The sequence below is a fragment of the Prosopis cineraria genome, unplaced genomic scaffold, assembly GCF_029017545.1.
Source record: "Prosopis cineraria cultivar Desert tree isolate PC_DT_omini unplaced genomic scaffold, ASM2901754v1 PC10, whole genome shotgun sequence".
NCBI lineage: Eukaryota > Viridiplantae > Streptophyta > Magnoliopsida > Fabales > Fabaceae > Prosopis > Prosopis cineraria.
The window spans coordinates 11,736,890-11,796,314 of NW_026555341.1; the positions used below are offsets into that span (position 1 = coordinate 11,736,890).

The 59,425-nt window shown below is 29.9% G+C and overlaps 2 protein-coding genes across 4 annotated transcripts; one reads left to right on the forward strand and one right to left on the reverse strand.

Moving 5' to 3' along the window:
• Window positions 1–6,225: 6,225 nt before the first annotated feature.
• LOC129321524 (protein DETOXIFICATION 29-like) lies at window positions 6,226–17,594 on the reverse strand. Of its 2 annotated transcripts, XM_054967313.1 has the most exons (8): window positions 17,151–17,594; window positions 16,540–17,081; window positions 15,419–15,505; window positions 10,987–11,043; window positions 8,640–8,997; window positions 8,015–8,101; window positions 7,236–7,330; window positions 6,226–6,378 (listed from the first exon to the last, which is right to left on the reverse strand). In XM_054967313.1, the coding sequence occupies exons 1-7, from the start codon at window positions 17,478–17,480 to the stop codon at window positions 7,244–7,246; spliced, it is 1,548 nt and encodes a 515-aa protein (XP_054823288.1). In that variant the 5' UTR covers window positions 17,481–17,594; the 3' UTR covers window positions 6,226–6,378; window positions 7,236–7,243. The 2 variants fall into 2 exon arrangements, with proteins under 2 accessions (XP_054823288.1, XP_054823286.1); XM_054967311.1 differs by lacking the exon at window positions 6,226–6,378 and having other exon boundaries at window positions 6,899–7,330; window positions 17,151–17,593.
• A 29,790-nt stretch (window positions 17,595–47,384) lies between these two features.
• Window positions 47,385–55,679, forward strand: LOC129322342 (amine oxidase [copper-containing] zeta, peroxisomal-like). 2 transcript variants are annotated; one of them, XM_054968651.1, is made up of 13 exons: window positions 47,385–47,641; window positions 47,731–47,868; window positions 48,416–48,525; window positions 48,605–48,910; window positions 49,593–49,705; window positions 49,783–50,113; window positions 50,191–50,406; window positions 50,517–50,753; window positions 51,184–51,369; window positions 53,788–53,928; window positions 54,262–54,530; window positions 54,950–55,031; window positions 55,349–55,679. In XM_054968651.1, exons 1-13 carry the CDS (start codon window positions 47,599–47,601, stop codon window positions 55,466–55,468), a joined length of 2,292 nt encoding a protein of 763 aa, XP_054824626.1. In that variant the 5' UTR covers window positions 47,385–47,598; the 3' UTR covers window positions 55,469–55,679. The 2 variants fall into 2 exon arrangements, with proteins under 2 accessions (XP_054824626.1, XP_054824624.1); XM_054968649.1 differs by having other exon boundaries at window positions 47,385–47,868.
• The last annotated feature ends 3,746 nt before the right edge of the window (window positions 55,680–59,425 follow it).

The following is a 59,425-nucleotide window of genomic DNA, read 5'->3' on the forward strand; positions in this document are numbered from 1 at the left end:
TTTTTAATGATACATTAGACAATTAAGAGCATTGAGATTGATTAATTAATATATATAAAATCACATACGATGGCGATACCAAATGTCATCCATTGTCAAATTACACTTATACAATTTGAACCAGTAAAATACATTTGTTTATAAATGTTATGTCTTTTCACTTGCACATATAATAAAAACTTGTGATTAAATGACATTTAGTAGCAAAAATAAAAGGGGCAACACCTAATTTCCTCACACATATTTTGAAAATGATATAATTATAATAATTCAACCATGGAAATACACAAAATAAAAGAAAATTATAATATATTTAATCAAATTGGCCTGATTATATAAATAAGAGATAAGATATTGCTAGATAGGAGAATAGAACTAATTACCGAGTTTCAAGTGGATCTAGAATGTTCATTATAAGATTATTATTTGGATTCTTCATCACTGTTGAAACCTTTGATTAGACACCAATGACATGATAATTTTGCAAATTTTGCAAAAATGTGTGTGAACGTGAGTGAGCAATTTAGAAAAAGAAAAGAAGAAATGTGAGTATGAAAGTTATAATGGAGAAATTTTTTTTGAGAATTTCAGTGTTTCTCTTTGAATTTGAATCATAGGTGGAGATGGAAAAAGTGGGTAAAATATAGTGGAGGTGAAAACTTGGGGTGGGTTACTAGAAAACCTTTAGTTAGGTTTCAGCTTTTCACTCTTCTTAGGTTTTTGCTTTCTCTCATAGTTAAAGCATTTTAAATAGAGTTAATATTGAGAAAATGTAAATGATACTACCTTTCCAAGTATCTATATTAATGAAGGACTATTAATTTCTTCTAGGATGTAGTAAGTAGGGAAGGGAGTATAATAGTTTCTCTTAATTATAGTGAGTATATGATGACTTTGAAGGTGCACATTAAAGGAATAAGTAGCCTAAATTTGTACCAAATGCAATGTTATTTTTTCTTTAAATACCCTTATGGAATTATAATCTTTTGAAATGAACACTTATTATCTATTGAAGGTGAAAATGTACAAACTAAAAATAATTACTCCCTCCTATTAGATATAAGACATAGTTAATTAATCTATAGTTACTAAAAAATGGTTAAGTTGGTCATTTACTATTATTGTGTAAAAGTATGTGTCGCTTGTAAGAATACCTTATCCACAAAACCGCATACTTCGCAAATTTTAGGAAACAAACCACAACAAAAGTTTTGGATCCTAGAGACATTCCAAGTTTTAACAACAATTAGATAAGGGCATTTGAAACCCAAACACTTCGATCATCCAAAAGCCCACAACGAAGGACTTCATTAATTGGGAAAAAATAATAATCAAGGATCCAAAACCAAGGTTTTTTTAAATTCCAAATATCCATTTTTTCAAACTCTAGGGTATGTTTGAATTCAATTGAAAAAAAAAATTAATTATTAGAACGTCTTGATGTTTAGATAAATTTTTAAAAAATTAATTTGTGATAAAATTGAGAATATTTGGAAAAAATTTTCAAAATTAATTTTGAATAGCTAATTCTATTGTTCAAAGAAGCAAGTTAATAATGGTCAGAATTGATTTTTCAAATGAAAAAATTTCAGCTTATCCTAAATGAAATTTTGAAAATCAAATGATGTTTTAAAAAAACTGGAGTGTGTTTAGACAAAATTTTTTCAAAATTAGTTTTAAAGCCCATGATTGATTTTAAAAGAATATCCACATAGGTCCCTAGTTGGCTTTCAAAACTCCATTGAGAATCAATTATACTTTTAGAAGTTGTCAAATTGTCTATTACAATTTACCTTTTATTTTACTCATTAAAAAAGAATGTCCTTTATCATAATTTAAACATTTAAAATTTAATTATGAAAAGGCATCCAAACATTTTTAATTTTATTAAAATAAATTTTAAAATTATTATCCAAACATCATTACTTTCTATATTTCTGTTAATTAATTTTTTGTAATAAATTTTTTTAATTGAAATCCAAACACATCCCTAAGAGTACACAAAAAGATAGGGCTAGACCCATCAATTAATGATTGTTTTATCCAACAAAACAATATCATTCCAAACATAGGTCACCAAAAGTGCTATAAATTGATTTTAAAAAAGTCCAAAACATAAACTAAACATTCCTCTAAATCTTGACAATAATAGAAAATAAAATATTTGAATTTCATAATTGTACTTAATATAGATATTGAGTGTTTGTATCATCTAAATCGTTAAAATTTAGATTAGTAGTTTTAAATTCTTACTTTAATATGAGATTAATGAATGAGTAAATTTATTTGAACCATTAATATAAATTTCAACAATTCAAATGATACAAATACTCAGTTTTTATAGTCATCAAATTTAAATTCAAAAACAAGTGAGCATTTGTCACATATGGGAGAACAAAAGAGCCCAACCGGCTCTTCTTCACATGCATTCTCTTGTTCTAATACTCAAGCCTACCCCTGAAATAGTAAAGTAATGGATGGAGATCTAACATCTTATTAATAATTGATTATTCTAACCTACATAAGTAAATCATTTTGAAAACCATTTCCAAATAAAGTACTTCTATAGTTATTTTCCAGATCATTTCACAAACCATTTTGCAAACACTTTCCCATAAAGTTCGCTTTATTCATTTCTCATACTTATGCCAGGAGGTGTAATTATTTCTTGAAACCTAAAGTAAGAATTATTTAAAAATAAAGGAAAACCTTCAAAATCTTAAATTTTTGTCAATTTCCAAAGTGATAACTATTTTGAGATGAGGAGAAGAAAGAAGAGAAATTTTGGATGATTGTGTTATATACAAATCAAAAAAAAAAATCTATTTCAAAAGACTAGTCTACCGATCAAGAAAAAAAAATCAATTGAATTTATAAGACTCATTTTTATTGTGAAGTTTCTCGAACAAACATATGGGAGGATGAAATTGTAAAATGAGTGATAGGAATTATGAATTCATTTTGACATTTTGTTTGAAATTGATTAGGGCAATCTACTTTTCTTGAAAATGCTTGGCATATCCAATAAAATAGGGTAGCCTGATGAATATACATGAAGTGGTTTCTTTCTACCAGGATTCTCTTTATTACATCTCCATTGTAAAACTGAACCATTCAGATTTAGAATTTACCAAATCTAAATTGTTAATTTCTATCCAATGGTTTGTGTCTAGGATCTGGTTTGTCTTCTGGTGCACTGATCCCTCCTTGTTTCCTTCCTGCACTTACATTAGTATGTTTTTCTTTCTTGTTTTTTGTTTAACTTTTGTGTTATTTTAAAAAATCACCTATCTATTTGTGTGCAGGAAGAAGATTCGACGAGAGGCACCATCAATCCCTATGTTAGAGGAGTTATTTAATTTCCCAACATTCATCCCTAAATTGAAACCAAATAAAAACCTAATAAAAATCTTGCAAAGCCAAGCAAGAATTTTCTGCACCTTCGGCTTCAAGTTTCTTCTGTCTTTCCAGTTTCACCCTCTTCTGAATCAGTCAAACGTTGATTTAGGTTAACAGTGGGGTATTGTTTCAGCCTTTATGAAAGTTCTTGAGTGATGCTAATCCAAACAAAAATTTAGAATATCTCTCCCGAAAAATTTTTAAAGTATTTTTGCTCTTTAACTTGTTAATTTTATCATACAATCAATGAATTGAGTATTAGGTTGATTGAATCAAAATCCATTTTAGGAATCACCCCAAAAAAAAAAAGTTAGGTATATCATTACAAGTGCCAAAACGACACAAATTAAAGATTCAAATAATCGTGGGATTTTTCAAATTGAGATTGATACTAATTATCTGGCTGACAGATATTTTAAAAAGTCATATCATTTGTTACAATATATAATATCACATAATTAGATGGGTCTTTATTTTTTCCTCCAAACTAATAGAAAGCCATATTTGGCACCTTTGAATGATTTCTAAGATAATAGAAAAGGACGGTTAATTGAATGAAATATGTAGTGTTGATTACTTCGCCTGTTGGGATTTAGTAAAAATCCTATTTGCCATATTTTGGAAATAAATAATAATATTTTATATTTTAAATATAGTTTTGGTAAAAACCACCAAAATGATCATAATTTTTTTGGTCAAAGTAATTAACTATTTGCTTATGTGAGAATTATGATTTTAGTATTTTTTTAATATAAAACCAAACATTATTATGAGAAATCCGTTCCCGTCCCTTCCATTGCTAGTATTTAATCTTAGTTATGATTGCATTATTTTCCTTTTGAATATTAAGAGATGAAATTTCCATATTTTTTATTTTATTTGGATTAAAACCTCAACCAGAAAATCTATCTAATACAAAAATTACTTCCTGTTATTCAACTAAATTATTATCTTTGTAAATAATGAAATTAATTTATTTTATGAAAATAAATATTGACTTTATAAGGCATAATTTAAGAAAAATGTGATAAATGCTTCTTGAAATTTATTATAGTTTGGATTATTAAAAAACAATAAGGTATACTTCATTCAGTCCTTATTATAAGGAACTTCTAACTACTTCATTGGAATCAAGGAGAGATAGTTAAATTATTAATTTAAATGAAAAAAAATTAAATTTACATTAATTTTCACTCATAATTAAAGCATTTAAATAGAGTTAACATTGGGAAAATGTAACTGATTACACCTTATCAAGTATTCCCTCTATTTCATATATATAAGAGAAAAAAAGTATATCACACAGTATAAGAAAATTAATTAATTATAACAATTATGTCTAAATATAAAAAAATTGGACTAAGATTCCCTATGTTAATTAACATAAACACGCATTAATTATTTTTCATTAACGTAAATTATGGGGAACAATTTAGGAAATGTGTAATAAATGCTTATTAAAATAGACAATTTTACTTATATAAAAAATAATTAAAAAGTGATAGTTTCTCCTATAAATAAAAACGAAGAGAGTATATCTTATACTAACGACTACCAATTTCTTCTAGAATGCAATAAGCACTGAAGGGATTATAATAGTTTCTCTTAATTATAATAAAAAATGGAGGAAGTATATGATAACTTTGAAGGTGCACATTAAAGTAATAAGTAGCATAGCATACAAAAAAGAAGAAGAAGTAATAAGTAGCCTACATTTTACCAAATGCAATGTTATTTTTATTTAAATACCCTTATTTAATTATAATCTTTTAAAATAAATACTTCTTATCTATTGAAGGTGAAAATGTACAAACTAAAAATAATTACTCCCTCCTATCCTAAATGTAAGACATAGTTAATTAATCTAGAGTTATTAAAAGATGGTTAAGTTGGTCATTTATTATTATTGTGTAAAAATATGTGTTACTTGTAACCACATCTTATCCACAAAACCGTATACTTCGCAATATTTTAGGAAATAAACCACAACAAAATTTTGGGATCCTAGAGAGATTTCAAGTTTTAACAACAATTAAATTAAGGCCATTCTTGGTCAAAAGGGGGGGAGGGAGATTAAGGGCATTTGAAACCCAAATACTTAAGTCATTCGAAAGGCCCATAGCACACCTATCATTGAGAAGCACTTCGTTAATTGGTTTAAAAAAACCAAAAAAATTCTATTTGACTTTTAAAACTCCATTTGAAAGAACAACAATAAACTTCTTTTGAGAATGAATCCTAAAGAATGAATCCTAACTTTTTAGGAGTTCTCAAAATGTCCGTTTTACAATTTTATCTTTCATTTTATTTATTAATATTTACATTATGAAAAAGAATGTCCTTTATTATAATTTAAACATTTAAAATTAATTATGAAAAGGCATCCAAACATTTTTAACTTTATCAAAATCAATTTAAAAAATTATTATCTAATTAAATATCATTACGTTCTGTGTTCCCGTTAATTAATTTTTTATAATAAAATTTTATAATTAAAATTCAACCACATCCCTAAGAGTACACAAAAGGATAGGGCTAGGCCCTTCAATTGGTCTTTGTTTTATCCAACAAAGCATTATCATTCCAAACCGGAGGTAACCCAAAGTACTATAAATTGATTAAAGAAAAGTCCAAAACATAAACCAGACATTCTCCTAAATCTTGGCAACAAAACAGAAAATAAGAGATTTGTATTTAATGATTGTACTTGATACAGGTACCGAGTGTCTATATCATTTAAATTATTAAAATTAATATTAATAGTTTTAAATTCATACTTCACTTAAAATTAATGAATGAATAAATTTATTTAACTTATTTATATGAATTTTAATAATTGAAATGGCATGGACACTCAATTACTATAATCACAAATTCAAATTCAAAAACAACCGAGCGTTTATCACATACAGGAGTACAAAAGAGCCCAACCGGCTTATTCTTCACGTGCATTCTCTTGTTCTATACTCAAACCTTCTCCTGAAAATAGTAAAGTAATGGAATGATATCTAATCTTTTTAATAATTGATCATTCTAACCTACATAAGTAAATCATTTTGTAAACCATTTCCAGATAAAGTACTTCTATAGTTATTTTCCAGATCATTTCACAAAACCTTTTTGCAAACACTTTCTTAATAAAGTTCGCTTTATTCATTTCTCATACTTACGACAGGAAAATCTTCAAACTCTTTATTTTTTTTTTGGATGATTGTGTTATATACAAATCTAAAAAAAAATCCATTTCGAAAGACTAGTCTCTCAGATAAAAAAAATCAATTGAATTTATAAAACTCAATTTTATTGTGAAGTTACTTGAACATATATACATATGGAGGATGACATTGTAACATGAGTGAGAGCAATTATGAACTCGTTTTGACATTTTGTTTGAAATTGATTAGAGCAATCTACTTTTTCATGAAAAATGCTTGGCATCCAATAAAATAAAGGAGCCCTCTTACGTCTTCATTGTAAAACTGAACCATTCAGATTAGAATTTACCAAAGCTAAATTATTAATTTCTATCCATGCTCTAAAAATGCACAAGTTTCGCCAACATGTCTAGGACCTTTGTTAGTCTTCTGGTGCACCTATCCCTTCTTGTTTCCTTCCTGCACTCACATTAGTAGGTTTTTGTTTCTTGTTTTCTTGTTTTGGGTTTAACTTTTGTGTTATTATTCAAAATCACCTACCTATTTGAGTGCAGGAAGAAAATTAAAAGAGAGGCACCATCAATCCCTCTGAGGAGTTATTTCCCAACATTCATCCCTCAAATGAAAACAACTAAAAACTTTATAAAAATCTGAGCAAAGCTAAGCAAGAATTTTCTGCACCTTCGGCTTCAAGTTTCTTCTGTCTTTCCCGTTTCACTCTCTCCTGAATCAGCATGCCCACCCCACTTCTTGATCCTATCTTCTGCAAGTGATGCCTGCAATATTTCATGCACGAATTAAAAATAGCCATAATTTTCCTCATATCTTCACACACACACTAATAAATGCAAGATTAAAGAGAAAACTCATCCTAAAAAACTAGCCTGTTGGATGGAAGAGTTCCTTGAACTTATAAAGCTCAAACCACTTGTGAGGCTCCTCAATATGATGCAAGAATCATGACAATACCACCTCATCAAGAACACTCCACGGCATTTCACTTAGTTTCTTATAGTTAGAACCCTTTATAGGTAGCTCTTTTTATGATATCGGCCTCTCAATAAAAGTATTAATGTAACAAGCACAAACTTCAAGTGAGAGCTCATTTCAAAAAACTAGTTTGTTAGGTGAAAGAGCCTTTTGAACTTATAAACTTCACATTGCTTTTGAGATTTTCTAATGTGGGACTCATAACAACGCCATCTTCTCAAGAACTGACATCCACGACAGTTTCAATCCACAACACTTTACTTGGCCTTTTATTGGTCACTAATGTAATGAACACAAAGCCAAAAAGAGAGTACATCTCAAAAGACTAGCTTGTTAGGTAAGAGAGCCCTTTAAACTTATAAATCCCGTATCATTTGTGAGGCTCTTCGATGTGAGACTCATGACATATATAGACACTTCACCATAATGAAAACTTGCTTTTGATTTTCATCATAAAAAGAAGAAGGTACCTCTTTGTTCCAGTTGGTTTTCCAAACCATTATGGTTAGAACGATTGTCTGTAAAATGGTTCCCGACAACATTCCAGACCAAATTCCCTGTAAATCAAAATGTTAAAAAAGGGGGACAATCACTTTATATTTGAAAACTTCTCATATATGAAGATGAATTAGTTAACACCTCATAACTTGTGTAAAACATCTAAATATTTTCCCATTTATGAAAAAATTACATAGAAGTCTCAGGTAGGTAGTAAGGAATTTTACAACTAATTGTTAATGAAACTAATAGCATAAAATTAAACTTATTATATCAAAGAATATTTTGTCAATATTTAAAATTTAATATAAAAAATCTTTGTTAATGAAACTAACAATATTAAGCTTAAATGACTGAAAGGATATTTTATAAAATTAATATATCAAAATAAAATTTCGTATAAAGTTAAATAACTAAAAGCGTGTACTTATATGTTATTCTATTAGTGGTATTTTGTCATGGATGCGATTTATTGGTAATTAAATTCCTTACCTGATCTAGGACACATATATAATTTTTTTTATTTACATGATTAACTTAATTTATGTATGATCTACTTCTATATATAACAAAAACGAAGAAGGATGGTTGACGTACAATGACTCCAAGGTCGAACTTGAAACCCAAGAGAAGAGCGAGAGGGATGCCGAAGAGGTAGTAACAAGCGATGTTGACGTAAGCAACAATGGCTTGCCAGCCTGCTCCGACGGCGATGCCGGAGAGAACAGGCTGGACGTTGTTGATAACGATGCAGAAAGCCAACATGGGTGTGAGATTCTTGACCGCCTCTTGCACCTCTTTGTCGCTGGAGAACAAGGATGGATACTCATTCCGGAAGATGATGAGGATCAGAGCCAACACAATTCCCAGCATCAACGACGTCATTACAGCCACTAACAGCGAAAACTTTGCTGCTCTTGGATGTCCTGCTCCGAGTTCATTCGATACTCTCACACTGCATATATGCATGCATGCACACTGTTATATATGTGTGTATTTATAGAATGGAGTTTCTAGAGTTGATAATTAGTTAATTTTATAAAGTGAGAAATTATAAACCATGTATTTATGTACGTAGGACTGGAGCGAATGTGATGAGCTTTTTTGCTTATCAAGCTTTTGACGATACCTAAATTGATCATTTAAATTTAAAACTTTCAACTTGTAATTTTTTTTAAAAAAAAATCAGTTTTGAGAAGTATCAACTAGAAAATTATCTTTCTATGTCATATTGTATTCATCAAAATAAAAATTTAAAAAAATTATGTACTTTTGGTAAAAAAAAAATTAATAACAAATTTAGACTGTTCATGGCAAAGCTAGCCTATTAATTTATAAAATTAATATTAAATTTGGACCATTTAGAAGAAACCAAACTTTCATATTGATGATGAGTATACTTATATTAATAACTTTTATATTTTTTAATAAACTTTTATTGATTTAAATCTTAAATTGATATTTGATATATTTAAATTTAAAGCAATTTCTTCCTACCATTAGGATGGCATAAATGTTTGTTATTTTTTAAAAAAAGTGCGGCAAGATGTACGAATTCCACCGGTATCGAATTATACCCTCCCTCTCTCTCCTGATAATCTGATACCCTCCTTTCTCACTCCTTCCACCAATGCCGGAATGCGACACCATAGCCATCCAAACTTGCAGAGAGATCGAACGCAGCTTCTGTGGCTACATGTCTCACAAATACCACAAGCTCGTCTTCCTCACCGACCTGGCTTGCCGACTTCGAACCCCGATCTGTCGTCTTCTACGCCTTTAATTTTGGTCACAACTCAACCTCAAGAAGCCTCAGTTCTAAGAGAAGAGTGAGAAGTAGATAGTGTTGTATCCTCATTTGGGTGATTAGATTCTGAACACGAGGATTCCGATGGAGAAGCTGGTGGTGGTGGTGGAGACGGAGGAGGCGGAGAACGGGCGGGTTTTGAAGGAGAAGTTGTTTGAGATAGTGAAGTTGAAGGATGAAAGGCAGACGACGAGGCCACGAGGGTGAGGAAGAATCATGAGCAATAGAGGTTGGTGTTGGAGTAGTCACCAGATTTGGAAGCACCATCTCTATTTCTAACATAAAAAAACATGAGAGAACAGAGACTTGTGCAAGTCAGCTTTTCACGGGCAGATAGGATTCACGATGTGCCACTCTTGCTGTAAGGGTCTCATGGATTACTCTCGTTCTCAAGCTCTTGTTGGCGCTCGGCTTATTCTCATCGTCTTGGTCTCTCCTGCATCGCATAAACTCTTTAACGATCGAGGAGTGCCCTACGGATTTCTCGAACTCCTTTGTCGTCAGTTTTTTCCCCGTTTGATGTCATTTAGATTGCTCCATGTGCTGTCATTGTACGTCGAGGTCCTTTCCGAAAATGAAGAACTCTTTCTCAATGTCGAGGTTCTTGATGAGGAAGAAGGAAGCGAAGTTGGTATTTGATATGATCGTGGTTAGTTTACGGCCGTGTTGGCGGCCTGATTGGTTATCACCTGAAGCACCTGAACTGGACGCCGAGGCATTAGGGTGGGCAAGGAGTGAGAAAGGAGGAGGGTAGGAGAGGGAGGGAGGGTGTAACTTGACACCAGTAAAAATTGCACATCTCGCACATCTCGCCCTAATTTTTTAAAAGCATCTGACGTCTATGCCAACTCAATGAAAATTTAATTATTTAAGATTCATGATAAATCAAATACGAGTTTAAAATTTAAATCATTCATAAATTTATAATTCAAAACTTAAATTATATATTAATCCTTTGATAAATATAGAATAAAAATAAAGATAATCTTCTAATTTATACTTTCTAAAAAATGATTTTTTAAAAAAAATTGTAAGTTAAAATTATTAATGTTATTGAGTAGCTCTGCAGTAATTAATTAATAAAGAAATGTGAATATTTTTGTAGAGATAGAGGAAATGAAATAATAAATATCACACCTTACGGTTGCGTTCAATCCGAAGGAGACCATTATAGTCCAACCCAGTATGTTGATGCTGCAGAAATTGAATATCATGTCAGGAAAAATGAAACCCATATTGGTGGTTGATGAAATTAATGTCAACACTTTTATCATTTACTCCCTCCGTTTAAATATATATCATATTTTTCTAAAGTAAAATATTTAAAAATATAAAACATTTTAAACTAATCAAGATATAATTAATGAGATTTTTTTTGAAAATACTTTAATTAATGTGTGTAATTGATAAGTTTTCTAATTAAAATATTCCATTAAATAAAGGTAAACATGAAAAAAAATTGAATAATTTTAAAGACAATTAATTAATTCATTGATCAAAATGTAATTTAATTAAAAGTACTTTATAATATTAAATAGAGTATAATATAAGATCCACTAATTCTACATCAAGTTAACACAAGGAAACAATCCTTGTGCAGCTCTGATGCAGGGAATTATTAGTTTTGAGTTTAAACTTTGAATATGTAGGTGTACATGTTGAATATGTATTATATCTTATTCAAAAGAATATTTGTTGTTGCTCTTATAATTCTATCATATTCAATCTAAAATAGCCTAGTGATCTGGTTGACGGAGGGACATTTAAATGCTACTTCCTTTGGGTTACAATATTTATCATTATTGTTAACTAATTCTCAATTTATGAAAATCGTTACTTGAATTTTTTTCTTAAAAATGTCCACAATTTTTTCATTTATATCATTAATTTTTCTAGTAATACTTGCATGATCTTTAAATATAGAACATTTAAAGACCAGGAATTAAAAAAAACAAGGTTATAAATGAAAAAACATAAAATTTACTTAATGTCATAAATTTTGGACCAATGACTTTTATATTGTGGTCCTAGTGTATAATTAATGTACGGAACTCATTAAATATTTCCCTGATATTTTTTTTTTCATTCAGTGCATTTGCACCCGATATATATATCTACCAGTCTTTGGAAGAAAGTCCAAAAAGAGAGAAGAAAAGGGGATATTGATCCTATGATATCTGGCAGGCTTCAACTTTAGGATATACTGATATAGAGGGTTGGTTTTGAAGTTCTTTAGAATTTCGTGGTCATTAAATATAATTAATTTTTTTAGAAGGTTTTAAAATATCGTTTTCCCCTTTTTTGGGTCAAATTCGTGGTTTTCAAGTTTTTGGTCATGAACGGTTTGCTAGTGAAAAAATGACGAGGCATTATTAGGGGGGGGTTGAGGAGAAGATTAATCATGAGATTAAATTATTTGGAAAAAAGGACCAGGCTCTTGTAGTGAAGTAAATTAAAATTAAGTGAATTAAAATAATTTTAATTCACTTAAAGGACCTTGGTCCTCCTTTTTTCAAATAATTTAAACTCTTGGTTCTTCTTTCCAATTTCCCCTTATTAGCATTATGAGAATGTTTGTTGGTATTGAAAGAAGAATCATAATCTGATATACCTGAATGTTAGTGGTAGGCATGATTCTAAATAAAAATGAATGGCACATTTTCTCTATGTTCCATTATTCCAAATGGGCCATGAGAAAAAGGACAGGCTGCAAGGTCATAAAGAAGTGGGGCAGGTCGAGGTCCGTGACCAAAAAACAGTTGCTTATTAAATCGAAAAGTCAACATTATCAAACATACTTCACAACACTCAAATGACGACAAAGATTACATATATAGATTATATATATAAAAAAAAGATTATGTGTGGGTGTGTCATAATTATGTGTGGACCTTTTTTTTTTTTTTTTTTTAACTGAAGTACTTGAGTTAAGCTAAAATCAACTAAGCTTGTCCATCAGGATTCAATTGAACATTGAAGTAAGATTTAACAAGAAATGAAATAATCAACCTCGTGGATCTGACCTATACCATGCAACATGCACGCACCAAGAGATTAGAATTAAACTAGGAATTTTGCGACGTGTTACATGGCTCTCCAGTTGTTAATTTCCTTAATCCTAAACATTAACATTCTCTAATGGTGACCAAGTTCTTCAACAACCATATTTTGTGTACTAAAAGAATAGAGCCTAAAATAACGCCACATCTAATAGAGTTATATCATGTTCAATATTATGAGAACCGAACAAAAATCAGTATAAAACTTTTTTTCCCCCAACGAATAGAATTTCTAATGTCATTTATAGGGAAGTCTTTGATAACTTGATCTGAAAAATATGTGATTTTTTTAATATGCTTTTGCTTATATTCATTTACACAGTATGCTTTTAATTTTTATCATTTGTTTTACTTTGATATGTATATTTAATATTAATAACAATAATTACACAGCCACCTAATTTATATAATAATACGAAGAAGGTGTCTCATCCTAATTATTACTTCAAGAAAAATTTTCCTATAACATTAACACCTATATTTTTGCTCAAAAAAAAACATTAACACCAATTTAAAAATATTATGATAAAAAACACGTGAATTGAATGAGTGCTTCACAAGTATAAAACTAGTAAGCCAGTTAAGAACCGGCTAATATGATAAGAATAGGACAGGTCAAACAAAAATTTAAAAAGTAGGTCAAAAAAAAATCTTAGTATTAACCATTTAAAATGTTGGACCTAATATTTTATAAAATAAATATAAGGATTAGAGTTATTTATTGAATTTTATGAACTACTAATATTTTAAATAGTTAGAATTTAAAAGATTGAGATTTATTGAGTTAAATTTTGAAAACTTGATAACTAAGACATAATTGAGTCAAACGATTATTTGAGACACAGTTATGCACTAAATATAGATACTTATCCAAATAAGGATTCAAAACTTGGTTTAATATATTGTGAGCAATTACTCCCTCACGCAAAATCCAACTCTTATTGGATAACCTTACATATTTAAGGTTTTTGTTTTTAATCAAATTAAAATATTTAAATTTTTCATAGATTATTTAGTATTCTATAACAAGATCATATAATTAATATTATTAATATATTAAAATTAAATTATTTTAATTTAATTAAATAAAAATATATTAAGTATATAAGATTAATTATCTAAATTTTAAACAAGGACAAAAGAGCGGGGGCCACAGGCTGCAGCTCAATCAATCTGCGACGCCACATGATGCCTTTAATTTATTTCATTTAAAGGCCCCCAGCTTCCCAGCAGCCAACGGTGGGACATGTAATGATTCGAAAGAACATGCAAGCTTCTTCTTCTTCTTGCTTCTTCTTTCATCTTTGTCCACTTGTTTTTCTAGTTGATTCTTTGTATTTATTTGTTGTTGTTTGAATGGTATCCTACATCTGCATTTTTCCCCCCAAATATTTGTTCATCTTTTTTCTCAAATGTATCTTTATAATTTAGTTATAATTTATTTAATTTCTCAAAAATTACTTTGGTAATGCATTTCTTCATTGCCCATTTTATGTTGATTTCTTACACTTATTTCTTTTATACATATAGGCATATCTTTTGTGTTTGTTCTTCCAACTACTAACCTGTACTTTTGAAGTAACGTCTTTTTAACTAAGTCGTGTTTTTGTTGGTTATAAATATTTTATACGCAAAACCTATGAAGGATAGATGGAACGTGGAAATTGACTTGGACATGGCCAGAAATAGGTCAGGTGCAGAGAAGAAGAAGAAGAAAGTAACAAGCTGCTGGTTTTGTTGTCCAAACTGGGTGGGTTCATCCATTTAAATTTTAAAGATAATCTATCAGAAAACTGTTTCAGAATTTTAAATGTTGGTCTTGTCGTTTTGCCGTTTTGCGTTTAAACTGTTATGGTTGGCGGAATATAGGTGCAACCGACAAACAACGCTTATCTGTAGGTCAGCGAGGAATGACAATACAAACTGTATTTTTCATGCAAAAAATCTATATAATAATGTTAGTAATATTAATATAGTGATGCATTTACATTTTGCTCAACTAACAGTAATGTGCAGGAGTATTATTTTCTAATGAAGTTACGGCTTTTAAATACAGAGTATTTAGCTTATGTAACATTAGACTCCATCTTTGTCATTTTCTTTTTATTATTATTATTATTATTATTATTATTATTATTAAATTTAATAACACAGAACTTATGGTTGCTCAGAGTTCGTGTAAATTTCATGTCCTGAGCATGATATTTGATGTCCATGTATTTTAAATATCACTCCGGTACTTATAATTAGGTAATTTTTAAAAAAGATGAATGATCATATATAGTTATAAGTTATCACTTGATGAGATATTAATTAATTTTTTAATTTTATTGCTATTTAAATTTATCAATTATGCTTTATGTAATAGAAATTTAAAATTTTTAATTTAAATATAAATAAAATTTAAAAAAATTTAATTTTAAATAAAATTAATGAATATTTTATTGACTTTGGTGGAATTATTAGAGATATTTTATAATAAGATGAGGGAGCAGTGAGTCAACACTTACCAAATAGACAGGGCATCCACTGAAACTTCAGCGTTTTTAAGATATCCAGCGAAGAGAATCAGAGCCGTGAAATACCACACCTCCAAGCTGCAAAGACGAGGAATTTAATTTAATTTAAAATTGACGTGTCACCCAGCCAACTACCCATCTTTAACAAAAGAATGTTGGATTTTATTCACAACAAACAAAATTAATCAGTTCCAAATGTTACTTCCTCGTTTAACTGAATCTCACGAATCAATAAACTAAATATTTATTTTTAAATTAATATTACTTTTTTATATTTACTTTTATTTAATAAAATATTTTACTTTAAAAGAAATATGAAATAATTTATTTATTAGGAGTACTTTTAAAAATATTAAAATATTTTATGTTTTTTAACATATCCAATTTTTTAAAAAAATGTTTTAATTTTTTAATGGAGAAATTATATGTAACCAATTTGTTATTTTCCATTCATGATGCTACTACATTAATTCACGTGCGGCGCCGTGATTTGAAAAGAAAAATCTCCTGTAGTTTTCACGCCTTCATGCTCTGTCCCTTTTTAAAAAATGGCAACATATGACTACCAAATTAATATATACTACACATATGACTCAGGCCTACAAATTTTAAATGCTTCAAATGAGAGACTATAAGAATCTATAGACATATTTTTCCCAAATCAATGTATAGTACAATTGAGATCATTAGAGTGTAATCACTTAGTTGAATTATTCTTCTTAATTATGCTAATTATTGTATATATAATATACTTTTTATTGCTTTAATTGATATTTCAGGTATTTTAAATTTTTAATCGTTAAGAAATTTGGAAAAAAATCTGACATCCAGCATTTATATGTGGAGGAACAAAAAATTAAAAGTAATATATGCCATGGTTTAAAAGATATGCTTTATATTTCAAAGCAAAAAAGCATAACAACAAACAAAGATACAAAAAAAGTGGTCAAAAAAATATTATAATGCCAAAAACAAAGCTTCTGTGCAATTAATTAAGAAAATGCCGATCTATTCTTCTGCCCCAGCTACGGCGAACAAAGTATTTGCCGGAGCTTGCACCAGACTGACAGGTGACAAGAAAGTAGTAAATGATGATGAAGAATGATACGAACCAGAGCATAACGGCGGAGGCCAGAGAGAGGCGAAGGAAGCTCCACAGATTCTTAAAGGCTTGGAAGGAGAAGCCACTCCAAGCTCTCCCACACGTTCCGGTGAAGATGTAGACCAGTTGACCGAGCACGACGAGCCACCACGACGAGTTCAGGACGACCGCCGCTCCGACCAGGCCCCACTTCAATTTCAGCATCAGCAACCAGCTCATCACCGTGTGCACCACCAGCACCGCAGCAGATATCCACGCCATGGCCATGATCCTGCTCTGCGCCTGCAAGAACTTCTGGATCGGAAAGTTCATCGCGTACGCAAACAGCTGCGGGATCATCCAAAGAGCGAACAGACCCGCCGCGTCCGCGATCGCCGTCTTCTGCCCTATCGCTTTCAGGATTTGCCTCGCGAAGATGTACAACGGAGTCAGAATCAGAGCCGTCGAGTTCAGAATCACCCATGACCTTTGCATGTAAATCCCTAACATATCAAGCTGCCCAGCCCCGTACGCCTGCCCGCAAAGCGTCTCCAGCGCGCTTCCCATCCCAAGCTGTTGGCATTCAAATTCAAAATCACTTCACCTTGAAGTTAATTAAACAGAGTAGTTTCCAGATTTTACCATGAAGCCGAAGCAGAAGCCGGCAATGACGGAGTTCTCGACGGAGAAGGCAGCAAGTTGGAGGGCGCCGACGTGACCGGCGAGGACCTGAGTGATGGCGCCGAGGGAATACTGGGAAATGGAGGTGAAAATGGCGGGGGCGGCGAGGTACCAGAGCTTCTTGGACTCGATCAAGAATTGAGTAAAGAAATCTTTGGGAGTGTTGATGGGAGGAATGTCAGGAGAGTCAGCGCTGAAAATTGCAGTCGCGGCGGAGATATCATGACGATGTTCTTCCGGTGAGGACGAGGCCGCGAGTAGTGGCTGGTTATTATTTTCCCCGTGATCCATTACTCTACATACAGGTAAGCGTCCTTCCGCCCGGCTTAAAAATAGCACACAACTCTAGAGTCCATTCCATGGTCTCAGTATGCCTGTATTTATGTATGTACGGTTTCAGTGCCTATTATTACTCACCATCATAGAAACTTACCGTTTTGCCATCATGATTTTTATTTTACGGTGGCTCAAGCTCCACGGCAACGTACTCGCTGGCCATGTCAGCACAGGCGTACTTTCACACCATAATTACATACCGGTTCGTTGCCATTGCTTCTGCAGTCCTACCCCCACTTTTAACAAACAGTGAAAATTGTAGTGGTTATCGGACCGCCCACGTCACTTATTCAAAGATCAATATTTGCTCTGTTTTAATTTTAAAAAAATTAATTATTTAATCCTTATAAATTTAATTTAATTATAAATTAATTTTTTATTTTGACTCATTACAATTTAATCTTTAAAATTTTTATTTAATTATAAATTAATTTTTAAATTTTTTTTTATAATTTAATCTTTGAAATTTCAATCCCTTAAATATTAATTTTTATATTTTAAAAAATAAAATTATAAAAATTGAAAATATTTTAATATTTTAATATTTTAATATTTATAAAGATTAAAAGGGTTTAATAATTTAAAATATTAGTGATAAATTTTAAAATATTTTTAATTTTTATAATTTTATTTTTAAAAATATAAAAATAAATATTTAAGAAGTTGAAATATCAAAGATTAAATTATAGGAGATAAAATTTAATAATTAATTTACAATCAAATAAAATTTTAGGGAGTAAGTTGTGATGAGTCAGGGACTGAATTGTAATTAAATCAAAACTATAAGAATTAAATAATTAATTTTTTTAATTTATAAAATAATTTTAAATAAAGTTATACATACAATTAAAAAATGTTAAATATATTTCACAATTTTTTAAAAAATATAAATATAAATTTTTGAAAATATTCTTCATTTAATATAAACTTATTTGTGAAACATTAAATAGAGAGAGAAAAAATAATAAAAAATGTTAATATTGAAATAAGTATAATTAATGAAATATTATTTTTATCAAACTATCTTATATTTTGAGATATCAAATTATCTTCAAAAGTGTTTTATAAATTAGAATTGGGAGAGTAGTTAAGATTATGTTTTAAGTTGTGATCATAAACAAAACATTTTGTTAAGAAAAAAATTTATATACTTAATCTTATATACTTGGTATAATTATTTTTAATTGAATCAAGACATGTAGATTTTTTATAGATTCTTTATTCTATATTAAATTCTTTTTATTAATTTTATTAACATACTCCTTTCATTTAAAAATATAAAGTATTTTTAATCAAATTTTACTTTCAATAAAGTAGTTACTTATTTTTAAACTAATATTATTTTTTTATATTTACCTCTATTACATAGGAGTCCCACGCTAAAATAAATATAAAGTAATTTATTCAATAAGGATACTTTTTAAAAAAAAGATAATTATTATACTTTGAAACACTAAACATACCTTACATTTTTTAAATTTAACTTTTTTAAAAATATCTTACATTTTTTAATGGAAGAAGTATTAAAGATTCACTTGTCATGATTTCATTGGATATGAGTATATTAAATATATAAGGCTAAGTATATACTTAATTTGATCTTATTTATAAGACACATTTTAGAAGTCATTCTTCGTCCAAAATATATGATAATTTACAATAATTAAACTACTTTTTCTAATCTTATCCTTTCTTGATTAGCGTAAAGATTTTAATATAATTGTATTATTATTTAAAACTATAAATAAAAATGAAAGTACATATAATTTTTTATGATATCAATAAAAAAATAACTTTTTTCAATATGTGTAAAATGGTTGAATGTTTTTTATAATAAGGATCAAAAGGAGCAAGTCTTACCCTTTCATTAAACAAGTTAAAACACTGATTTAATAAGGCTAAATTCTATATTTAGTCATTTAACTTTATATAAAGTTTTATTTTATTATCTTAATTTTATAAAATGTTTTTTTAGTTATTCAACCCTAACATCATTAGTTTTATCACACAAAAACTACACATTAAACTTTCAAATTTTGACAAAACTATCAAAACACTATCAAATGTTTATATATTTAGTTTATTTTTCTATAAAAACAATAATTTTCATAAAAAATAATCATTTAATACTAACAATATTAAGATTAGAAGATTGAAAAGATATTTCTAAAATTAAAAAATTAAATTAAAACTTTATATAAATTTAAAAGATTAAAAATATATGTTAACAATTTAATAATTTAATGGCTGAATTGGTCACGTTGGCTCCAATTTTAATATTATACTTCCTGTTCGTTGTCTTTATTATTTTTCACATGTTTACCTTTTTTTATTTCTTTCTATTTTTATTATTTGAATTTTTTCCAGAACAATCTATAATATTCTGTTATATGCTTATCTTTTTTTTTTTGTTTGCCTGAATCTTATATGCCTATCAATACGTAATATCTTAAATAAAATAAATTTTCTTTCATTTTCAACATATAAAAATTAATAAATAAATATATTATGCAAAAAATTTGTTTGCAAGTAAAAAAAATAAAATTCAATTTCAACCCAACCCGCTTGTTATGATGAGATAAAGTATAAGTGGAGGTCTAAGATTTAGACCTTTTTTTTTTTTGGCACAATACATTTAGACCCTGTTGTTTATCATAAACAAAAAAAGGAAATTTCCGCATGAGTTGAGCTCATGTTCACTTGCCAACCATATATTTGAGATGAATAATTATCTCATTTTAAAAAATATCATTCATCTATCATCTTATTTAACAGCTATATTTCTAGTGGTTTGTTTAAACTATTAAATATGTGAGAGAAATAATATAAGGATTCATAATAATTATTTTCTTTAACTCCTAGTGAAAGTTTTAGGCAAGAAAAAAAACCACTGCGTGAGGAAGCCTCAATTTTCATATTTGGATTTTTTTTTTTGTCACACAGGGACAATTTTTTTTATTGTCCACCAACAAAATTTTCATATCAGCAGTAAAATTTAATCTACAATTTTATATATTATGAATCAAATATTTATCAATTGAATTAACCTTTATTGGTGATACACGGTGAACTTTGAAACAAAGTAAATTAATAAAAAAATCACATGTTTGATGAGCTCAATATTTTTGTGCCCAATGTCACGGATGATATCTCTGTGACCGTGTAAAAACCAAGATAATAAACGATCCGCTGGTTAGCCTCGCACAATATGGGTAAAGGGGGCGACATTGGCATTGGGTGTGTTCTGCCTCAGTCTTCGGGCTAAGTGCACAACTGGTTGGGGGCTAGTGCCGCCTCCCTGATGAGCCCATGGCAGGGCGAAACCAGTGTAATTCGTATGTGATAAGGCTTGTCTCGGGGATTATGGAGTCCTCGGGACGCTGCACGAGCGCCGTGTGCTGCGCCAGACTCTCAGCCCGTGACAGAGTGGTATCAGAGCAGGATGTACTTTACTATCGTGTGCCTATGGAGTCCCATGTTAGGACTAGTTGACATTGGCACCGCTCCAAAGGCCTGCGAGGTGTAGGTTGGTCCAAAAGTGGAGACTCAGGCGGGAAGGTTGGCCATAGTCGACTCCACTCCTGTTGGCTCGCGGGTGCGAGTGGGTCCGAAGAGTGCAAAACTCGGGTGGCCATTCAGCGGTAAGCTGATGTGTTTGTGGCAGTATTGTATGTGTGATTCTTGGGTAGAGTCTTTCTCCCCTAATACGAGGGCGTGCTAGATTGGGTGTGGGAGAATGTCACGGATGATATCTCCGTGACCGTGAAAAGACCAATATAATGAACGATCCGCTGGTTAGCCTTGCACAATATGGGTAAAGGAGGCGACATTGATATTGAGTGCATTCTGCCTTAGTCTTCGGGCTGAGTGCACAACTGATTGGGGGTTAATGCCGCCTTCCTGATGAGCCCATGGCAGGGCGAAACCAGTGTGATTCGTATGTGGTAAGGCTTGTCCTGAAGATTATGGGGTCCCTTAGGACGCCACAAGAACGCCGTGTGCTGCGCCAGACTCTCAACCCGTGACACCAAGCTCAAAATAGACATTAAGACATCAAATCTTGTGCTTTCTCTCTCTCAATTTTTCATTCACAAATATTTGCAATGAAATAATGTGATTTTTATGCAGACAATTTTTTTTTTGGCATGCATAACGTGATTTATTTTTTATTTCAGTTTTTCTTTCGCCAAAAGGCAAAGCATAAATAAGAAATACAGCAAAGACCATAGGAGATACATGGAAAAGCATACTCTCAATCTCCCTCCATTTCACAGTATAAGACATCGACAAGTACTTTATGCAATTCTAAAAATAAAATAGTTGAAATCTTAATTTTCTGAAAAGTTGTATATCATTTCAATTATAATCTTATTAAATGCCCTATGTAAGTACATTAATAATAATAATAATAATAATATATTAATAATAATATTATTATTATTATTAATTAAAATTCTAATAGATAATTTTTTTAAAATGAATAATAAATGAAGTAAGGATTTAGTTGAAAAAAAAATTGTGAGAACTATCAAGTTTTCTAAATTTTGGATCAAGTAAGATTTTTAAAAAATATCCTATACACATTGTAAGAGGGAATATTAGCCACCAAAACCTAATGTCCTAGTCCTACGCTGCTTCTCCCTAAACTTTGGCTTCGTTCTAATTTTCATAATAAAATTTGATGTTTAGTGCCTGAGTAACCTACATGCTTGTTGACATCGTTAGTAGCAAGAAACATACCAAAACCCAAAAAATAATACCAAGAATACATGTTGGAAGCTTTTTTTTGTAATAGGATCATAGTAGTAAAATCAAATTATAATTCTTAATATTTGATCATTCCCAATGAAATAGAAATACATTCAAGTCCTCTTGACTGATTTATTTGATTTTTCTGTTCATATCAGCAAAAATTTTCCAGTTTTTTCTCTTTTTTGGAGGGAAAAAAGGGTACAGCAAACCAGATAACTGACAGGCTCATAGTTACACTAATAAAGCTCAGTGACTAGGCCCATTTGTTCAAGGACAAGCCCGCTGTTATCCCCCAATGAAGATTGGATCCTGCTTCTTTGTGTCATAAACTAAGACAGGGCCATGAAGAATAGCCTCAACTTAGAACGTCCCTTTGCCAGAAAACATAAGGGAGAGAGTTACTTTAAAAAAAAAAAAAAAGAGATGGCCCAAAAGTTTAAAAGAGTTGCTGATTATGTGTCAGGTTTAACTATGTTTGGAATCTTTCAAGAATTTAGTAATGTACCAATGACCTATGAGCTTGGAGCTTAGTGGCACGCCAGCTCCCCATGTGAGAGGTCATGTGTTTAATTCTGCTTGTAACGCTGGTTAGTGTTTTCCCCTCTAAATTGGTTTTTTTTTTTTTTTTTAGGGGGAGCTTGGAGCTTAGTGGCACGCCAGCTCCCCATGTGAGAGGTCATGTGTTTAATTCTGCTTGTAACGCTGGTTAGTGTTTTTCCATCTAAATTGGTTTTTTTTTTTTTTTAGGGGGGGGGTTTTTAAAATCTTTTCAGAATTATAGTTTTTTTTTTCCTCCAGCGGTGCAAGATTCATACTCTTGACTTCATATGTGAAAATAAAACTCCTCGGATTCTTATTATTACAAGATACTTCTAGTTATATCTTCAAACTTAATGAGAGATGATTAAATTATTAAATTTATTTGAAAATAAAAAAATATATTTTTTTTGACAAAACTGCACCTTCAATCCTTTAATTTCACATAAGGTTTCATTTTGATTTCTTGATTTTATAAAATGTATTTTTAGTTTTCCACCCTAACATTATTAGTTTCATTAAGAAAATACGATGACATTAAGCTTTTACATGTTGACAAAATAATATCAAATACTGACATATTAGGTTTACTTTTTTAAAATGATAATAATTGACAAGAAGAATATCATTTGAGATTAATAGTATTAGAAATTGTTTGAGTTAAAATATGATTTTTGCCCTAAGCCCAACTATTTTGGCTAAAAATGGTAATTTTGGTTCAAGTCTACATGAGTTTTCTAGAAGAAAGGTGATTGCTTGCTATGAAAATGAGTATTGACACACCACTTCAAAATTGGCAAAGAGTGGAGGAAGTAATGAGAAAAATTGTAGCCAGTGATCCTAAAAAAGTGGAGCATGAAGTCATGGAAAAACTGCCACTTTATACCTATAAAAAGAGAAGCCACCAGACTCACATGACGTCTGAAACTTAACTTAACACTATACATAACTTTTCAACAATCTCTCTAAACACTTCAACATTTACTTACCTAGTGCAAAACTCAAACTTTAACCCACATCATCCCTTACTTCATCCAACACAATTCCTTTTATCTATTTGCAGATTTGACATGCCCTTAGCATGTCACATATCCAATAGAGAGCAACTCTAGTAACTAGTAGAGCGCAGCTCTTAACAGAACAACAGTAACAATATGCCATCATTTTTCCTTTTACTCTTCCATCTTTTATTTCTTATAATTTTTTTTATCATTATCAATATCATGGCTGCTCTTATCATACAAATCTCGCATGTTTCTCCATCTTTATTTCTTTATTTCCTATATTTTTAAGTATTTGTATTCAAAAAAATTGTGATAAAGGATCTTGAGAACTCACCATTTATTTTTAGAAGTCAGGAACATTGTACCTTTTGGCACACTCGCACAAAAAATATAGAAAATAGTTTAGGCATGCCTAGTGGGACCCATGTATGTGTACCAATGGCACCATCATGAGTCAGATATTTTGAATATAAGGATGATTTTTTTGAACTTGATGACTTAAAGGATTGTCTCGAGTACGGGGCTCCCCAAGACCTAGCAATTTGGGAACCAAAAAACCAAGAGATCAACACTCTAGCAGAGTTATGGCTTGGCACACCCCTAAAATTAGAGTATTGGGCTCTCCAAGAGCCAGCAATTTGGGAACTAAGACACCCAGAGATCCACTCACAGATCACCACTTATGGAGATCTAGAGATCCACGCTCCAATAGAGTCATGGATCAACGCATCCTTAGAATCAAAGTGTTGGGCTACCCAAGAACTAACTATCTAGAAAGTAGAGTACCTAAAGATTTACTCACTAATCACTACTCGTGGGGAGCTAGAGATCCATGCTTCAATAGAGTCATAGATCGACACACCTATAGAATCAAAGTACTGGGCTCTCCAAAGTCAGTTATCTGGGTATCAAGGTACCCAGAGATCCACTTATGGAACGCCATGAATTGAGAGCTAGAGATTCATGCTCTAGAAAAGTCATGGATCCAACCAGAACATAACCACATCTTTATGGAACTAGCATGGAACCTTACCATTGAATCAAAATAAAATGATAAAAATTATAACAGATCTCAAGATTTGGAATATGATATTGCCAGATCTCTAAAAATGAGTATAGTAAGCAGAGCTCTAAGGTGTAGGCTAACTTTACAACCGTATATTGGAATCTTGAACTAATATTGGGAACTTCACAATGCAAGAAAGAGCATCAAGCAATGATCCACTATGCTCTAGGGCAGTTCATCATTGCTATAAATGAGCATTGCAAACATTACAAGCAAGAGATGAAATATAGAGCTGAGAACAACAAGTTAAAGACCCATCTTCGCCTTGAACACTTCAAGGAAAAAATGTTTGCAATAAAATAAAGAGGTCTATAAAGAAAATAATATCTTAGGAGTTATAGTAAATCCCTCAAGAGTGTATCTGAAGAGCTCAGGGAACAATCTTTTTATGACTTTGAGGATGAGCTTTGCAAGGACAATAAGCCAGTGGTCGACTTTTAGCCTTTAGAACCAAGTATATTTGAAAAGCTTTAAGGGTACTCCTCTTATAGCTTTAAGGATAAGCTCAACAAGGATGATGAGCTAAAGGCCAACTCATGGCCTTTGGAACCAGTTACAAATGAATAGCTCGGGGGAAACTCCCTAAGAGCACTTAACTATCTTGGGATGATGAATTAGAGGCGAACTCCATGCCTGTGGGATCAAATAGAGAGAAAGATATACATTTAGAGCCCTTTATTAAGAATAACCTAACTCCTCAAGCAGAACCACCACTTGAAACTTTGATTAAAAAGAGCTGGCTCCTTAAATTCTATGTTGTAACATCTTAAAATTAATTTAAAGACTTAGATTAGTTAATTAGAGTTTCGTTTAATTAATTAGGTTAATTAGGAGTTAATTATTGGGTTTGGATGACTATTTAGACCTATTAGACCCTTTAAAAGGATAAAAATAAGGCTTAAGGGTCTTTTGGACTAAATTAGGCTTAAGTAGAGCTACTTGTTTTAAAAATAGAGCTACCATTTAGACCTATTGTTTGTCATGGTGAACAATGCAACTCGCCACGGTAAGTGCGTTAGAATTTTAAAAATCATATAACACGATCAAATTTCATTTTAAAGGAAAATTTAAGAGTGAGATCAAGAAAAGATGAACATGTTCTGTTAAGATTTCATCTTGGTGGACTCTAGAAGCATTTTTAAAGTATATAAGGCCTTAAGTAAGATTTTTAATCCCATAATCTCTCTTCTTGCCATTTCTACATGTTTTGAGGGCTGTGATGGCAATATCCCAACCTAGGTTTGAGTTACAACAATTCCAATGAATTTAACGAGGTCTATGGATGCTAATAAATACTTCTAACATTAAGTTTGAGTAGTTAATAGCATTAAATATCATTAATAAGGCGTTTAGAGTTAACCCTAATGCTAAGTAATTAAGTTTAAATTAATGAGAGTTAATGGTAGTGATTATTGGGCTAAATAAGAGTTAAATAAACTAATAGAAGTTAGTTTTGGAGATAGATATAATTAATCAAGCTTAGTGAAGGATTAGGCCTGAATTGTAATTAGGGGTTAATTAATGATGATTAGGGATTAATTAATGATGATTAGCCTTTTAATGCCATTTTGTGTATATGGTTGTAAACTGATTGTGCTCGGAGCATAGGATTGGAGTAGCTCCCTTAAGAAATCAAAATTTAACTCTTGGGGTGGTAACTCAAGAGTAGAGGTAATTGGGAACCTTATAATTGCATATCATTATGTTTGCAACTACTTCTAAATTGTCATGTGGTTTTATGCTATTAAATGAATAGTATGGAATTGCTATGAGTTCGTGAATAAATAATCATTGCTAAATGGTGGTATGTCTATAGAAACACTTGTTGGATGAACAATTTGATTAAAACACTATGTGATGTGAAGTATGAGCTATGGCCTAGACTAGCTATAAATCAATGATGTGGTTTATGTGCTAAAATACAAGGTTGGTGTAGTTATATGAATTTAGATGAGAGTATGGCATATAATGTGATTATGGTTGTATAATCTGAATGGCATGCAAGTATAATAATATTATATACCTATTGGCTTTTGAGATATGTATAGGGAGATTGCACAAGAGTAATTCATAAGGCATGAGCATTCACCCTAGATTAGTCAAAGGCTAGGTTATTAAAATCCATGTGGTATAGGCTCTATTAAATTTGCACACAATAGTTGACATCTTTGATTACTAATATACTTAATATTACTAATAGCCTACGTGTGTGGCATAGGTTAGGTATGATACTTAGTATCACTGATCTTGGACTAGACAGTGTGGGTCGGGCAATTTATGACATCCTAAAATTCGAGTAAGTGAAACCCATGGTCCAAGAGTGAGTATGGAAGCCTTTGGTTGGGTGACCCCTCACAATTGACGAGTGGGGCTAGCTTCAATCACATGGCCTAGACCTATACGAATAATAGCTCATGAGTTTAGTTAGATGATATAAGAAGGGATATAAGGTGGTTGCATTAATCATAAGCATCGATATATGTTTGAGTTCATTTGATGACTTGGTTGTTATGCTATTGCTTGCTTTATTATACAGCCGCCATACTTTAATATGCTTTCTTTAAGTTTCTTAGTTATTAGTATTTGTTTGATCTCACTCTCGTTAGTTAATGTTTTTCAAGAGATGATAAGGCAAAGGGAAAGGAAAAGGCATCAATGCCAAAGAACTAAAGATATACTTGTAAAGTCTCTAGTTAATTTTTATGTAATGAAATGTTTTTTTGCCAATTGAGGACTTGTTGCATACATTAATTTCTAAGAGAATTTATGTTCATTTGCATATGAGCTCATTTGTGAACTTAGGCAATTTTGGTAAATTGTTAGCCTCATGTTTTGATTGAGAGGTCAATTGTGGAGATGTCTAACTATTATGATTAACTTGGCATCGTTATGAGTTGGATACTTAAGCTGGATTTGATTATTGATACATGTCATTATTTGTAAGGCTTGGTGTAATTTATGAGGAGAGACACTTATGGTTGATAATAAGAGTTTAAAGGCTTAAGTTGTCACCTAGTATCCCAAGATCCTCAAGTAGTATAGGATTGAGTTGTAACTAATATCGATATCTTGATTATTCAATTAATTGTATATGAAAGCTTGGATCATCTTATTTGGAGGCCCGAGTGTTTAATTATGGGGGATGGATTGTTACCTTTGCATATTGTTATAAGGGCATTAGTTAGTTGAGACAATTAGGGGTTAAAAGGTCATTATACATGTCACATACATGAGAAAGGCGTGAAGGATGGAACAATTCAAATACCCATACAAACTTGGCCTTCAACTAATTCAACCAAATTTTTATATGGGGGCAATTGTTTAGGCTAAAATATAATTTTTGTCACAAGCCCAACTATTTTTAGAGCCGATAATTTAGGTCAAGCCAAACATGCTAGCCCGTACCCGCCTAAAAAATTTAGGATTAGACCCAAAAATTGATAATTTTTTTATTGTTTAGGCCTATTTAGGTTTCCTAAATTTTCCTCAATCACGCTTGGCCTGAATATAAAAAGTAAATTTCTAAAAAAACATAAAAAATATAACAAAAATTAATTAATTCTTTAAGTTTTATGTTATTTTATACTAAAATATTATATATTTGAGTGCATTAGTATAGTTATTTTAAAAAAAATTTAAAATATTTATATTTTCATATTTTTATTATTTTTAATCAATAAAATATCTCAAAATAATATTTAAAATATTTTTTAACATTGATTTTGATATTTTATGACCAAATTTTTTTTAAATTTTTTTTGAGTCCAATACATTATTTGTGTATAAAAAATATATTTTTATATTTTTATAAAATTAGATAATTAATTTTAAAGTAAAAATAAAATTAAAAATAAACTTTAGGCATGTACAAATTCTCAATTCTACTACCAGATAAATATAATAAATAGAACAATACTTTTGAATAATTATTTAATTATTGTCCACACTAGACTTATTTAAAAATTAAGAATAAAATAAATTTAACACCCCTTGTATGTAGGGGTTAAACAATATAAAAAGTTAAAAATAATTAAAAAATAATATTTTACTCATAATTAAATAATTTTATTTTGTATAATAGAATAATGGCTATTTTTCTCATATTCTTAAAAATGAAAAGTATAATTTATCCAAACATTATTAAAAATTTTAAACTAATTGGGGCAATAATTTTAAATTAGTGGTCTAACTGTGATTGAATTAAAATTAACTTGATTATAATTAAAATAGTATAATTGAATTAAAATATATAAAATATTTATATATGACTATGATAAGACTAATATTTAAATAACTAAAACATTAATTTATAAGTACAGGAAACATTCATAAATAAATTACACATAATACAACAAAACAGTAACTACACTACTTAAGTACAAAACTAATAAGTTATTATTTTTTATGTTATTCTTTTAAAGTTAAAATAATATTTTATGAATAATAGAGTTATTAAAAAATTAAAATTGATCCAAAAAAATATTTTTAAAAATTTTCAGGTATTCAGGCCAACCCAGATAAGCTCGAAGCTCGAAGATGTTAGGGCTAGGCTTGGTTATATGACTTTTTAAAAAGGATAGGATACTTTAAATCTAATATGAATAAGTCCAACTTGCTTGAATTATCAGCTCTAACTATTTTGGTTTAAAATGATAATTTTGGCTCAAGCCCCAACATGAGTTTTCCAAAAAAATGTGGTTGCTTGCTATAAAAATGAGTACTAACACACCATTTCAGAAATGGCAAAGAGTGGAGGAAGTCATAAGGAAAATTGCAATTAATTGCCCTAAAAACATAGAGCACAGACTCATGGGAAAATTGCCACCTAGTGCTTATAAAAGGAGAAGCCACTAGATGCACATGACCTTTGGAACTCAACTCAATACTACACACAACTTTTCAACAATCTCTTTGAACACTTCAAAATCTACTTGGCTAGTGTAAAACCTTGACCCGCACTATCCCTTATTTCATCTAGTGCAACTCCTCTTATCATTTAGCACATTCGACACAATGCTCTTAGCACACCACGTATCAAGTAGAGAACAGTGAGTTCTCCAGCAACCAATAGAGTACTAATACTTTTTCTTTTAGCTTTTCATCTTTTATTTCCTATAACTTCTTTTTTTAATCGTTATCAATATTATGGCTACTCTCACCGTGCAAGTGTTGCATGTTTTTACATCTTTATTTCTTCATTCCCTTTATTTTTAAGCATTTATATTTAAAGAAATTGTGGTAAAGGATCCTTGAAAGTCACTGTTTGATTTTATAAGTCAGGAATATCGGACCTTTCGAAGACATGCTCCTTTGACATGCCAGCATAAAAAACACTATAAATAGAATTAAAGGGCAAAAAAAATTCTTTCTAAAATTAAATAACCAAATTAAAATTTTATATAAAGTTAAAGAACTAAATGCATAAATTTGCCTAATTTTTCCCTAAATTTAAAACCATACATTGAAAATAATAATATTTTTAAAAATTTACATTGCATTCCCTCCTGTAGTTATTGATTTTAAATATGCATGGTTAACAATTTTTTTTTGGACCAAATGCATGGTTAATAATGAAACAAATTAATAATTAATACCACACCTAGTGACCTAAACTAAGAACCATTCATCCTCATAGTGTTGTTTTATAATAGATATGGAAAAACTATCTCTCGTGAGCAAGTTATAAGTTCCACTTCCAAAGAAAAAAAATTAATATATTACAATAAGTAATTTTTAAAGTTTCAAGTTTCAATCAATGAAAGGTGTATGTTACGTTCATGAGAACGACTTTTCACGAGAACGTGATTGAATTGAACTCTTTATCATTCTTGCTGGCCTTCTCTTTGTTCCATTATTATTATTATTATTCATCTCGCCGTTTTAACTTCACAAAGGGGCGGATCTACTTATAGGTCATAGCATTGTGGGGGCACAAATTTGATCATTTATCTTTATATATATATGTATGTATGTATGTATGTATGTATGTATGTATGTATGTATGTATGTATGATATCATCATTTAATTAACTTTTTGTCTCATATCATATGTATACATTGCATACATCACATATTTTTATCTAGTCTTTCAATCAATTTTTTTTTTGTGCTAGTTAAATAAACTCATTCCTCATCTCCAAAAATTGCCACTTGCATCTTTTTTGTTAAAATTAACTAGGAATAACTAAATCAGGATTATCATGAGTGGTAGAGATTTTTATCACTAAATTTTTTAAAGATTATGTACAACTAGTTAATTATCTAACATTTTTATGGTCAAATTTATATTTATTTTTTAAAAAATAATTTATTCAATAATTTTATGAAAAAATCTAACTCATAATTATATCGCATTTGGTAGATACATACATGGCTGTTTTTTAAGTAGCAAGCTAATGCTTGTGGGAGAGCAGCATGATTAATCCCGCTATTAGGATTCATGATGCAAAAAGGGGAAGAAGAAAGGAAAAGAGAGAAGAAAATATAGAAAAGAGAGAAAGTGAGTAGAGAGAATATAGAGAAAAAGAACTCATATGAGAAATTCTTATTCAATAATAGATACAAATCAAATGAATTGATGTATTATTTATAAATCTTAACCTAACCTTATAAATAAATGTTTAAAAATTATAGAAATACTAAAATTAAATAAAAAGATAACAATAATATTAAAAAAGGTAAGATTATCATAATTAAAATGGGATGTGCATTAATCACAAATTTATTTTCAATATCTCCTGCCAAATCTTCAAGATTAAGTTTTCTTATTCCCATCAATCCACCTAAGTGAGGTCGATGCCACTAAACTGACAAGGCTTTGGTGGGTAGAAACATGGTTGTTAAACGTGTTAGGCACCGTGCATGTTTCACTCATTTTGAGTTCACAATTTCAACTCAGAATTTGGAATCGACTTACTGTCTTCAATCTTGGAGAAACTAGAGATTTTCTTATTAACTCACATAGACATGTGAGATTGGATGGATTTGGAACTTGCTGGAGAGTTAAATTGCAAGTCAAATTGAAACAAATGAAATTGGGTGGATTCAACCCTTGTTGGATGAATCAAAATTTGCAAGTCAAATTGAGACGTGTGAAATATCGGGTGGATTCGATATATATTGGATTTGTTACAATTGCAAGTCAAATTGAGATGTGAATTTAGTGGATTTATTGCTTGTAAGACAAGAAAAAATTGGAAAGGAAATTGAACGAAAAGTTGCAACCGCTAGCATCAGGTGATCAAACCTAGTTTGTCAAGTTTAAAAGTTTATCAAACTAATATTTTCCCCCAAAAAACAAAAAAAAAGTGTAATAGAATAAATTGGACCTAAACTATAAGTTCAAGATTATCTACGATCTTAAACATATTTTTGATACAATGTTCTTATTCAACTTTTAAAAATAGGATAATCTGACTTATGCCATTAATAAAATTTAACTTTAACTGTTAGTTAATCAAAAAATAATAAAAAATGACTTGAAAAATTATAAAAAAATGACAAAAAAATTAGTACAGTAAAATATCCAAAAATTGAAAACAAGGACTCAAAACATTACAAAAAATGACTAAAAAAATTTTATTGGTCTTTGTTGATAATTTTTGAGTTTTTTTTTCCTGTAATCAACTTGTTTAGATAGGGGCTAGATTGTATCATTTTTAAAAGTTAAAGAAAAATATTATACTAAAAATGAGCTTAGAGTTTCAGATGCTCCTCAATCTATAGTTTAAATGTTAATTTGCTCTTTTATCTTTTAAAAAAATATTTAAACATAAATTACATTATAATAACTAATTAACTTTTACCCAAATTTCAATTTGTTGTGAACACTCCAGTTTTGCAAAACGTTAATCCACCCACCACTAGCTCTATGGTAATAACTAATACTAAGTAATGACCTCAATGGACTATAGCAAATGAATATGTGTGCGCGCGCATTAAGCCCCGCTTTGTCGAATGTGGAAATGGGAAGATCAATGGAATTTTGAGAGCATAACCATGCCAAAATGCAGAATTCAAACGCTATGGGCCATGACTACATATTTTGGGATAAATGTTTGCAAATTGATGCAACAATTTAATTTTAATAATATTGTGCAAAACGAAATAATTTATTTTATGAAAAGCCTATCTAAAGTCAATCTATATAAATTACCTAACCTCATCAAGTGAGATAAGGCTGGGTGTTATTATTGATTATGTGTAAGTTATATCTAAATTTATATGTTAATATTATTTAACAAGTGTTAATACACTTTTAAACTTAAATATACACAATGACTTCTCACTTTATATATAAATTTAAATAAAATTTTTAAATTGAGTATTGACATAAAGCATTCATTTTAAATTATATTATGTCCATTCAATATTATAAAACATTTTTTCTTGAAGGTTTCATATTGAAAAATCTAAGTCATTTCAAATCTTTCAAGTTATAATTAATAATGTTTTTATAAAAATTCCCTAATTAAGGGTGTAATTAATAACATTTTTTAATTAAGAATCTTGTTGAATAAGGATAAATATAAAAATAATGTATAATTTTAAATGTTATCAATGAACTTAATGAAAAATATAAATTAGTTATAAGTAGATATGAGAAAATTGAAGGGCCCATGCCCTAAAGCCTAATTTTTTAAATTTTGATCAAATTTTAAAGCTTGGGTTTTATTGAAATGGCTTAGGGTTAGGAAGCTCGGTTTTGAAAAATAAAAATAATAATATTATTTTTTTAGAAAATAATTTATTCAACATCATAATATTTAATATTATAATTTAATTCTAAAATTTAACATAAACTAAATTAAGATCTCACATCATCTATAAAATAAATAAAAGATTAAAAAGTTTAAATGTATATTAGTTGATACCATCAAAATTCATAACAAAGTTTCATATACAAAATATATGAGGTATATCGATATAATCCTTAAAGAATAAGATGAGGGATCATAAATTTCAAATCAAACTAAAATCTTAAAAGCAAACATCAAATTGAGATCTCAGATATCCATCATGATGACTCCCTATTTTATATTATTGTTGATTTGCTTTTTGATTATATTTTGGGAGTCATTAATGGAAAAGAAAAATATTTTCTTATTTTTATAAAGAAAAATTAATTAAGTGTCTCATGTGGATTTATTATAATATTTTTGAGAAAATTGTTTAAAATGATGAAAATTGAAGTAAGCAAATATTATATTCATATTTATTAATTGTGAATAGGTGGGGGCATGTCAACATCAAAGTAAGAAAGAGAAAGAAGATAAGAAAAAATTCTTTTCAATCTAAAACACAAAAGCAAAAGTTTCTGCGCATTGTCATAATTTTTAGAATTGCTCATTGGTGCCATGGCACATGATGAAAATGCAAAAACACACAATTTCATTTTTTGTATGAAATTAACTTACATAACTCATTTTTCTAGACTGGAGGAGTGACCTTTCAGCTACTGCAACTGGAGAAAATCTTAGGAGAGCAAGAGGAAGAGTCTTGAAGCTTAGGATCAAAAGAAGTGGAGAAAATCTTCATCCTACCTCATTTTTTTAGTGTTTTCTCTTCTTCTTTTTCTTAATGCTAATATATTCAAATTTTTCTGTGCTGTTACAGTTTTTATTTGATCTATGCATAGCTAAATCTTCTTATTCTAGAGGATTATGAACCTATTTGTGTAAAGAACTTTGAATTTACTATTTAGTTGTTGAGAAATGAAATTTTGATTATTTCTTCTTGAGCTATTTTGTTCTTATTTAGTGATTGGCTACCACTAGGTGAGATTTGGGCATTTGGGTTGAACCTTGAAAGAGGAGACTCAAATTGGACCGTGAGAACTAGTAACTTAGGATTAGTTTAACTAATTTGGCATTAGAACATGAATGTATCTAATGAATCTAGATAATCCTCATGAGTTAGGGTCTCTAATGCAATTAATTAATTAAGGTAATAATTTACTTTAATTGAATTAATTAGGATTTTTAGTAATCGAAGGATACTTTGGATTAATTTAGATTCTTGAATTATTAAAACTAAATTTCAAAACAATTAATGTGGTAATGAGACGGTTAGGAAGTAAATAGGAGATTAGGACTCTAGAATACTCTTCTCTTGGTTAATTTTAGTTGTTTGTGAATTGAAAGTATCTTAATTGATTACTTTTAATATTTTTATTTTAATTGTTCTAAAATCAATCTATTTTTTTATTAGCTTAACGTGAATGAATTTAAAAATTTAATGCCTAATTTTCATTTTAATTAATTCCTTAAGGGATTGATCTTGATTTACCACAAGCTTCAATTGCGACCTGTACACTTGTGGTGTCTTTTAATTTTTGTGGGCATTACATCATCTCAAAAAAGGCTATGTTAAAAGAGAAATTACCTGAAAGTAAGAAAGCCAAAAAGCCAAAGTAATAAAATATTAAGAGAAAGACACCGAGTCGAGAGATGCTAAGTCAAGAAATTAGAGGGAGAGGCGAGTTAAGGGGTGGGGAAAGCTAAAGGACGAGTAGAGTGGTGAGAGGGAGAGACGAGACGGCTAGAGAAAAGGAGAAGGCAAGGGAGAGAGATTGAGTCAAGAGACAAAGAGAGCTAGAGAATTGGGAATAGTAAAATGCTTAGAGTTTTTTTTCATTTGCCAAACGGTGTATTTCAAAATAAATAAAAAAAATAGAACAAGGTTTGGAGGCCCGCTTGGACTCGAACCTTTTGTTTAGGACTTATCAGGATCAGGCTTAGAAGCCCAATTATTTCAAAAATGCCCCATTTTTCAAGCTCAAATCCTTATTTAAATAAGGCTTGCTAGCCCAGCCCTTCAAACTCGCTTCTTATTCCCGATTTTAATTATAACTTAAGCAAATTTACATTCCAACAACTTTTCCAAAGCACATTTATAAAAATATTTTAATGTCATTGTTTATTGCTTAGACTCAAACAACTTTTTTATTTTTAGAGCTACAGAAGTTAGAAGTTCGGTTGTCAAATGGATTCCAAAAGTGTCTCATAAGGTATAACATTGAACCAAGGAAAGATTATTTAAACTACAATTTGTTAACAAGTTCTTGTCACTCATTGTATTCTTTTCACAAGTTCCTCGTGTCATGTCATACGAGCTGAACTTGGAAAAGAAAACAAAAAGGAGTGAGATGGAAAGGGAGAAAAATTAGTGAGATTGACAAGGACACTTAAATTATGATAACAGACTATACAATAAAAAATAAAAATAAAACGTGGTACTTTTCATTTTTCAACCGTGCAGCGCCTGACAGTGAGACGCCACATCATTTCAGCAAATTTAATTAGTGGCATATCAATCATCAATCCATCAATGAAAGATTATGAAAGTTATAACCAATCGTATTCGCATGCACAGATCAATAGATGTAGAATTATGGCAAACACCGCTCCTTTAAAAGAAAAAGTGAGAATTTTTCATTAAAAAAAGCTTTTAGAACCGACTCTTGTATGTGCATTGAAAATGGACTTGGACAGTTGGACTAACTCATTTAAGTCATGTAATCCCTCTTGCCCATAACATAAATCATAGTTAATAAATTTTTATTGTACAAATAATATTGGTTAAAAATTTAAATTATTAAAAATATATATAATTTTTTATTTATACCCTCATTAAATACCTTATATAAGAGTATTTATAATAGTAATTAAAATTCAATGTATGAATTTTTTAAAAAAAGAGTAATAAATGAAGTAGAAATATAGTTAAAAAATATAAAATTTATATAATGCTTTATATTTTGGATCAAATAAGATTTTTAAAAGATGTTTTATATTATGAATAGGAAGAAATATTATTTTCTATTTTGCTTTCAATTAGCATGCGATTGAAATTATTAAAAATTGTAGATACTACACGATACAAATATTAAAATTGTTTGATTTATTTTAATTTTTGAATTAATAAATGAAATGACACAATTTGTTAAATTGTTTGCTAGCTTAGTTAAAAATTTAAATTAAAATATTAAAAAGTATGTAGGCTTTTGTGCTCCATTATGAGCTTTGCCAATAAGAATCGAATTTGAGAATTATGGTCAATTTGATATATGTGAGTATATTTACATAAGCCCTTACAGACGAGCGTCAGTCAGGCCAACTCTTACAGACAACTAAATTTATACATTCGAACACCCACAAATTCTCAAGTAACGCAAAAGCTGCACGTGAGCAGGGTTAGCCCTAGCATTACCTCTGCCTGTTGCCCTACTTGATGTGAAGTTCAGGTCAGCCCGATGCCCAAGTATTCAGAGTGGGTTTAGCTTGATCAACATAAAAAAATTTTATGAATATTTTTTTTGAAAAATATATAAAAAAATTTCTTTGAAAAAAGTTATAATTATTATTATTTAAAATATATTTTTATAAAACTAATATTAGAATTAAAAGTGATTTTTTAAAATTACATGGATCAATCATTGTCAATTATTTTTACATAATATTAAGTTAAAAATAAATTTTAAATTTTAAAAGAGATTAAAAAAATTATAATGATAACAAATGTCAAAAAATTATAAAAATAATATAGTTTATAATAACATACAACCATACATAATATCATTAAATAAATATTATTTACAAAAAATTAAAAAAAACATAACATATTTTATGTTGGGCCGAGTTTGACCTCCACTCTAGCCTGACTTGATAAGCTTGAATACCTTGGGTAGAGTTGAACATATTAGGCCACTGTACCTTTTGAACAGTCTAATTGCAAGATATGATTTCAGTTTGGTGGCTAAAAAAAAGTTAAACACGTGGTATCAAAAATTGGATTAACTATTTAATTGGTTGAGATTAGATTGTAGTTGCTTGTGATTAAGTTAATTTATTGTAATTACATATACTAATTATTTTAAATAATTAATTAAAAAATGAAGCGAATAAGTGTGCCAAACAAATGCAATGATGAATAAAGTTAAAGATCATATGATATCATCATGTCATATCCACATTGTGCATACTTACTAGGATTTTATAATTTATAATTTTATTTTATCTAAAAATAATAATTTATAATTTTATAATATATTTACTATATTTCTTGCCTATTTACTTGTATTCCTTTTGTAAAACTAAGAAATGATCAGGCTTGATCTATATGGCTTCAGGCTTAGAAGTCCCATTATTCTATTTTTTTGCCAGTTTGTCAAGGTCAGTTGAAATTGATCAAGCTCTCAGAGTCTAACCCAAATCCCGTCTATTTTTTTTTTGTTTTGATATTAATATGTTTTATAATACTCTATGCCTTTATTTACTCTAGTAATTTTAAACAGAAAAGGTATAAAGAGTGGACTCTCATCATAATCATAAATCATAAACATATAAATCTGTGTACTGTGTCACATGCAATAGGTTTTGAAATAGGGAACTTGGTAACGTGCACGGAACACAAAACTACAAGCACAAACTTCTTCCTAAGTATAATATAAGATGCTATACTTTTTTTAAAAACAATTAGTTAAAATATTGATTTTTTAAAAAATTTCACATCTTTCTAACTTATCTCTTGAATGTAATAAATATAACATTTGATTTATTCCAAACATCTTCATGAATAATGGAGTATAATAAATTAAATATATAATTGAAAAAAAATATATAAAACCTATACAATATCCTATATTTTGAATCAAGCGGAGCTTCTAGAGAATGCCATATATTATTGTCTAAAGAGAGTAATCTAATATAAATTTGACCAATGATAATGTGATCCGTCTCACTATAGATATTTGCTATCATGTAGTCTTTGTTTCATATAGCAATATGTGTTTCATGTAATATCCTGATTTTTAAGTTAGGACTTAATTGTGAAAATTGTGAATTTATTAAGGATCTAAAATATAATTGTTATTGTTTTGAGGTTTGGTTAGGGAATTAATTCATGATCAAGGTTGTTTGAGGCTAATCTAATATTTAGCACTTAACTATGGTTTGAATTGGATATAGAATCATGTAGTAGAGTTAATTGAGATTCAAAATAGGTTTTTGGGCTGGGTTAAGCCCAAATATTTGGACTAAAGTGTGCTAGGATCTGTGCCATGTGTTGTAGTGTATAGCCAAAAATTTGAATATGTCATTAAGAAAAGGAAGGAAGAGCTGAGAGTTTTTGGTGTGAAAATTCCATGACTTTGTTAGGGTTTTGATCTCTCTACTATTAGGGCTCGATATTATAGCTCTAAAGGTTTGAGGTAATGATTTCTAACCCTTCCCCTACTCCCTAATCTTCATTTCTAGATGTGTTTAGCTAGGGTTTTTCATTTTAATGATACCCAACCCTTGGGTCTGAACTTAATGATTGTTTTGAAATAATAAGTGTTATATAGGTAGTTTTGTTATTGTTTGTGGTAATGAAATGATTATACTTGAAAATCCTAGATTGCTAAGGGAGGATTAGTAATTATTGGAGTGTTTAGAGGTTAAATTTATGATTAGGAGGTGTAATGAGAATTAGTATGACTAAGTTTGATGATTGAAGTGTGTGGAATGTGCTAAAACCATGAAATTAATTGACCTAGCCCAAGAATTAGGATATGATTAGTGTGTAATCACTTTTATTGGCCATAATTAGTGTTATATTAGCGATAATTAATATTACATTATGTGTAGATTATGGTATTAACACCGTATAAGGTGGTAATTTGCTTATTTGAAAAAATTTACTTGCTAGAGACAAATGTAATCTTTACTAATTTGTTATGCTTGCTTTGTAATTGATGGTGTGAATATTTGATTAAAGATAAATGCTATATGATTAATATTGTATTTGGAAATGTATATTATTTTGTTTGGAAAGCTTATTGCCAAGTCGGATGATATTTTATGAGAAAACATAATTTTAGGTCCTTAAACTTTGCTTGCATTTTGCTATTGATCTCTGTACTTTTATTTTTTACTATTTTAGGTCCCTTCAAGATACTTTATTCATGGAGGAACTAAAACAATGAAAAACAAAAGTACAACGACCAAGAATACAAAAAAAAGTACATGAACTAATAGCAAAACACGAGCAAAGTAAAGAGACTTAAAGTTATATTTTTTCATATTTCATATAATTTTACATGATATAAATTGATATGTTTGGAAGCATATAAATTGTTCGGTTATGTTTTCTTGTTCGAATACATTACTTGCATGACTTGTGGGTTTGAAATAGTGATGGGTATTTTGTTCATATATTACCTACCATGCGGTATGCCTTATTGAACCCAATAAGTAACTTGTAAGTTGGACTATCTTATCTTTCACTGGTCAATTGGATTCCAGGCATGGTGTAAAGAAGAGATAAGGTGTAGTCATGTATTTTCTTGTTCAATTTTGTTTGGTTATATTATGTTTGAAAAATGTTTTTATATGTCCTATTTAGCAATCATATAATTAGTTGCATTGCATGCATCATAACATCTTAATATTGATTACTGGGACTCTGCACCTCATTCCCCGTGATTAATAATTTTTCAAGAAAAAGTCTAGTTGGAAAAGTACTAAAGGTGTAGTTTGATGTGTGTAGACATCATTTTGTCTAGTTAGGCCTCTTTTATTGGGTTATATATATTTTGTCAATTATAAGGCATATTTTGTACATATGAGCATGTGACTCCTCGTTTTCAGCAAACTTGTATTTGATAGCCATGAGTTAGTTTTGACATTTATGGCCATAGTTTGATATTTTCTAATGATTTACAATGTGTTTGAAGTTAAAGATTAGCTTATGTTCATTTATGTTGATTTTTTCATATTAACTATGTTAGATTGCTGTAATCTAACTATAGAGATTTTCATGTGATTGAGTAGATATTGGTTTATAAGTGTTAGTTGGCATGTATTGAATGTGGTCAAGTGTCTTACACATTGGTTTTTGACTTTAACTGTAGTTTGAAAAGTTAGAGAGTGTTGGGAGAGTGTGTTTTGTCCCTTAATGAGATTTTGTGGCTAAAAATCTCATACAGAAAATTTTTTATACCAAACTAAAATCATTAACTAATTTATTTAATAAATTTCATGTGGACATTTGAATTATTCAATTTGAATATTTGTAAATAAAGTTATGCCCATCTGAAAATTGTTGTCATTGTTTACTTTGTCAATGTTGCTATTAGGTGCATGACACACTCGGGATATAAATGCCCTTGTTCTAATTTTGTTTTCTAAAATGATTTTTTTAACCTTTCACCCGGTTTTAAACTTGGTTTGCAAATTTTTAACCTCTAAAAACCACGCTTCACTATTGAATGAGTTTTGTAACATTTTTAGGATTTAAAATGATTGCTTTAAATAGGATCCCATTTTGTTAAATCATTACATGGGTGGATTGGTCAAGAAATTACGTTATGTACACACACATAGATCTTCGGGTCCCTTAGTCGTCGTTTTCTCTTGGGGGCTATAAAGATTTGTTTTGGTTTTCTTTCCTGAATAATTATGTACAGGGCCCTCCAACTCAAAGGCAAAGCGAGGAACCTTGTAGCATATTCCAGTGATTCATGTGCACAAAAGGCCCAGCAGATGCAATGCATCAGAGACATTATTATATGGCTAGGGAGAATATGAATGAAAACCGCTGAAATGATTTAATATTTGTTAAAGACTTGAACGAATTATATACTTATCAAAATTTAAACTTTATTTATTAATTATTAATGTTTATTTGTTAGAAGTCCTGATATAAATTATTTCAAAGGTGTTTCATTGATATTCTTTTATAGTTATTTAAAATGGTGAGAGCATTTTTTTTTTTTGGGAAAATCGTATTGAAGGACATTTAAAGACCCTTAATTATAAAAAAGGATCAAAATATTCTATACTTACTCCAAAAGCCCTGATGTTGCATCTCACATAATGACTTAATGAGAAAAGATGAAACAATCCTTCTAAATTTTATCAGGCAGAAATATTAGTTTGACAAGCACACATATTAGAAATGACATGTAATGATGTCATTTTAATAAGCAAAAATTTGAAAAATACTAAGTATTTCCTCCGTTTAAAAATGTAAGGCATTTTTGAGGATTGAATGTTAGAAAATATAAAACATTTTTAATCTTTTAATGTGTAATCATTGCTTTTTTTTAAAAGCACCTCTATTAATAATAATTTTATATTTATTGTAAGGTATTTAATAGAGATAAATATAAAAAGATAAAGTTAGTTTGAAAGTAAGTAACTACTTTATTAGGAGTGAGATTCAGTTAAAAATGCCTTACATTTTTAAACAAATGGAGTATAATATTCTAATAAGCATGGTAGTAAAAAATAACAAGTGAGGGTATTAACAAGTGAATATAAAAAAATGACAAATAACCATGACTTCTGAACATGCTCCGCTGTAAAAATTAACAAGTGTAACTAGATTTTTATCCTATGCGATGCACGGGTAGGAGAGAGTAATAGTAAAATTTGATAAAAATTATATATTAGATCTCAACTTTAAAAATTGATAGATGTTTGTTTAAATTTAACAGTGAGATAAAATTATTTTAATTTTAATCATTTAGGGTTCAAAATGTACATTTTAGAAATTTAGGGTTTAAATCGTCTTTAAATCTATAGTTTAGGGTTTAAATTACAAATTAATCCTATTAAAAATATTTTAATATCTTTAAAGTAAAATATATTACTTTTTCCTTTATTTTATCTTAATTATAAAATTTTTTATTTTTAAAATCTATATGAATCCCCCATAAAATTAATAGTTAAGAGTTATAAAATACAAATATGCCTTCTATATTTAAGTTTTTATTTTTATCAATCCAATCATTAGTTAATAGTTAAGTTACATAGGTTGGATTAAAATACCATTACTAATACATTCTTTTAAATTTTTATTCATATTTTAAATTTATTAGTCATACAAACTAATTTATTTAGTGTTTTTTTAAAATTAAATACATACTCTATCTTTTTAAAAATATAAGATATTTTTAATCGAATCTCACTCCTAACAAAGTAATTATTCCTCTAGTCCTATTTATAAGTCACTTCCAACATGTTTCATTAATATCAAGAAAAATTTTAAAACTCATTAACTATATCTTAAAATTTAATAATTTTTTAACTTTGCCCCTATTAAATATATATATATATATATATTTTAATAACATATTTTCTCTCTCAATATTCAATGTAGGGTAAAAGAAAAAATTTATAATGAAAATTTAATAATGTGACTTATAAATAGGACTAAAAAAATTCTTTTCTCTCTGCTCTATAATTAGGATCAGAGGGAATACTTATTTTTAAAATAACATCATCTTTTCATATTTACTATTTAATTGATTGTTTTACTCTAAAATAAATATAAAATAATTTCTTTATTAGGGATACTTTTAAAAAAATAATTACACTAAAAATGCCTTATATTTTTTAACATCCAACCTTTAAGAAATAACCTTAAAAAATACCTTACATATTTTAACTAAAGGAGTAAGTTTATTAAAATAATATTTCAAACACATAAGTGAAAAAAAAAAACTTAATGGAAAAAGAGAGAAATTAATTAATATGATTTATGTTTTATGTTTATTTAAATTTTATAGTTTTGATAAAATATTTTTAAATTATTGACATAATTAATTTTTTATTTTTTTTGCCTAAAATTGTTTGAAATTTCTTAAATTAGGAAGCAAGAGAATAGACAAATAGATTATAGGGGTAAATTAATAATTTAAATTTTGTCAACATAAATACAAATAATAAATAAAATATTTTAGAATATTTAACATAATATTTCTAACCATATTGAAAATGAGACTAAAGTATAAGTTTTTAAAATAAAAAGAAGTCTTTATAACTCTAACAAAACAAAAGAAATTCTAGTGTATTTTATTCTATAATATATTAATTTGTGAAAATTAAAATCTCAAGAATATTTTATTTTAAAATTTTTTTGTCCATATATATTAAAAATATAAATCATAATTTATTTTATTTAAAATGTATTATCCCATATAAATTAAAATTTAATGAACAACTTCTTCTTTCTTTTTTTTCTCCTAAAGTATCTCATAGTTAAGAAGTATGAGACTAAAATTTTAATAGGACGATACATATAAGAAACAACTTTTATTTTGCAATGAGTTACTTTTATACATAATAAAAAATATAATTGTTTTTTAACATTTATCGCCTCTTGCAATTTAAAATATAATCTAACTTGTTCTTTTTTAAAATATGTTGCCCAATATAATACCTTAAGGAAAATAAAACATATACTATAATGACATCTTCTCTAAAATTATAACATTTATAAATGAAAATTTGTATGGCAAATAGTTTTCATCTTACATAAATAAATTTTATTAATTAAATTATTGGTCCCACTCAAATTTTGTAATGATAAGTCCCACGTGCTTTTTTATAACACACTACCTCTATTGTTTAAAAATCAAGTTTGTTAAAATCTAATATTATCTGTATTTTTTTTAGAGTCTCAATTCATATTGAGTTTAAAATATTTAAAAAAAATTATAGTCGAGCTCAACTCTTGACACCTAAAAATATATAAATATGTAGGACCCCACCTTTGCATATTTTTTTGGCTAATTTATATATTTATTTTTTAAAAAAAGTTACAAAATAAATAAATTTAAATAATGAAGAAATAATTTTTTCATCATTTAAATTATTTTTAGGCAATATTTATATTTAAATAGGGGCATTTTGGTCTAATATACATGACTTAATAGTCAACTAATGATTAGATAAATGAAAATAAAATCTTAAAAATAAAAAAGCTTGTATTTTATAACTATTCAAACTAAAAAATATTCATATGGATTTCAAAAAATAAAAAACATGTATCATTAATTAAGATAAAAAAATAGGATGATACCTATAATGAATAATTTTTATTTTGCATTTATACATAATAAAAAATATACTCCCTCCATTTTGAAATGTAAGAAATTTTTAATCGAATCTCACCCTCATAAAGTAGTTACCTTTTTTTAAACTAACCATATCTTTTCATATTTACTCCTATTAAACACCCTACAATAAATATAAAGTCATTATCAATAAAGGTACTTTTGATAAAAAAGATAATGAATACATCTTAAAATACTAAAAATGCCTTACATTTTTTAACATCTAACTCCTTAAAAAATGCCTTATATTTTTGAATGGAGGGAGTAATTATTTTTTAACATTTATCATCTGGTAATTTAAAATACAATCTAGATTGTTCTTTTTCAAAATGTATTGCCTAATATAACACATTAAGGAAAATAAAACATATACGGTAATGACATCTTATCTATAATTTTAACATTTATAAATGAAAATTTGTGTGGTAAATGGTTTTCATCTCACATAAATAAATTTTATTAATTAAATTATAGGTCCCACTCACATTTATAAATGTAGATCCCCCACCTTTGCATATTTTTTTGGCTACTTTATACATTTAATTTTTTAAAAAGTTACAAAATAAATAAATTTAAATAATAATAAAATAAATTTTTTCATCATTTAAATTATTTTTAGGCAATATTTATATTTAAATAGGGGTATTTTGGTTCAATAACATGACTTAATAGTCAACTAATGATTAGATGAATGAAAATAAAATCTTAAAAATAAAAAAAAGCTTGTATTTTATAACTATTCATATTAAGAAATGTTCATATAGATTTTAAAAAACAAAAGAGATGTATTAATTAAGATAAAAATAAATAAAATATTATACTCATTTTTAATTATAAGTTTCATATTAGCAATTTATTTTCTTAGGTTTCACATGTACTTCTTTTACTATAGGGCCCACATTATTTTGTACTTTTTTTAATGTATCATATTAAAAAAATAAAAAATAAAAATAAAAAAAAAAGTCAAAAAGTCGAATGGTATTATAGATATATAGTACCATCCGACAGTCACAAAAAACAAATTTAAAAAAAGTAAAAATCATAACAAATAAAAAAAGTAAAAGTTAGATGGTTCTGTAGATTTATAGTACCATTTGATGATAAATACAATATATTATAGATATAAATATTATAGATTCTAACAAGCATGGTGATCTGAATTGATAAAAGCCTTAATTTTTACAAGCATGCATATAGAAAATAACAAATGATAATGTTTGAACAAGCACAAATATAAAAAAATAACACGTGTAAAGTTCTATCAAGCATGATTTTGAAAAATGATAAGTGAGCATACTGTTCTGATAAATATATATACATATATAAATGACAAGTAACAATAATGATTTAATTAGCACCTTTATTAGAAATAATAAGCATGATATTGAAAATTGACAAGTAGGGCTATATTTTGTCTTTTTTTCATTCAATCTTTTTGTCAAATTTCACGTCAAAGGATTTCAGAGTAATTTTAAAATCCTTTATTTTATTTTTTAGTAATTAAGGGTCTTTAACCGTCCTGCAATGCAATTTTGCCCTTTTTTGTTCTGTAAAGGGGGGAAAAAGCTTAAGAGCTTTCTTCACAGCTTCCTATTAATATAAGTCATTCTTAATTTTTTTACACGAACTAAGAAATATGATATATATATATATATATCTATCTATCTATTTAAGAAGATAGAATATTCATTAATTAATTTAACTTAAAATTTTTGTATTAAATAAAATATAAATATTTGATTCAAACCATAACCCATGTGGAGGAAGAGGAACTGCCTTGTATTTCAAGATTTAATTCGCTTAGGGATATGCATATGACGTGAAACGGATTCATCCCGCATCTTCATATGTGTCTATTTTATTTGTGTGTGCATATGCTGTTATTTTTTTTAAAATGTTTACATCTTTTTTATTATACCATTAAATAGAATAAATATACTACCCTGTTTTTAAATATAAAAAAAATTATCATATTTTTTTTTTATTTATAAATAAAATTGCAAATTTTAAGAAGGATTTATCACATTGTCTTTATATTATTCCTTACAAAGTTAATGTTTATTTTTATCAGATACATTTGTTTCATTAATTACAGGAATATTTTAATTTAATTTTAAAATTTTTATACATAATTATTATATTTAACTAATTTTTTTTAAATTGTATGAGTTCATTATTTTCTTTTATATTTAAAAACAGAAGGAGTCATATTTTTCTTATTCATAGTATTTTCATTAATTTATTCTCTATTTTGGAAAAATTATAAAAAGTACGTGTAAAATTAAAAAAATATTAAATTTTTGGTCAGGGAATACTTATAAAATTTGTAAATAATAAATGTAGCAGGTGTAATTACATTCTAGGAAGCATATTTTGCATGAATTTTCAGGAAAAACATGGGAACTAGAGGACAGACAGACCTCGTCAGTTTCGCTTGCGGTGACGTCTTTTTACGGCAAACGACTCAGACTCTCAAAGTCGTGCGCGTAGTACCTTCCCGTGTGGTGACCCCACCACCACCAACTTCGATCAGTGCTTATCAGAAACGGCCCTGACGGGCAAAGCAACAAGTCTTTATATATAGAGTGTCACTCCATTAATATTAAAAACGATCCGCCAAACCCACTTTCCCTGTTCGCTTTTGTTGTCGTCATTCGGGTAAAAGCAGCTTCGTCTCTCTTAAATGTGTTGAAAGGGGCCTCTGTATCGGCCCACTAACCATACTCCTTCCTCGCTGAGTCAACACTCACGTTCGTATTGATCGGAGTTTTAGGCTTTCGAGTGGTGGAAGCGGCGGTGGAGAGTGCTACCAAGTTTCTTGTGCATTGCTGTATGTCAGTGGGATACTACAGTGAGATCTACTACGGCGGATACGGTGAGCTCGCTAATCCTTTACAATGGCCTCAGCTCAGGAAAAAACGACGCCTTGTTGCGGCGACAATAACAACCGGAATTCTTCTACAGCTCCTTCGCTTGTTAACCGATCTTCCACTTCGGCCGATCCGCCGGAGGATCCGATCCGAAACAGAGCGTCCGTCGCCACCTTGATGGCCACTGTGGATCCCTTCACTGAGCCTCCTCCAAAAACCACTTCAACCAAAGGTTTCCTCTTTTGATATTTTTTATTCATTTCTTTGAGGTTTTTTATTTGTTTTACTCCGTTGATCTGATGTCTGACTTTATCATGCTGATACTAACATGAAGGCAGAGAAAGAATTGAACTCAGTGGATTTAGAGTCGCTGAAATGGAATAAGCAGATTGGCCATATCAAATTACTTAGTCAATTTTATTTGACTATTGTCTTTCTCTATTATAATTCGTTGACTTTGAAACATCTCGCTGACTCATCTCACTCATCATTATACTTGTTTACTTAGTTAACGTGCGGAAGTATTCTCATATTTTGCGTGTTAAGTTATTACCTGATTTCTTTAATCATGATTATCAGAATTTTGAGCTCCCTGTTCGGTTCATTTAGCTGAATGAGCTGCCATCTGGCCTTTGAGATTGCTTAGAGAAAAATAATTCATGTTGAGATCATATCAGATGTCGCATCAACTCATAGTCCTTCTCAATCTGGTCAACGAGAGAGCATTGTAGACTTTGCCAGTGATGTTAGCTTTAAATGTTGTTTCCTTGTTGGTGTAGGCATTCCAGTCATGGTGAGAGCTCAAACCAGCCACCCTCTGGATCCACTATCTGCTGCTGAAATATCTGTGGCTGTGGCTACTGTTCGGGCCGCTGGGAAAACCCCTGAGGTCAATTAGAGAATTTTCTTTATATATGGAGAACATACTTGTGCTCACAGATTGATTAAACTTTTTGATTTCATGTCAGGTGCGTGATAGCATGCGCTTTGTTGAAGTAGTTTTGGTAGAACCCGACAAGCACGTTGTTGCACTGGCAGATGCATATTTCTTCCCACCTTTCCAACCATCATTACTCCCCAGGACAAAAGGTGGACCTGTGATTCCTACTAAACTTCCCCCAAGGAAAGCAAGACTGGTTGTTTATAACAAAAGGTCAAATGAGACAAGCATATGGATCGTTGAGCTTACTGAAGTTCATGCTGCAACTCGTGGTGGTCATCATAGGGGCAAAGTCATTGCTTCTGAAGTTGTTCCGGATGTTCAGCCTCCTATGGTATCCAGATTTCTTTTCCATTCTTGAAAAATTTGCTGTTTTAGGATTTGTAGCATCTTCTTCACTGCAAAGCTGATTGATAACTACATTACTGTCTTCCTCGTTCCCAAAATTTATGCATGGAGGGCTTGCAGAATTGGAAAACTGCAAATTCTGATAGTTCTTTACTGTTCCTGAGATGTTCTTGGCATTTTTATTTCAAATTTGAATTATTAAATAAATTGCCTAACTGTCTGCCATGGTTTCTTAAAAATAATGAATATTTGCAACGACATCAAATAATCCTATACACTGTTTGTGTAAGATGCGTGTTGAGTTTCCTATAGATATACTTAATTTATGATAAGCAAATGAGGAAAAAAAACTTCATAATCTAACCTTTAATTGCTGTCGTAATATAATAATCATATAATCACATTGTGACAGAATCTAACCTTTAATTGCTGTCATAATATGATAATCATATAATCACATTGTGACAGTAGAGGATAGGTCTATCCATTATGGGTTTCTCGTACCTGTGCATGCTGCTGTAGAATAAGTTAGGACTTGGGAGGTATTGCTGTGTTGATTATGACCGCTGTTTCCTTCTTGACTCATTAGTCTTTATGACCATCATATCATTCCTATTTCCCAAATGTAATAAAAATTGGTCTGAGTCATTTTCTCTGTGCATTTACAGGATGCTGTGGAGTATGCTGAATGTGAAGCTCTTGTTAAGGACTATCCTCCATTTCAAGAAGCAATGAAGAAGAGAGGGATAGAAGATATGGATCTTGTGATGGTGGATCCCTGGTTAGTTACTGTCAAAATTTCTTCAATTAGACCATTTGTTCTTTTAAATTCTGATTTAGGAGGTTATATTCTTACAGGTGCGTAGGATATCATAGTGAAGCTGATGCTCCTAGCCGCAGACTTGCTAAACCATTAATCTTCTGTAGAACTGAGAGTGACTGCCCCATAGAAAATGGTTATGCTCGCCCAGTTGAAGGCATCCATGTTCTTGTTGATATGCAAAACATGGTTGTTCTTGAGTTTGAGGACCGTAAACTAGTTCATCTTCCTCCTGCTGATCCATTGAGAAATTATACACCTGGTGAAACACGGGGAGGAGTTGATCGAAGTGATGTGAAACCCTTACAAATTATTCAGCCTGAAGGTCCAAGTTTTCGTGTCAATGGGCACTTTGTTCAATGGCAGAAGGTGGTTATGTTAATGTGGCTATTCTTGTAATTTCTTTGTCAAATTGATGTTCTCTAATTCTGCTTTTTGATTGGCAGTGGAATTTTCGTATTGGTTTCACTCCTAGAGAGGGCTTGGTCATATATTCTGTAGCCTATGTTGATGGTAGTCGAGGTCGAAGAGCAGTGGCCCACAGGCTGAGTTTTGTCGAGATGGTTGTTCCTTATGGTGATCCAAATGATCCCCACTATAGAAAGAATGCTTTTGATGCTGGGGAAGATGGGCTGGGTAAAAATGCTCATTCTCTTAAGAAGGTTGGTATTTGCTTTGTTTCCTTTTTCCCCCCTTTTACTTTCATTTCAATTAGTAATCTTTGTCTGTTCTAGGTGGAATTGAATTTGTTTGTATGCCATTATTATTGCAGGGCTGTGATTGTTTAGGCTATATCAAGTACTTTGATGCACATTTCACAAATTTTACTGGAGGTGTTGAAACAACTGAGAATTGTGTTTGCATGCACGAAGAAGATCATGGCATCCTGTGGAAACATCAAGATTGGAGATCAGGTTTGGCTGAGGTCCGACGCTCTAGGAGGCTGACAGTATCTTTCATATGTACTGTAGCAAACTATGAGTATGGATTTTTCTGGCATTTTTATCAGGCAAGTTATAATGTCTACATTGATTCATCTGTGAATGTGTTTTAAGGAGGTAGAATGGCCAAGTGATTTTGATGCCCAGTGTTCTAAACTCTATCAAAACAAATGCAAGTGTCTCTGATTGTGAGTTCAAAGGTAGTTTGTGCTTGAAAATTTCTTGGATCTTGCTATGCTATCTATATCTGAGCATATCAACCAAATTTCTAGAAAGAATTGATATGGTCTCGTGCATAATCAGTTTTCCCAAAGTTGCCGTAATGAGATCTGGTGGCATACTTATGAAACCTACACATTTGCCTACTCTTACCGGCTTGTTTGGCTTCTTATAGTTTTCCATTTGTTTTTCCCAATTCTTTTCTTCTATTCAATCAAGTTCAGTCAAACTCAAGCATGCAATTCAAGTCAATTGGCTTCCTGAATGTTCTTCTTGCAGGATGGGAAAATAGAAGCTGAGGTCAAGCTCACAGGAATTCTTAGCTTAGGAGCATTGCAACCTGGTGAATTTCGAAAATATGGTACAACTATTGCACCTGGATTGTATGCTCCTGTTCACCAACATTTTTTTGTTGCTCGTATGGACATGGCAGTTGATTGCAAGCCTGGGGAAGCATTCAACCAGGTCAGTTTTTTTCTCACCCATTATTTTCCATCTTCCATGAATCAGATGGCCTTGATTTGTTTGGTTGATAGTTTTGTTTGTTATAAGAGATATCTTTAGCTTTGTTACCATTTCTCCTTTAACTAATTATGTTGTTTCTTAAATTAGAGTATTTGAGAAATATCATAAATGTTTACTTCTATTTTGCTGTTTAGATTAATTAGAGAGTTCAAATTTTTAAATAAGCCAGGAACAGTCACTTGACTCCTTGTAAGTGAAATTATTATTATTTGAAAGAAAGTGAAGTACGTAAATTCAATAGAACCTGCAATATTTACACTATAAGGACACCCCAAAAAATTAAAAAAAAAATATTAAACCTTAAACCTATAGCTTTTGGTGTCTATTTTTATCTATCAAAAGTATTTCCATCTCATTTTCAGATCATTAATCACCCTAAAGCATGTACTATCACAGCAGAGATTTTCCTGCTTGAAGGTCGCATCATTCTTGGTTTGCCATCTAGTATATGTAGCTGCACAGAAAATAGCTACTCTTGACTTGAAGATAGGTCGAGTCTTGTGTTTAGATTGAAAAAAACACGTTGCCATATTTTAGATCGATAAGAACTAATGTCAAACTCTACCCATATCCTTAAGAACTGTTTGAGACTTTGCAATTTGCAATCAAAAAATAAATAGTCCCAGTTTCAGGATGTGCATTACAAAACACACAATTGTCATTTTGTAAAATGTTCATTTTCATCGATTTAACTTTAGTGTGCAATCTGAAACGTAAGGCCAGCCAAGCAATGAATGACATTATTGGTAGAGAGAAGCCATTCCTAACAATGCAATGCCAAGGGGAGGGGGTTACTAGCATAACTGAGTTGTCTAGCTTTCCAATGTTTGATGCTACCGAGGACCCACCATCTTCTCAATCAATGGTTCATAATCCTTATAGACCAACTTCTTTGAATTTAAAGGAACCCCCAAGTATCATACTGGAAGCTCACCTTCCTTTGAGCCTTGGCAATTCAAAATTTCCTCTCGTGCATCTATTGACACACCACCAAGGTAGGCTGTGCTTTTATTGGCATTGATGGTCAATCCAAAAGCAGCTGAAAATTGTTGAAGAGCATCCTGAATAATGGCCACAGAATGGATATCACCCCTGTAAAACACTGATAGATCATTGGCGAAGCAAATATGATTCAGTTGAAATCTATGGCATCCTGGGTGGAATTGGAATCCTTTCTGCTTAGAACCCAATTGGAGTAATCTGTTCAAGTACTTAATTCCCAAAACAAATAGCTAATGAGACATAGTATCTCCTGCCTAATTCCCTTTACTCCAGGAAAGCAACCCTCTTGCCCTCCGTTGATGTAGGTCAAGTATTTGGCTGTCCACACAGGCAAGCACCCAGTGAACAAATATTGAGTTTAAATCCCATCCTTCCATTGTCGCCCTTCAGAATTCCCACCCAAGAGAATCATATGCCTTGTTGGCTTGTTCAAATCAATCTTAGAGGTGCATCTAGGTGGGATTTTTCCCTAGAGTAACCTGTAAGAATTTCATGGCCAAGTGGAATTTTGTGAGTCACAGACCTTTGCTGAACAAACGCCCCTAGGATATTCTCCCACAATTGTTGGCAAGTACTCTACTCAATCTTGTAGAAAACATCTTTGTAATTTTTTTTTATAGATCAAATTGCAACAAGCAATAGATCGGAAGTCCTTCCCTTGCACTGGATTCTGTATCTTGAGCATGAAGATTACTACTCCCTTAAGCTTATCATTGTTGGCGAAGTATTGAATTAATTCTAATTTTCTGAAAATGGTTAGTATTTGATTAACTAATTATTTGGCATATTCCTTTTAATAAATATGTTTGTTAAAATTTGATTACATACCATTTAATTTATCCGAAATAACCATGAAATACTAAAATGTCACAAAATTTGATAAAAATATTTACTAAAATCGTATTTTAAACATATTATCACATATCACACAATTCATTTTAAACAGTGATAATTATTCATATGAAACAGATAATTTAGCATGTATCAAAGTTTAAAATGTTATCACAATTTTGGTGAAATGATAGTTATATATTATTATCTAAGGAGAGGATGTTACATTGTACACAATATGGCTTTTCTTTTTAAGATTTCGGGTAATTTACTGTGATTTTTTACGTAGCTTCCCATGGCTGAGTGAGGCTTCTTCTAATCTTTTTTTCCCCCCCTCTTTTCCTGTTTTTTGTGTGCTTGCGTGCCTATTGCCACGTTGAACTTAGGCTGGTACGGTTACAGTTGACTGCTAAACTAAAATTAGTATTGCTATGTGGTTACAGTTGACTGCTTCCATCACAGTTACTTATTGCTTTTCTATGAGAATACAAAAAATTATTAATAGATATATATTCTCTATACCAGGTTGTTGAGGTGGATGTCAAAGTTGAAGAGCCAGGGCAGAATAACGTTCATAATAATGCATTCTATGCAGAGGAGAAGCTGCTTAAATCAGAATTAGAAGCAATGCGTGACTGTAATCCATTATCTGCTCGTCATTGGATTGTAAAGTTTCCAAACTTGCTTACTTTTGTGATCCATGGTTGATGTTAGGGGGGATTGGACGTGTCTGAAAAGTCGGCTTCTTTGCTCTGCCATTCCTAATAATGTTAAGGATGATTTGTACCTTACAGTTGTGTTTATTTGTTCATAGCTCATTGCTTCTTCCTCCTCTTTCTGATCTTTTTTTAACTTGTCTGAATAGTTTTGTGTCATATATCCTGGCATATTCATTTAATTTTTTAGTTGCTTGAATATTAAAACTGGGGTTGTTTATTTGTTTGGAATATTATTTTATTAGCTTCCAACAACAGTTGTTAAAGTGATTTATTATTTTAGGTAAGGAACACGAGGGCTGTTAACAGAACTGGGCAGCTAACAGGTTACAAGTTAGTGCCAGGCTCAAATTGTTTACCATTAGCTGGTTCAGAGGCCAAGTTTCTAAGAAGAGCCGCTTTCTTGAAACACAACCTTTGGGTCACAGCTTACAAATCTGATGAGATGTATCCTGGAGGAGAGTTCCCTAATCAAAACCCACGCGTTGGAGAGGGTTTGGCGACTTGGGTTCAGAAAAATCGCTCATTGGAAGAAGCTGATATTGTTCTTTGGTTAGTTCACTTGATTCTACTTTTGTGAGATAATACTAGCAATGACAATGACTAAAAAATTCTCAAGTAAAATCAGGTTTACAAAAGATTGGTTGGCTTAGCCAATAAGTTCTCAGGAAGAGCCATGTACAAATCAAATTATGATAGGCTTGGTCTTTCTATTCGTTGTAGACTAGATTTTCCCAAGAATCTCGTGTACACTCTATCTCGCTGCACATGTGTTTTGCTATGCAAGTTTGCTTTATGCATGCATCATGTTGTAAATTATTGCATTGTGTACTGGAACATGCAGTTGAGTTTGTCGTAATAAGCTGAGATGATAGATTTTGACTTTAATTATGGACTTTTGGCTCCTTTCACCTTTCCTTGCGGCTGTTTATTCTTAGCATTTAATATATAATTTAATGACAAAATTTCAGGTACATATTTGGAATAACACACGTTCCTCGATTGGAAGACTGGCCTGTTATGCCAGTGGAACGCATTGGTTTTATGCTCATGGTATATCTCAACCAGTTTATGCCTATACCCATTGTTTGTGTGCAAAGCTTTTTATGAATAAATTATGAGTCACATGGACATCGTAGCACTGATATGGACTCATTTATCATAACGTTCATATTTTCAAGTATCCATGCTTCGTAGATGCAGCAATTTCAAGCAAACCAAAATGCTGCTTACACAACCAAAAATCCATACAACTCTCACATGTTTCAAATTAAACTTGGAACATTTGTCAAGGCCACCTGAATGTAGATGCAAGTACTATTTTATCATGTTTTAAAGCAAAACTGACAATATTTTTGTTCATGATGCAGCCGCATGGTTTTTTCAATTGCTCGCCAGCAGTGGATGTACCACCTAGCGCAAGCGATTTGGAAGACAAAGAGGGCATAACCTCCAAGCCCAGCCAGAATGGCCTCATTGCAAAGCTTTAAATGAACTCAAAACTACGTTGTTGTTCTGTTATTGATGCCTAATTTGTGCGTCTATCATTGCCTCTTATTAGAAGCGAAGGAGTTTCTTATGGTCCATCTGGATAGTTAAGAATGTAATGTGGCCGTTTGGATTGGCTTCAGTCATTTATTTGCTATTAACATTTCTTTCTTCCATGGAGGGGCAGATAGTGTCTCAGGTGTTGGATTTGAACCTGCTAGCCTATTTGTTTGCGTGTATTGTTTGCCCGATTCAAATGTGTGGATCTAAATTAAAACTTACACCCGTTAAGTTTGAAAATTTTCTTATAAAATGGTGATAGAGTATTGGGAAAATGATATTTAAGTCCCAAAACAGCCATTTAATGTGAATAAAGTCCTAAGAAATTCTCAAATGCCAACAGAGTCCAATGACCTCTTAAATGATTAAAAAATAAATATGCAATTATTTCAATGCCCTCGATTACAAAGTCATCTTCTCCACTTCTAGATTGCTCGGACTACTACAAAAATTCCATTGCCCCCCCCCCCTCTCCCTTGCATATCTTTACATCTAACAGCTCAATCTTGAATTTTGATTTCACCATTGTGTTTCTCACATTGTTCGCAACAAAACTTCTCTCAAGTTTCACCATAATTTGCTTTCTGCTCTTCCCTTTCTTCCTCTAATTGGTCTCACTCTAGTTTGTGTTGTGTACTGCTTCCACCGTCCTCCTCCTCCTCCTTCACTCATAGTCTCACTCTCGTTCTGCATCCTGCATCTCCTAGGTGTCAATCTTGTCATATTCCATCTTAGGACTGTCATTGATGGGTTCACATTTCCCTTACTAGTCTTGCATTTGGGTTGTTCGATGGAAATGGTGGGGTAGGTGGCGGTACCACTTGGTTTTTATTGCTGGAGTTGGGATATATGTTCATAAATAAAATTAAGATAGGGATTTGCAAATATAATTAGATGGAGTTTTGAATATGAGAAAATAAGTTGCAAACAATTTTAAAATTCAATATTAAAATCTCACGTGTTTATAAGTAAAATTAGGAAATTAAATTGCAAATCGAGAAATGGAGTTGCAAATATAAGATGATAAGTTGCAAATTTTTGTATTCAAAATATTTTATTATAATTATTAAAGTTATTTGAGTCTTTTCCAATATATCATAATACCAAATAAGGACCAATGGGATTTACTTGGGATTTTGAAATTTGTTGGGACTTGGTTTTCATTCTCTCTTTTTTACACTTATCTTATTCTTCTCCCATAAAAAAGAGAGATGCACACACACTCTTCATCCACGACCACTACCACCACCAACATCACTTGGGATTTAATCACGTAACCTCTTCTTTTATTGCAGCCTTTTAATATAAGAAAAGGTGAGTGTGATATCCATTAAGAAAAATATTGTAGAAATATCATATGATTTGAACATATATAAAGAAGGCTATGAAAGACATTAGTGAGAAAAGTAAAATAGATAGTGTTGAATCCAGTGAAGAAGCAATGGCAAAGTCAGGACCCTAGCTCAAGGGGTGCAATTTTATTTAAAAACATTAATATTATAAAAAATAAACATTTAATAATTGAAAAATAATTATATACATTACAATAATAGAGGTGAAAAATGATCACAAAGCATTTACAATTTTCTGATTTCATGTTTTAAAATTATATTGTTGAGCAAGAAATAAATAAAATGTAAACAATAAAAAAATCATTGTGAAAATTTTGGATTTAATTTTGTAATTAAAATGTAAATAATGATATTTTTTAATAAAAGTTGTCTCGTGTATAGTAAGAATTTAATATTGTGTGTTAAAACTTATTACGCTTAAACTAAATTATTATGGATTGAAAAATTTGTAATTAATATATTTAGATTTTAATTAGAACTTGAATGATCTCAAATGATTAATTAATGATAGAGGTGTAAAATACAAAGATACAAGATGTGATTGTGTAAAACATTAAATCTCACATCATATATTTATAATTTTAGCCAAATTGAGGGAGTGCATTTGCCCCCTCAATTTTAGCCAAATCTCACACCATATACTTGTAAAGGAAAACTAAAAAATTTTTTATGGAAGTTGTTGAATGAAATCTTGGTTACAAATATTTTTAAAGGCTTGGTTGACAATTACGTACAATGATATAATTACCTGAAAGCGAGAAGAAGAAATAGATAAAAATGACAAAAGGATACAACATCTTGAATCAAAACTTCAAAATTTAAGTTTATGAGTTCTTTTTCTTTATTTTATATTAATTATTAAGTTTAATTTTATTCAATATGAGATTTCGCATATTAATGATGTGATTACCTAAAAACGGGAAGAAATAGATAAAAATGACAAAAGGACATGACATCTTAAATCAAAACTTCAAAATTTAAGTTTATAAATTCTTTTTCTTTATTTTATATTAGTTATTAAGCTTAACTTTATTTAATATGAGGTTTCGTATATTGACTCAAGTCTAATCACACTTGAACAACTTAATAAAACACCTAACCCATATTCTTGTTAATAGCCGTTCCCTCCCTCCCAATCTCTGCCTCCGTGCATAAGAACTTAGATACTCTTTGGATATGCTAGTTTTAAGCAATTTCAGGTTTCACATAATCGCATTCATGTTGAGTGGTGTAGAGCTTAACAAACACATAATTTACCTCATCGTGAACAATCATTTCAATAAAAAAAAAAAAAAAGTCCCAACTGGTTGGGCCGAAAAACAAAACTCTTATTTTATACGTAGATAATTTTTCCCCTGCCACTTCCGGGTATGGATTATGCTTGTTTTCTTCCCACATGACTGGCATCGAGTTCCTTATTTGGACAATGAAGGACCCCAATCCCCTATAATTGCTGAGGGAAAATTTAAGAGAGATTAAAAAGAAAAAAGAGCAATGAGATTTTTGCAATTCTCACTTTTTTCTTTTCTTTTTTCAATATAGATTTTCTAAAATCGATGAAAATGATGGATTTGATTTTTTTTAAAAGGCAAAACTTAAGTACTTAGCATTATGAACTTGACTTACTTTTATCCAATATAAGCAAATCTAGTAAATTTTAATGAGTTAATAATATTAATAACAAAAAATTATTATATAATAAATAATTTATAAGTGATACACATGTCTTGATTTAATTGAGAATAAACATTTTAAGTATATAAGGTTAAACATATAAGTTTTTTTCTTTTTCAAATAAGAAACATAAAAACATTATCACTTTATTATTACAATAAATTTTATTCAAATTCATAATTTTTTATTTATGAAAAATCAATTTTATTCCTTTTTATTCTTATTTGATTCTTTGCAATTTTTCATTCTTATTTCAAAGGGAACTTCTTTTCATTCTTGGTATTCATTAACGCTTTTAGTAAAAATATTGAAATATCTATTTCTAGTTTTTATTTAATTTTTTAACGTTATGACAATAAATAAACTTTTTGGAGATAAAAGTGAAAAGTAACTGTTTATGAAATTACATATAGACCTTGTGAAACAACTTTATTTATAAATAAATTTTATAAAATTTATAAACTTCGACTAGATCTCTTGAGATGGGTTGTAATTTAAAATTGAGATAAAAAGATAATAATACCTCTATTAAATATATATATATATATACACACACACACATATACAAATTACATCAGTCAAATAATTTACAATTATAACTTAATTTTTTGAAATTATAACTTTATATATCCAATAATTAAATTGATCAGTTTAACTATTGAATATGTGAAATTATAGTAGTAAAAAGTTAAAGTTATAGTTGTAAATTATTGATGAAGAAGTTATAAATAATTAATGTTAAACTTTGTTAGTAACACATGATTGTTTAACTATTAGATTTGTAATATTACAGTTGTAAAAGGTTAAAATTATAGTTGTAAACTGCTGATGAAGTACTTGTAAATTAATTATTTAATTGATGTAATGTATATT

Bases quoted from the DNA above. Each gene is read 5' to 3' on its own strand.
- LOC129321524 (XM_054967313.1), bottom strand. From the start codon at position 17,480: ATGGATCACGGGGAAAATAATAACCAGCCACTACTCGCGGCCTCGTCC. The intron at 17,082-17,150 runs GTAAAATCTGGA...GAATGCCAACAG, and splicing joins GCTTCTGCTTCGGCTTCATG to CTTGGGATGGGAAGCGCGCT. The intron at 7,331-8,014 runs GTACCTTCTTCT...GAAATATTGCAG, and splicing joins AAACCAACTGGAACAAAGAG to GCATCACTTGCAGAAGATAG.
- LOC129322342 (XM_054968649.1), top strand. From the start codon at position 47,664: ATGGCCTCAGCTCAGGAAAAAACGACGCCTTGTTGCGGCGACAATAAC. The intron at 49,706-49,782 runs GTTAGTTACTGT...ATATTCTTACAG, and splicing joins CTTGTGATGGTGGATCCCTG to GTGCGTAGGATATCATAGTG. The intron at 50,114-50,190 runs GTGGTTATGTTA...TTTGATTGGCAG, and splicing joins ACTTTGTTCAATGGCAGAAG to TGGAATTTTCGTATTGGTTT.